Genomic DNA, 72,089 nt, shown 5'->3' on the forward strand with positions numbered 1-72,089 from the left:
CTAAGTAAGGGAGTATGCTATCGACGAGTTGATTGCACTGTTATAGGTCATATTAGTTTCGGTTCGGGGTATACCGGTGAATCAGTTATGACTTGCAGAGGTCGAGATCGAGGATGACTCAGGTAAAGGAATTTCTGGACACAAGTTGTATTACTCTTTATGGTTATAGGAAGACCATAAAATAATTGAGTGGTTATTCACAGAGAATGTAGTGTACATGGAGCGGGAATTTTCTCGGTTGCGTAGGAGTGTGAGTTACTCTTTATTCCCTTGGATGTTGGTGTGCTAATGGGGCACAGGTCGTTTCGGTCCGTTTGGTTGGTTAATTCGAGATTTGAGTAGAGTGGATGACTCTCGAGAATGGTTCCAATGGATTCAAGATTTATAAATATGGCTAGAAAACTGGGAGTTGCATTGAACGATGTTGAGACTCGTGGAATCTTATATCATTGTGAACTATGCATTTCAGTATTAAGAAGGTGAAGGAAACAGTTTTAGGTTCACATAAAGTCTCTTCGAAGTAAGCATTTTTGGTTGTGAAACCTTTGGGATACATAAAAAGGGAATTCGGCTGCTTATAAGCCTTAGAGCGGCGTGATTCTATGCTAGAGTTTGTGGGGTAAGTTTTAGTTAAGGATAGTAGTGTTCTAACAAGGAAAAAGTAGCAATTTGAAGGCAATTTAGAAAGAACTTAGAGGAATAAGATAGCTTGGTAGTAGGTTGGGTTAGCACAGTAATGGGTATGATCGGTTCTTTGGGTACTTATGATGTGGCTAGTATCTACAGGTGTTTCGCGGTAATGCTCTCAAATTTGGCAACCTGTGTGGCTTGGTGGAGTTAGAGGAATTCAGTTCAGATAGCTTGGTTATGTGCAAATGGATTTCAAAGTGTTCATGATGGGTTCTACCATGGTTTGAACCGGATATTTTCTACCGATGTACGAAACGTGTTGTGTGTTATGATTTCATCCTAGAAAGAAGCAAGAAAGAGGTTTCTAACTAATAAGGTATGTAATTTGCTAGTGACTCAGAATTGATAATGGAATTCATATGCTTGTCATATGATGGCATAATAGATGTGGTGTGTTGTGCGGGAATAGGATTTACATGTACAAGGTCATATTTCAGTTTTGAAGAGAATGACATAAATTCTTAGGCAGCATGAACGGTTTTCGATGACCAGGTAAATGATATTACTATCTGGTATAGCTTGATGAGAGTGTACATTTCAGAAGGGGCAGTGTGTTTTGATTTATGGGTACTTCGCTGGTATTGCGGCACTCTCCTGGTTGATCGACTGTTGATATTCAAATTTTTGCCAAGTGGCACGGAAGAATTTTAAAAGTATTTCTTGTGGGATGACTGTGTATGAGAGATGTGTTAGGCATTCGTGCGGTGGAGGTTGAATCAAATATGGTGATTCATGTGTTCTATGGAATTGGAGATTGGGAGCTCTCAGGAGCAGATTGTTTCATGGTTGTAGACTGTGAAGTTGTGGTCGGAGCTAGCCAGATGATAGAAGGTGTTATGATTCCGTCATTGTGGACTTTCGGAGGTTGTTTATCTATTGGTGGCTAACTATAGTTGATTTGGGGCCCATTCGTAGGCCCAATTAGGATGTGTATTCTACACCGAGCCGGATTGATTGGCTCCATACTACTATTGTTGAAGGATGTGCCATTCGGTTGATGTGAAGCTTATTCGTGTTCTGAAATGATCTGTGATATACTCTTCTATGCTACGAGGAGTTGTGATTCATTGGTTATATGCACATATGGTGCGGTTCTATTGTGGCCTTATAGCGTAATTTGAGCAAAAATAGTATTGGATATTGCTTGGTTGATGACGTATTGGTTATGTTCTTTTGGGTTTTATGTGGCATGGTGTCGTTTTCTTCTCCGTGGTTATGGTAATGCACTTTGGGTACTTGCTGTCGAATTGTGCATGGTTATTGATTTTAGCAGGGTGGCTTGAGGTGTTTCATATGGACCAGTATTTGAATAGGGTCGCGTATTGCAGAAGAGTTATGTGGAAATATGATCCCTCGTGTAAGATTCATGTGTTATGGTTCTGCGGTGTGTGATGGGTTCTTAGCATTGCGTCGGGGTAGTACTCATCGAGCTTGCAGAACGATTCTCATGTTTGGGTTATTGTTACGATTGAGTATATTTGGAATATTGTTATCTAGTGCACGGATTGCACGGGTCGTGAGTGGTCTTGTTGGATAAGACGAGGTCATTGGGACTAGAATGGATGCTATCAGATTTGATTATGGTATAATTGGGAGGATAATATTGGAAGTCGGCTTTGAAATTGGCTATAGTTCTTATAGAAGGAACGAGAGCTCCATGACCTGTCGGTCTAATGAATGGTTATGAATTCAGTATGTTTCTTTCATCATCGACAGTGTACGAAGGTTTTAGAATGAGGTTTTGTCTGATATGAGGTTTATTACCAGCACTGGGTTGATTTGAGTCGATACTGTGATTTGAAATCATTGCTTCGAGCATTCGAGCTATGCGGTATTTGAATTTGAGTATTTGAGTTATGGTTACGGCTTTTGTTACAGCCTGTTCATAATTATACAGTATGTAGATGCAAACTTCTAATCTTATAAGAAATTTCGGATGTCGAAAATTTGATTCGAAGGCTTGTGGGCTAGGTTGAATTGAGGCATTTCAATTATGTTGTGCTATCGGACATGTATGAGATAAGGTGACGTTGGATCACCCCCGAGTATGTGCATGGGAAAGTTACACAACCATTTCTTGGCGTTTGGAACAACTCTCGACACGTTCGAGGACGAACGTATGTTTAAGTGGGGGGGGGGGAGGGGGGGAGATGTAATGACCCGGCCGGTCATTTCGGGAGTTATAGTCCCGTTTCCCCCATTTATGTTTCCTTTATGCTCTTAAGCTATATTATGATATACCGGATTAGCTGGTTCGGGCCCAGAGTAGTTTCAGAGTGGAATGAGACACTTAGTCTCTTATTTAGAACCTTAAGTTGGAAAAGTCAACTGGATGTTGACCTATGTGTAAATGATCTCGAGTTTGAATTTTGATAGTTCCTTTAGGTGATTTTGGACTTAGGAGTGCGTCCGGATTATGATTTGGAGGTCCGTGGTAGAATTAGGCTTGAATTGGCGAAATTGGAAATTTTGGCGATTTTGGTCGGCAATGGAAAATATGATATCGGGGTCGGAATGGAATTCCGGAAGTTGGAGTAGGTTCGTAGTGTCATTTGTGATGTGTGTAAAAAATTTGAGGTCATTCGGACGTGGTTTGGTTGGTTTCGGCATCGAGGGTAATTTAGAAGTTCTTAGGCTTGAATTCGAAGGTAATTTGGTGTTTGAATGTTGTTTTAAGTGATTCGAAGGTTCGACTAAGTTTGTATGTTGATATATAACTTGTTGGTATTTTTGGTTGAGGTCCCGAGGGCCTCGGGGTGATTCTGGGTGGTTAACGGATTTGTCAAAGTTGGAAAATATAGCTGAAGCTGCTGCTACTACTATTTTCGCACCTACGGAAGAAAGCCTCGCAGTGCGAGGCCGCTGGCGCTGGTGCATGTGTGGAGTACGCAGGTGTGGGTGACGCTGGGCTAGGCAAGATGCGCATGTGTGAGTTGGAGTTCGCATCCGCGAGCCCGCAAGTGCGAAACCTGGGGCGCAGATGCGGAAAGGGCAATGCTGGGTAGGCTTCGAGAAGCGGAGGAAACGCGCAGATGCGCCTTCGCAGGTGCGACGTGTTTGCCGCAGATACAGAGTCTGGGCGCGTAAGTGAGCTGCGCAGGTGTGGCTCCTTGAACCGTAGGTGCGGTCGTGCGAGTGCGAGGAAATGGCCGTAGGTGCGAGAAGCCTGGGCACATGGTACATATTACACACTTCGCGAATTTTTGAGCATTCTTCACGATTTCTATTCAGATTTGGAGCTTTTTGGAGAGTTTTGAAGAGGGAATCAAGGAGATTTTCATTGAGGTTAAGTTACTTGAGCTTAATACTCATATATATGGTGATTTTTCCGTTGTTTAATTATTGTAATTAGTGAAAATTAGGGGTTAGCGCTTGGGATTTTTGGAGAAGTAATTTAAGGATTTGAAGGACCAAACAATGTCGTATTTTGATGAATTTGATATGGTTAGACTCGTGAGTGAATGATATTTCTAGTTTTGTAAATTTTGTCAGATTTCGAGACGTGGGCCCGGGGGCCGGGTTTGGGTCTAATTTTGTAGCTTTTCTTGTGGAATTCATTCCATTAGAGTATATTGATGGAATTGTACTGATTGTGGTTAGATTTGGAGCATTTGGAGGCCGAGTCCAGAAGCAAGAGCATTTCGGGGTAGAGATTTGACCGGTTTGAGGTAAGTAACGATTGTAAATCTAGTCCTGAGGGTACGAAACCCCAAATTTTGTATCATTCTACTATTTTTAGTGACGCACATGCTAGGTTACGGGCGTGTGGGCGTGCACTGTTAGGGATTGTGACTTGGCCCGTCCCGTAGCAACTGTAAAGTTGCATGCTTTGTTGAAACTATATGATACTTATATGTTTTAGAAAGAGTTTCTGTAAATTGGGCTGAATGTCATGTTCGGGCCTTGCGCCAGTGCTGTTTGGACCCTTAGGGGATTTTTCTTACCATCCTCTCATTGTTTTCGATTGAAAATCCATACTCGGTCATGTTTATATTTGTTTAACGCATAACTCAGTTTTATGACTCTATTTTGATGCATATAAATGTTTTGGGCCGAATGCCCTGTTTTACTGAAATGCCCAAGTGGCTTGAGAGGTTTATGACTGAGTGAGGCCGAGGGCCTGATTGTGAGGATGAGTGTGGATCGGGGCTGCCCGCCTGCAACATACTTTATTATTATAGCACGTGAGTTGTTCGTGCAGCACGTGAGTTATACGTGCGGATTATAGCGTTTGGGCTGAAGGAGCCCCTCTGAAGTCTGTACATACCCCCAGTGAGCGTAGGTACCTACTGAGTGTGAGTGCCGAGTACTGAGTGAATGGGAGGCATGAGTGAATGTGAGGTATGCCCGAGTGGCAAGAGTGATTGTGAGGTATGCCCGAGTGGCACGAGTGACTGTGAGGTTTGCCCGAGGGGCTATATATGAGTGATGTTTTTCCCGAGGGGCTGTTTATGATTTCATCATTTTTTTTTGCTCACCTTTGCATTTTTCCTCTGTTTGAAAACTGTTGAAAAATATCTTTAAATTATTTTTATTGGAACTGGGTTTAAACGAGATATTTTGATTTTAACCCTGATTTTAAAAGCATATGGTATTTTACTGAGATTTACTGATATGAACGTTATATGCTTTATTGCTCGTCACTACTGCTCAGTCTTTATTTATTGTTGTTACTTACTGAGTTGGCGTACTCACGTTACTCCATGCACTTGTGTGCAGATCCAGGTGTAGCTGGACATGGTAGCAGTTGTTGATTATTTTGGTTGCAGATTTTTCGGGGATAGCAAGGTAGCTACTTGGTGACCGCAACCCCTGCTTTTCTCCCTCGTTTCTTCCTCTAGTTGTATTTAGCTACTTTCCAGGCTCAGTTAGCCTTGATATTGTTAGATAAATTATAGTAGATGTTCATGACTAGTGACACTCCGATGTCGAGCTTCTCCTTTCGCACTTTTATTTTGATTTGAATTCCTTTACGAAGGTTTTTATGTTAAATTTTCTTTGAAATAAAAATATCGATTTGTTTTGGAAATGAGTCGATTTTCCTAGTTCCACGATAGGCGCCATCACGACAGGGGTTAGTTTGGTCGTGACAATGTGTAACTGCCCAACCGACCGTAGCTCGGTGATAAATGATGATGCATATAATACTATTATGAACATTAACATCTTTATCAAGTACCTCAATAGGGAACTAGATACATACTTAGGCATGCTTGAATATCATTTTATAGGAATGAATAACGTAGACCTTCTTAGTTACTAAGAGTAGAACCATTTATGAAATAACATTAAGTTTACGTATCATTACTTGGATCATGCCAAAAGAAAGAAGGATTAACCTTAACATCCCTCAATATTTTATGGCTCGCTGTTATTGAAATCCGCAGATAGATACGAGTCTGCTCTTAGTTTTTGCGGATCAACCAAGAAAATACAATATCTCCCTTCTTCAAAAGATGTTCCTTAAATTTGAAGTGAATGGAAGGAATTGGAATTAACTCCTATGTTTCCTTCCTTTAGATACTGCCACCGCCAACTATCTATTCTCAAAGTCTCATTTTGATTCATGCCACCTATTTTAATGAATGTATGAGTCACAATGTTTCCAAGGCAAAAGCTGCCACGTGAGGTTATTTATCCAAGGATTTTTAATTATCTCCCACTAAAATTCATTAATTACTCAATTATTCACATAATTAAGAATTATCTCAAATTGCTTAAAATACTACTCACTTTTAACATACTTTACACACCTTACTATCATGGTTATGTGGTATCTTGTATGACACTAGTCCATAAATACCGGGTATTATAGCTTAGACCGTATTTTATCCCAAATTGACAACCCTCAACGAAACTCATTTTCTTTGATTCATTTACCTTTTAACCTTCACGGCACTTACTTATCGCCTGTTATAAATAACATAAATCCTTATAACCTCAAAAATAATCTCATTTCCGAGTCTATGTTGATTAACTTACGACGAAACCTTAACATACGAAATGCGGGATGTAACACTCTTGTCTTGTTTATGAAAAAGAATGATGGTTCTATGCGAATGTGTATCGATTATCGCCAGTTGAACAAGGTTAGGGTGAAGAACATGTATCCATTGTCACCTATTGATGACCTATTTGATGAGCTTCAAGGTTCCAGAGTGTTCTCTAAGATCGACTTGTGTTCAGGCTATCATCAGTTGAAGATTCGGGAGCCATATATCCCGAAGACTGCTTTCAGGACTCGGTATGGTCATTACGAGTTTCTTGTGATGCCTTTTGGGTTGACCAACGCCCCAGCAACATTCATGCACTTGACTCCTTCGTCATTGTATTTATTGACAACATTCTGGTATACTCCCGGAGTCAGGAGGATCATGAGCAACACCTGAGGACTGTGCTTCAGACCTTGAGAGAAAAGAAGTTGTATGCAAAATTTTCAAAGTGTGAATTCTAGTTAGATTATGTGGCATTTTTGGGTCACTTAGTATCGAATGAGGGGATCAAGGTAGATCCGAAGAAGATTAAAGTAGTGTAGAGTTGGACCAGACCGTCCTCAGCTACGGAGATCCAGAGTTTTCTTGGCTTGGCGGGGTATTATTGTTGATTTGTAGAGGGTTTCTCGTCTATTGCATCACCTATGACCAAATTGACCCAGAAGGGTGCTCCGTTCAGGTAGACCGAAGATTGTGAGGGGAGCTTTCAAAAGCTCAAGACTGATTTGACTACAGCCCCAGTGTTAGTGTTGCCTACCCGATCGGGGTCCTATACGGTGTATTGTGATGCATCACTCATTGGTCTCAGCGCGGTGTTGATGTAGGACGGTAGGGTGATTGCCTACGTGTCTGGATAATTGAAGGTGCATGAGAAGAATTATCCTGTCCACGACCTTGAGTTAGCAGCTATTGTTTATGCCTTGAAGATCTGGCAGCACTATTTGTATGGTGTTCCTTGTGAGGTTTCACTGATCACCGGAGTCTAAAACATCTGTTTAAACAGAAGGATCTTAACTTGCGGGAGCGGAGATGGTTGGAGCTGCTTAAGGATTATGAGATCACCATCCTCTATCATTCCGGGAAGGCCAATGTGGTGGCCGATGCCTTGAGTCACAAGGTGGAGAGTTTGGGCAGTTTAGCATATCTACATGTAGCAAAGAGGCCATTAGCCTTGGATGTTCAAGCCCTGGCCAACCAGTTTGTCAGATTGGATATTTCCAAGCCGAGCCGAGTTTTGGCTTGTGTGGTTTCTCAATCTTCTCTTTATGATCGTATCAGGGAGCGTCAGTATGATGACCCTCATCTGCTTGTCCTCAAGGACACGGTTCAGCACGGTGATGCCAAGGAAGTCACTATTGAAGATGACAGTGTATTACGGATGCAGGGCAGGCTATGTGTGCCTAATGTAGATGGTTTGTTTGAGTTGATCCTCCAGGAGGCTCACAGTTCGCGATACTCCATTTACCCAGGTGCCGCAAAGATGTATCAGGATTTGAAACATCACTATTGGTGGAGGCGGATGAAGAAGGACATAGTATAATATGTAGCTCGTTGCCTAAATTGTCAACAGGTGAAGTATGAGCATCAACGACCGGGTAGATTGCTTCAAAAGATAGAGATTCCAGAGTGGGAATGGGAGCGGATCACTATGGATTTTGCTGTTGGAATCCCACGGACTCAGAGGAAGTTCGATGCGGTTTGGGTGATTATGGATAGATTGACCAAGTCAGCTCATTTCATTCCCGTGGTTACTACTTACTCTTCGGAGTAGCTGGCTCAGGTTTACATTTGCGAGATTGTCAGGCTTCATGGCGTATAGGTATCTATCATCTCTGACCGGGGTACGTAGTTTACATCACAGTTCTGGAGAGCCATACAACATGAGTTGGGTACTCGTGTGGAGTTGAGTACAATATTTCACCCTCAGACGGACGGACAGTCCGAGTGTACTATTCAGATATTGAAGGATATGCTTCGTGCGCGTGTGATTGATTTTGGGGGTGCTTGGGATCAGTTCTTGCCACTTGCGGAGTTTGCCTACAACAACAATTATCAGTCGAGCATTCAGATGTCACCGTATGAGGCTTTGTATGGTAGACGACACCGGTCTCCATTGGGTTGGTTCGAGCCGGGTGAGGCTAGGCTATTGGGTACAGACTTGGTTCAGGATGCCTTGGAAAAAGTTAGATTGATTCAGGATAGACTTCGTACAGCCCAGTCCAGGTAGAAGAGTTATGTGGATCGGAAGGTTTGCGACGTTGCATTCATGGTTGGGGAGCGAGTCTTGCTCTGGGTTTCGCCCATGAAGGGTGTTTTGAGGTTCGGAAAGAAGGTCAAATTGAGTCCTAGGTACATCGGACCTTTTGAGAATCTTGAGAGGGTTGGAGAGGTGGCTTACAAACTTGCACTACCACCTAGTCTTTCTGCAGTTCATCCAATATTCCATATTTCCATGCTTCGGAAATATCACGGCGACCCGTCTCATGTGTTATATTTTAACTCAGTCCAGTTGGACAATGATCTATCTTATGTTGAGAAGCCAATGTTCATTTTGAATAGGCACGTTCGAAAGTTGAGGTCGAAGAACATCGCTTCAATGTAGGGGTGTTCAAAACCAAACCGAAACCGAAAACCGAACCGAAACCGAAACTTAATGGCTTATTGGTATCGATTTAACGATTTAACGGACGGGGAACGGATTGAAATTTTTTTATTAACGGCTTATCGGTTTGGGGGGCGGATTATTCAATTTTCTTAACGGATAATCCGTTAACCCGTTAAGAATATATATTAAAGATTAAAAACCTTTCCACTTCTTCCAGTACTCTATCTCTAAGTTCTAACGCCTAATTCCTAAATAATCAAAATCCTTACGTACTATGCATCAGAAGATCCCAGGCTTGGATTAGGTTAGCTTATTCTCCCACCCTACAACAAGATTGTTTAAGTTGATGTCTATGGTTCACCTCTGCTTTTGTTTTTTAAAACTAATGCATGTTGTCTATGTTTAATAGAAGAACAACAGTGTTGTGCCACATCTTTTTTCACTCTATAATACATGACACTACATCATTCTTATGTAGGCGTTAACAGACATGTATGTCTGGACTCAATGTATAATTTTCTATTCTGAATTTGTATGTTAGGCGGTCAGCAAACAATTAATACACGCAATATAGATTGAATTAGGCCAATAAACCGCCCAATAACCGCCCGATAAGAGCTAAACTGATACCAATCCGCCTGATATCTTATCGGGTGGCTAGCGGATTAATACATTTAAAAGCCGATAACCGTTAAGCCAAACCGTTAAGAGTAATTAACCGCCCAATCCGCCCGATAAGCAGTCCTACTTCAATGAAGGTTCAGTAGGAGGGGAGGGGGGGTCATCCAGTCGAGGAGGCGACTTGGGAGACCGAGCATGATATGCGCAACAATTATCTTCATCTTTTCACCACTTAAGGTATGCCTCTATACTCGTTCGAGGGCGAACATATATTTTAAAAGGGGGAAGATGTAACGATACGGCCAGCCGTTTTGAGAGTAGTATCCCCCAACCCTTATTTATCACTCCCTCTACTTCATTTAGTGATTATGTAACTTTCCAGGAGGATTTGTTTTTGGTTAGAGTGAAATGGGAGACATAGTCTCTAAAATGGAAGCTTAAGTCGTAGGAATTGACCGTAATTTGAACTGTGTGAAGACAGCTCCGAAATGGAGTTCTAACGGTTCCAATAGCTCCGTAGGGTAATTTTGGTCTTAGAAGCGTATTCAGATGTCGAATTGGAGGTTCGTAGGTCATTTTAGCGACAATTGGCGAAAGTTGGAAAATGGGATGATTTTTGGGAAGTTTGACCGGGAGTGAGCTTTTTTATATCGGGGTCGGATTCCGATTCCGGAAGTTGAAATAGGTCCGTAATTTAAATTATGACTTGTGTGCAAAATTTGAGGTCAATCAGACTTGATTTGATAGGTTTCGGCCGTCGGATATAGAAGTTTGAAACTTGAAGTTCGTTAGGCTTGAATCGATGTTTAATTCGTATTTTTAGCGTTGTTTGATGTGATTTATAGGATCTACTAAGTTCGTGTGATATTTTAGGACTTGTTGGTATGTTTGGTTGAGGTCCCAGGGGCCTCGGGTGAGTTTCGAATGGTTAACAGATCAAATTTGGACTTGTGAGAATGGCTGATGGCACCAGTTCTGGTGTAATCGCACTTGCGCAAGATTGACCGCAGGTGCGAGCCCGCAAAAATGAGCAATGTGACGCAGATGCAGGGCTAGGGGAATTGGCCAATGGTCGTATATGCGGTGTGAAGGCCGCAGAAGCGGAGCCGCTTCTGCGGAAGAATGATCGCAGAAGCGGACAAGTGCTTGAGGAGGCTTGTCCGGAGAAGCGGACGTATGGGGGCAGATGCGCACCTACAGAAGTAGGATTTGGATCGCAGAAGCGAAAGTTCCGCAGGTGTGGAAGGGTCGACCGCAGGAGCGAGGGAACCGCAAATGCAGGGTAAGTTGTCTCTTCTGTGACACCGCAGATGAGGCTATGTATCCGCAGAAGCAGAAATGCAGAAGAGAACACTTAAATGCAAGGGTTTGCGATTTTTTCTCATTTTAAACATTTTGAGCTCGGGTCTTGGCGATTTTTGAGAGTATTTTTGAGGGATTTCTTATGGTAAGTCCCTTGTTTTTTTAATCAATAATCTTATTTCCGCATTGATATTTCTACCTAGTTAGTATGTATTTAAGGTAGAAATTGGAAGTTTGAGGTTAGGGATTTAGAGAGTTGATTTGAGGAATGGAGTGGCGATTTGGTGTCGGATTTTGGCAATTTTGGTATGGGTGAACTCGTGGTCGAGTGGGTGTTCGTAGTTTGTAACTTTTACCCGATTCCGAGACGTGGTCCCGAGTCGACTTTTTGGGCCGAATTTTGAATTCTTTGCTAACGTCGTAGATTTATTATTTAAATTAGTTTACCGTAGTTATGTTCATGATATGTAATTTCTTTTGGATAGATTTGGGCCATTCGAAGTCCGAAAATTGAGGGAAAGCATCCTTATCGATTGATTGATTGAGCGAGATTTGAGGTAAGTGACTCGTCTAACCTTGTGTGGGAGAAATTCCCTTAGGATTTGGTATTATTGTAACAAAATGTGATACGTGAGCGCCGTGTACGCGAGGTGACGAGTGCGTACACGGGCAAATTATGAAATTTTGGTTCTTGGTGAGTTGTCTTATTTTAAATTCATTAACTGAGTTTCCTTAGTACATGTAGTGATCATGTTTAGCCTAGTATCACATGTCTACGTACCTTAACCCTTACTTGCCAATTTGTGCAACATGCTTAGTTGAATTATCTTCTTTCCCTTGATTTAAATTAAAACATTAACTGTACGTTTTCTTGCCATAAATTCATTGTTCCTTCGGTTATATGGTGCATATTTACTTTGGGACTACAAGGCAGTTACTCGGAGGATCCCCCATATACTGTATATTTACTTTGAGACTACGAGGAATTTACTTAGGAGATCCCCATGTACTGCATATTTACTTTGGGACTACAAGGCGTTTTCTCGGGAGATCCCCATGTTTTGCATATTTACTTTGGAACTACGAGGCGGTACCTCGGGATATCCCCTCCCCCCTGTCGTGCATATTTACATTTGGGACTACGAGGCGGTACCTCGAGAGTGCCCCTGTTGTTTACCTCTATTTACTGTGCTGATATTTTCTGAAATTTCTTATTGTTTAAATTCTCACTCAAAATATTATTATATCTTCTGCCTTTCTATTCTTTTAAACCAATAGGGTCGTGACCTGACCTCGTCACTTCTCTACTAAGGTTAGGCTTGGCACTTACTGGGTACCGTTGTGGTGTACTCATACTACACTTCTGCATATCTTTTTGTGCAGATACATGTTCTTCCCACCAGACCAGATACCAGTGAGTTAGACCGCATGTGGAGACTTCAAGGTATATCTGCCAGCATCCGCAGACCTCGGAGTCCTCTCTATCTTTACTATGTTATTTTTCTTATCTTTTCTTTAGACTCTGATGTATATAGACACTTAGTATTTGCTTTTAGAAGCCTGTGACTTATTTTCACTGGCTTTTGGGCATTGTAATTATTGAATGGCAGTTTTATAATTATTTTATGTGTTGAGAATTGGGCTTCAGTTTTATATTATGTATTTCTGCAAATCCGTTTGGCTTACCTAATCTTAGAGAATATGTGCCATCACGACATCCAACGGAGGGTGAAATGGGGTCGTGACATTAACGAGCAAAGTTAGTATCGCATTGAGCAAATGAGCTATGAATTGAGTTTCGATTGAATGACTAGGTTCGATTGAATGACTAGGTTCGTTAGAGCCTTTTTAGTGAAAAATAAACTGCTAGCGTAAACAGTTCTGGTGCACACCTTTAGCGACGGAAATTGGACTTTTAGCGACCAGATTAATGTATTTATTGGGCAGAAACTTAAGGACCAAAAATGGTCATTTCCTTCATTTCGTTTTGGATTTTTGGAGGACGGTTCTTGGGCGATTTTGAGGATTTCTTCAATACTTAAACTTGAGTAAGTGCCCTATATCCGAAAGTGATTATATTTCATAAATTCATGGTTATATTCATCATTTAATTCAGATTTAAATGGAAGAAATTGGGATTTTTTCAAAATCTTTTAAAAACGGAAAATTTAGATTTGGAAGCCGAGTTGCTATTGAAATTTGATAAAATTGGTATGGTTGAACTCGTATTGGAATGGGTGTTCGGATTTCGTGAAAATTCTATCGGATTCCGAGAGGCGATCTCCGCATTGACTTTTGGTTGACTTTTTAATGTGAAATTTTAAGTCGGCGTTTTATTATCCGGAATTATTTATGATGAATTTTAATGAAATTATGCAAATGATTTGGATATATTTGAGATGTCCGGAGGTCAATTCAAGCAAGAAAGATATTTTGGAATATCATACTAACTTTAAAGAGGTAATTATCTTGCCTAACCTTGAGTGGAGAAATTATCCCTTAAGCATTGAGTCGTATGTGCCATTTGTGTAATGTAAAAGTCGTGTACGCGAGGTGACGAGTACGTACTCAGGCTTATATGTGCAAATTGTATTTGTTTAAAGTCATAGGAATTCTTAAATATTAAACTAGAAAATTTGCCGACACTTATTAAATCCTTATTTGTCATGGCTCGTTCTTTGTTTGTCGAATTTGTTTTATATGATAGTTTGGTGTGATTGCTACTTTGATTTCTATGTGAATTCCGTGTGCTTGTTGAGTTGACATTTTTTGAAAATAATTATATTTTGGACTTTCCACCTGCAAATCATTTTAAAATAAGTTTAAATGGAGACATTAATATATTTATCGAAAATTTAGATTTAAGAAGAGGTTGTTCTTGCTGAGTTATTTTTCCATCATTGCGGTTGCATATTTACTTTGGGACTACGAGGTGTTTACTCGGGAGATCCCATTGTACTGCATATTTACTTTGGGACTACGAGGAGTTTACTCGGGAGATTCCCATGTACTGCATATTTACTTTGGGACTACGAGGCATTTATTCGGGAGATCCCCATGTCTTGCATATTTACTTTGGGACTACGAGGCGGTACATATCCCCCCTGTTGAGCATTTACATTTAGATTTACGAGGCGATACCTCGGAAGCTCCCCTGTTGTTTACATATATGTGTTGTGCCGTTACTTTTCTGTATATTTCTCGTCGTTCACTCATCAGTCATTTTATTAAATTATTTTGTCTTCTGTCTTGTGAATTGCCCGTACGGTTGGGATAGAAATATGGGCACGAGGTGCCGTAAGATATGAAAGTGGGCTGAGATCCGAGATTTTTAGGATTATAAGTTTAGATGTTAAGCGGTGATTTTTACTTGAAATAACTTATATTCGAAAGATCTTATTCGAAGGAATTATATTCGAAAGGTTTTATTTGAAAGAATTATATTCGAAATATATTTATTTGAAAGAAATTATATTCGAAGGATTTTTACTTGAAAGAAATTATATTCGAAAGATCTTATTCGAAAGATTTTTATTTGAAAGAATTATATTCGAAATGTTTTATTTAAAAGAATTATATTCAAAAGATATTTATTTGAAGGAATTATATTCAAAGGATTTTATTTGAAAGAATTATATTCGAAAGATATTTATTTGAAAGATTTATATTCCTAAGGTATTTATTTAGAGAAAGTATATTCGGGATATATTTAATTGAAAAGATTACATTCTAAAGATTTTTATTTGAAAAACTTATAGATAAAAGAAGTATATTTTGAAGGACTTGATTAATTAGTTGTACGTGTCTTTATTATTCGTGTGAGCAATATTTATGGTGTTCTTGTTGCCTTATTATTTAAATCACTAGTTGATTATTGTTGCTACCAGTGCTATCTGTTTTTATTATTTTTGTATGCTATGTTGCACATTTTATTTGACTACTGAGTGTCTTGACTGTACCTCGTCACTACTCCACCGAGGTTAGTCTTGATACTTATTGGGTACCGACTGTGGTGTACTCATACTACACTTCTGCACATTTTTGTGCAGAGCCCAGGTATTGGAGATATCGGACTCGGGTATAGTTAGTGTGTTGATCGCAAGGATTCAAGGTAGAGTTGTTTGGTCGTCGCAGTCCCTTGGAGTCTTTCTATTTTATTGTACTGTCAACTCTTATTCGAACAATATTGTATATTCGATCCTTGAGATCATTGCAAGTATTCAGTTAGAGTTCGTGACTCAGTATTACCAGTCTTGGGAGGTCGTTTGAATATTTTCGTTGTTGGTTTTTGACACTTATATTAAATTATATGTAAAAAAATGGCTTGAATTATTATTATGATCGGCTTACTTAGTCTTAGAAATTAAGTGTCATCACGACGCTTGTGGTGAGATTTTGGATCGTGACACTATTGCACTATATAATACAAGAACTGTAACAAAATGAGTGCCAAATGAAGTTTAAGATGAAATAAAATCAACATATCTTATGCACTATTAGCGTTATTTAATATTCATAAAATTAAAAACTCGAAGATCAACCTAGACTGAAAAAAAAGAATCATTTAAAATGTATGAGAAAGAGGGTCTTACCAAGGAAAAGAGAGAGAGGAAAGACTTGTGCCCTTTTATCCCAACCTCACATTTGAATGAAAGAGTGAAAGCTACTAAATTGTAATAGTTAGAGAAGACCTAATTCAAATAAGAAAGAGGGTTGCTGAAAAGTTTATGTTATCGGTATAAATGTCGATATTTTTGTCTATGGTTACTAGTATATATATATATATATATATATATATATATATAATATTCAATTAAACTGTAATGATCTGTGGAGGATTCTCATTCTTAAAGTATGATATAAGAGGTAGGTTTTTTTTGTTTGTTTTTTAGGGATGAATCAGAGCGACAAAGGGCTGGATTTCAGTGGATCGTGGCATGAAGACCACTCTACTACTTACAATATCTCGTCGCGTATTTAAGTCGTCTGCAAATGAGAGGTACGTCTCTCAAATCCACCTCCTTGTACAAGGCTCTTGGGTATCAAAAAACTTTCACCAAAAAATATGATTTTAAAACATGTGTAATTACTAAAAAGAAGTATCATTAAAAAGATCTAGCATTGAATATGAGATTAACCTAATCCAATCATTTTATTTTGGAAAATAACTCATGTTGTAACGACTTACGACCACAATTACGTATGTATTAAAAAGTTATAACAAAAAGAACATTATTCATTCAAAAGTATTTATATATGTAATTTCGTAATAATATGCAAGTTTACATATTCAATTTTTTTTGATTATAACTCAAATGACATTTAATGTCTGTTGCAATGTGATGATTTGAAGTTTGATTTTCAATTGATTCCATTTCTTCTCTTAGGAAAATGTTGATGGAAATTGCTCCTTCGTACTTCAAATCAAATGAGCTGGTTTTGACAGGTTGATTAAGCACAGGAGATTTCTTATATTATAAAGTATAGATAATATAAAAAAGAAGTTATATATTATACAAGATTGTTTAGATTTTCTTTTACAATAATTCTTTTACACTAAGCATGTAGAAAACATAATGATCACATCCACATCCATCATTATTTATTCATTGATATTTTCTAACACTAATAATAGTAATAGTACAACAACAAATATCTTCCAATCCTAAGCTAATCGACTAGTAGCAGTGGTATTAAAATTAATTTCTCCCGTTTACTTCTTAATCTGATATTTCTTTTTTCTTTTAAAAAAAACAATTTTCCGTCAGTGGAAATGGAAAAAAGAAATTATTGAACCTAAACCAAATAAAAAAATAGTAATGAAGACATAATTTTCTGGTAAATTTGGATAATGCGTAACTAAAAGTAGATAAAAGTCAAAGCAAGTCTGATCAAAATCCAACTGTATTTTTACTTGCACGAAAAAATCTAAAATACCCCTACATCTAACTTCCTAGATCAGTTAACTAATTAACAAATTAACAAATTTTAGTTAAAAATAAACAATATCCCCTCATCATAGATTTTACTCAAAAAGTAAGAAGATACCCCTGCATCTACCCTCCTAGATCAATTGTTGATTTTAGTTGAAAAGTCAAAGTTACCCCTGCTTCTAGCCCTTCTAGATCAATTGTAGATTTCATTCAAAAAAAGTCAAAAATATCTTAATATCTACCAAATCTGAAACAGCAGTAGTTATATAATTTTCTGGTAAATTTGGATAATGCATAATTAAAGCAAGTGTAATCAGATTCTAGCTCCATTTCAACTACTCAAAAACTCAAAAATACCCCAATATCGACCCTTTTATAGATAATCAATTGTTGATTTTACTTAATAGTAATTAAAAATTTGTGTTCTATGCCTTAACATTTATAAATTATTTACACAAACAAGTTACTTATGAGGTAATTTTGCAAAATTTTATATAATAAATATTAATTATTAATATCACAAATAATACTATAGTGTAAAGAATATTTAATCTATTGTAGATCAATTGTAGATTTCCTAGATCAATTTGTATTAGATTTTACTGTAAAAGGTCGAAAATACCCCCACATCTACCCGCGTAGATCAATAATCAATTGTAGATGTTAGGTTAAAAGTCAAAAATACCCTTACAGCTACGCTCCTACTAGATCCAGATGTAGTATTTCTTTTCTAACTTGGACTCATTTTTACGGTTAAACCCCAACGGGACTGTAACACAATTCATTCCCAATTCGCTCTCTTTCTTCAATTTCATGCATCAAAACATCAACAACGCATCGTGAAAACACAGATCGGATCCCGCGCTTACGGCGGAACACGGTGGAGCAGAGTCTCTTCCGTACAACATTGGCCGCTTGCCGGTTGTCACTTTCAGTTTCTCTCAAGGTATTTTAAGAAAGGAGAAAAAATACTGTTTTGATTGAGGTTTTTGATTCGTTACATCGATCTAAGGTTAATTCAGCGTAATTAAATGTGAATGTATTAGAAACCGCTATTTGTCATATCGAATTTTGTACATGCATTGTTTTTAAATTTTAACATGATTTTGTAATTAGCGGTTTTAGTTTTATAGTTTTGCTCTGTTGTCGGTAAAAAAATAAAATTTACTGTTTTGATTTGAGGTTGTGATCAATGATCCGTTTACATCGATCTAAGTTAATTTCAGTTTAATTAAATGTGTATGTATTAGAAATCTTTATTTCTTCTGTTGAATTTTGTACATGCATCGTTTCAACATGCTTGTGTACTTAACGGTTTTAGTTTTGCGCTGCTGTCGGTATAAATTTTTGTGTTTGAATTGGTGGCCAATCGCGATGATGATCTGTGTGAGTACATGTGATCTGTGATTTTTGAAGTTGACGTGAAAGGTTAATTGGATTTAATTTTAGTATTTTGTTTTTAATTTTACGCGTGAAAAAGAATAGCTTTTTGGTAATCATGTGTTGTTGGTGCCATGGAAATGCCTAATTAGTTTTGAATTCAGTCATGAGTTTGAATGAGGTTGTGAGATATGATTTTAAGTTAATAGCATAGGTTTGACTCGTAAGAAGTTTGTGTATTTTACTTGTCAATTTAGCAGCAAAAGAAAGCTCTTGGAGATGATCTGAGTAAAATGTTTTGTAAATGCGTTTTTTTGTTCATCTTTTACTTTTTTTTTTTTTTTGGTATGTGATCTCGGATCTGTTTTTCAGTAAATCATCTAAAGTCAATATTAGTAGCTGTTGGCACCACAGAAACGCTTCATTGTGAATTCAATCATGAGTTTGAATGAAATTGGAAGATAGGATTTTAAGTTAATAGGCATTGTTTTGACTCGAAAGAAATTTGTGTAATTTACTTGTCAATTTAGCAGAAAAAGAAAGCTCAAGGAGATGGTCTGAGAATAATGCTTAGTACATGTGCTTTCTGGTCTGTGATATCAGATCTGTTTTTCAGTAAATCCACTGAAAGTCAATGTTAGTACTCCCTCCGTCCAATTTTATGTGATGTTTTGACTGGGAACGAAACAAGCGAGAGAGCTGACTTTGAGAAAGAAAAGGGGCGCCCCTCGCCGCAATCGAGAAACAACACTAACTGGGAAAGGCACTCTTGAAGAAGGGCCTGCCATACGTTGGGGTGAAGAAAGCTTCTTCTCTTATAGGAGAGGTGCTGAAAAAGAGTCTTCAAGAAGTGAGAAGGAATCACAAAAGAAATAGCTTTTGTCTATTTATTCATATTTGGTTGGATTCCTCGATTCATCTTATGTCTTAGATGGAATAGCCTCTTTTTCTAGCTATTGCTTAAAAGAAAGGAACACTTTTGAGACTTGTGGTCTAAAATAAGCCATAGATATCACTGATAAGAAAAAAACAGGCCATAGATATTAGTGTGGCTATAGATCATCCCATTAAGGGTAAAATAGAAAGTTTAAAATTAAATTGTTTCTAAATATAGAAATGTGTCATTCTTTTTCGGATAAATTCAAAAAGAAAGTGCATCACATAAATTGTCAGACAGAGAGAGGGAGTAGTCATCTTGAAGTAAAACTTTAGTCTGATGTGGTTCTTTTTGCTTTCTTTTTTGTTCTGTCTGGAATGTATTTTTGAGGATTTTCTGAGAATGTGCTAGGTTTAATGCCTTGTTTTTTACCATAAAATATTTAAATAAATTTTTCGCATATTCATATTTTCATCTGTTACAAAAAAGAGGTTGATAAATATTAGATAAACCTGTTTATAGCATATCCTTGTTTGTTTCAATTATGCATGATGGAACAATGTATTTCTTGACTATCCGTAAAGTGAGCCTTAATTATACTATACTTCTTAAGTCTCCAACATCCCAATCTCTCTTTTCGGGTTTGCAAACAGAACCTCTAGGTCAAGGACGAAATCCTCAAACCAATAGAAATATGATTTCTACTTCACAATTCTTATGTTAAGAAGTTATGTCTTATTCATGTGATGAAAAAGATAAGACCTAAAGGTTATCAAAAGAAAGATGAGACTTAAAGAGAAGCAAGTATCACATGCACAACCGATTCTGTGCCGCAAATCATATGGACTTGTGAAATTGGTAGGGATGGAGCTTTGGGGAACGAATCTATTGAGACATCCAAATAATTGTCAATGAATTTGGGCATTTCTAGCGCCCAGGAGTGCACTGGTTATTTAGCGCATTCAGTCTATTTCACTTAATTCTTATTTTTGAGTTTTGACGATTCAATTTCTCTTATGCATTTTGAACTGTTTTGATGGTTTACATCTGGGATAGTTTATTCTGGGGGATAAAGGATTTAAACCTAACATCATTGCTGTGGTTGTAGGATGTCTGTTGATGCTGAGTTTCCCTATGGTCCATCCATCTTAACTGACGAAAAATTGCCAGAAGTGGGGAATTCAGCTGCTCCATGCCAAAATTCATCTAGCAATGACGCTGTTGTGTTTACAAAAGAAACTTCGAACTGCCCTGCTGATAATGGTCAAATGAAACGTAATACAGTGTCAGAGATAACAGGCATTGAAGAAATGAGTGGTGAATCTGGTGGTTCAGACAAAAGTAATGATGATGAAAAATTAAGTAAAGGATGTGCAGAAGATGCAAAAGCAGATGGCAACAATGAAGACAAGTTACAAAGTGACCAAAGTGAGAACGCTGAAAATGCAGACAGTGATGGTCAAGGGGCACCGAGCATGGTCACAGAAATTAAAGGTGTCAGTGAAATAGGAGGTGATTTTAAAGGAGATGTCCAATTAGTATGTGAAGAAAGTGGCCAAACTGCAGCTAGCACTGTTATAGAGATACAAGCCGTTGAAGAAATTAAGGGTGAATCTACTGGTTCAAGGAAAAATGATAAGAGTGTGGATGCTGAAGAGACGGATATGAACAGTTCAATGGCTGTCAACCCTGTTATTGAGACAGTAGGCATGGAAGAAATGCGAGGCGAATCTAGTGACCCTCGCAGAAGTAATGATGACAGAAGTGAAGAAAGTGGGGAAGCTGAAAACGCAGACAGCAGCTGCCAAAGGGCACCTCACTCAGCCATGGAGATGACGGCATTGGAGAAAATGGGATGTCTATCTAGTTTTGTAGAGAACAGCAGCGGAGACAGGTCACAATGTGACCAAAGTGAGAATGCTAAAAATGAAGACATTAATGGTCAAGAGCCACCCAACATGGTCACCAAAATCAAAGGAATCAATGAAATTGGAGGTGATTCTGATGGTGATGTCAAATTAGCATGTGAAGAAAGTGCAGATACTGAGAAGGTAGAGAGCAATGGCCAAGCGTCACCTAGCACTGTTACAGAGATTACAGCCATTGAAGAAATTAGGCCTGAATCTAATGGTTTAAGCAAAATTGATGAGAGTGTGGATGCTGAAAAGGCTGGCAGCAACAACTCACTATCTACCGACATTGTTACTGAGATCAATGAATTAGAAGACGAGTCTAATGGTGCAGAGAAAATTAACAATTTTTCTGAGATCACTGGAATACAAGTTGAGTCTAATGGTGCAGGGGAAATAAGTGATGATAAACTAGCATGCCAAGAGAGCACAAACACAGAAAAAGGAGGTGATTCTAATGGTGATGTCAAATTAGTATGTGAAGAAAGTTCAGATACTGAGAAGGTAGAGAGCAATAGCCAAGCGGCATCTAGCACTGTTACAGAGATTACAACCACTGAAGAAATTAGGCCTGAATCTAATGGTTTAAGCAAAATTGATGAGAGTGTGGATGTTGAAAAGGCTGGTAGTAACAATTCATTGGCTACCGACATTGTTACTGAGATCAATGAATTAGAAGACGAGTCTAATGGTGCAGAGAAAATTAACAATTTTTCTGAGATCACTGGAATACAAGTTGAGTCTAATGGTGCAGAGGAAATAAGTGATGATAAATTAGCATGCCAAGAGAGCACAAACACAGAAAAAGGAGGTGATTCTAATGGTGATGTCAAATTAGTATGTGAAGAAAGTTCAGATACTAAGAAGGTAGAGAGCAATATCCAAGCGGCACCTAGCACTGTTACAGAGATTACAACCATTGAAGAAATTAGGCCTGAATCTAATGGTTTAAGCAAAATCGATGAGAGTGTGGATGTTGAAAAGTCTGGTAGTAACAATTCATTGGCTACCAACATTGTTACTGAGATCAATGGATTAGAAGATGAGTCTAATGGTGCAGAGAAAATTAACAATGTTTCTGAGATCACTGGAATACAAGTTGAGTCTAATGGTGCAGAGGAAATAAGTGATGATAAACTAGCATGCCAAGAGAGCACAAACACAGAAAAAGGAGGTGATTCTGATGGTGATGTCAAATTAGTATGTGAAGAAAGTTCAGATATTGGGAAGGTAGAGAGCAATGGCCAAGCGGCACCTAGCACTGTTACGGAGATTACAGCCATTGAAGAAATTAGGCCTGAATCTAATGGTTTAAGCAAAATCAATGAGAGTGTGGATGCTGAAAAGGCTGGTAGCAACAGTTCACTGGCTACCGACATTGTTACTGAGATCAATGGATTAGAAGATGAGTCTAATGGTGCAGAGAAAATTAACAATGTTTCGGAGATCACTGGAATACAAGTCGAGTCTAATGGTGCAGAGGAAATAAGTGATGATAAACTAGCATGCCAAGAGAGCAAACACACTGAAAATGCAGACAGCCAAATTCAGAGTGTATCCAATGTGGTCAGTGAAATCAAAGGAACTGAAGATATAGAAGGTGAATCTGATGTCGCAGAAAAAAGGACTGATGGAAACTCAACCTGTGGAGAAAGGAAGGATGCTGAAGCAATGAATAGTGGCAGTCCAGTTTATACAGGGTGCGTTCCTAGCCATTTAAATGTTTTTTCGCCTTAATCTTTCATTTGGCATGATTTAGTAAAAGCAGTCTCCATACCTGCCTGCTACCCCCCCCCCCCCCTCCCACGCAAAAAAGGGACAAAGGATGTCCTTAGACTCAATTTAGTTGATTAGTACTGTTGTGAGCAGATTTAGATGGGCGAGAAATTATGCGCTCTTTTTTCTGCTAAAGTGAGATCTGTGGTCAATTAAGAAGAATATGATCAAGTCAATATCTTCAATTTTTTACTCTCCATTTTTTTTAGTAGATATGCTATTTATATTCAGGTTGCAGTGAAGTTTATGTTGCAGCCTGTAACGGGTGTCCTTATATTTGATATTATTGAGAATTCAGATACACTCTCTTATCTTTGAAGAACAAAAGATTTGTCTGATTCATTTCTGATCTTTTGATGAGAGGTTTTGTAGTCTGCAGACAGATATTTACGGTTCTATCCTCGGTCACTTTTTCTATTAAGAGACATGAGTGCAGGGAGGAGGCTGGAGATGTGACTTTCCCATTCATGTTTCTTCCTTCACTGTAATATGCTATTGGATGTATGTGACTTATATCCACGTTGCATTTGGTGGAAGCTTCGTTTTCAGTATAAGAATGCATACACTGGGCTTGGTACCTTTTGCATGATAGACTTGATGTTTGTTTAGTAGCTTGATATTCGGAGTGCACTGATATTTTATCTTTTTTCAAATTGAGCTAGGATTTTAAACTGATTAACCAACTTGAAGGGCTTCACATTAATTCTCTGACCGCTAAGTGATTCTATTTACTAGAAAACATAGTGATGCTGAATTTTCCCACAGTTCATCTTTTTAGCTGACATAAATTTGCAGCGTTGATTCTGTCACATCTGGAAAGGAGAGCACGAATAACCCGGTTAATGATGTTCAAAATGTGCACAACACTGTCTTCGAGACTAAATGCAATGAAGAAATTGGAAGTGCCTCTAATGGTGACAAAGATATAGATGACAAAGTGATGCACCAAAGAGATGAGGAGTCTGAAAGATTGCAGAGTGATGGTCTAGCTAGTGATTGGTGAGTTCCTAATTTCTGAAGCCCCAGTCTCCCCTTGTTAAAGACGAGACACTTAATCTGAAAATATCTCAACAGGATTTTGGATGGAAGGAAATTAATTCCCTTTGGCTGCCCTTTGTTTCTAATAAGAGGTTTCTGATTAAGTGCATGCCATCTCTGTTTGTCATTAGACGTAAACATTGAAATTCATGTTAACTTAAAGTGAGACCCATACTGATATCAGTAGATATAGCTCTTTCGTGTTAGCCGTTAATGAGAAGGCCAATATTTTAAATTGATTATTTGAATTTGTGCTCTTCCCCGAAAATAAAATCTTTTATTTTCCTGCTGAAGCAAAGTTCGTTTAGATTTTGAGTGTGATATGCATGGCCTAGCAGTCAATGAAGCTAGAATGGATTATGGGAGACCAATGTTCATATCCAGAGGAGGCAAACACCGTTAGCAAAAAAAGAAATTGGATGTGATACATTATCATCTAGGTTCTTATACATCTCTGGTCATAATTCATATTACCAAACAACATTATATTGACCAGTATGTGAATCCATATGGAAAGTTGCTGGTTAAATTTGGTTGCCTTAGTTAAATGTTTATGAACAGTGGCGGATTTAGGATTTCTAGTATATGGGTGCGCACTGCTATAAAAAAATGAGACAAATTTATTAAGTGGGAATTGATCCCTATTCCCCTTGGTAATTAACTCAACCTTCAACCAAGTGCACCATTCACCCTTCTTGGAGCACGGGTGCCAGCAGTTAATATTATACCAATTTTAGAAAATATGTACATAAAATATTTAATTTTGCGGAGAGACCATGGGTTCACGTGCCCCATATTTTTGCCTATAAATCTGCCCCTGTTTATGAAGTCCGGAATATGTTGTCTCGCTGCTTTACTATCTAGTGATCCTATATACTTCACTTAATTGGTAGATTCATTCTGGATAGCTATGTGAAGATCCTTTTATGTGTACTATGCTGTAGGATGTCCAGTGATGCTGAGTTTTCACGTGACCTGTGTATTTTAGCTGATGCTAGACTGTCTGAAGTAGAGAATTCTTTTACTTCGATCAGCAGAGACATGTCTAGCAATGATGCAATTGCGTGGGGAAATGAAACTTGTGATAGCTGTATTTCTCATGGTCAAAGTCCAGTGGGCATGGTTCAAGAGACCATTGGTAAAGAAGTAGAATGTGAATCTAACGGTGTGGACAGAAGTGGGGATGATAAATTGATGTGCGAAGAAATTGAGGATGGCAAAAGATTCAACTGCAGTAGTCTAGCTGCTGAAGGGTGAGTACATGGGTTACAAAGATAGAAATTTTTCTTTCTTCAATTGTACTGGGTGGTTGAGGATAAAAACTCGCCAAATAAAGACACATCTTTATAAAATAAATGTTTCTGGGTTGATGGTGACCTAAAGTATATAAGTCAGTAGGTTATTTTTCCCCTTTTGCTTCCCGGAACAGTCTATCCGATGCAAATTGAGAAGTAGTATTAAGTAATGAACGTATCTTCTTTTGTATCTGTTGTTCATCTGTAATCATGCGACTTACAGTCTTTAATGCACATACAAATATGGTATGTATATGTGATTGATATGCAAATTAGTAATTAGGTTCAGAATTGTGAATTAGTATATTCAGTAATGGCAATTACATTCTACTTAGACATGAATGAAGTGGGAACCACATTGTCAAACCGTAATAGCTCGAGGCCATCCTCTTCTCCGTGATGAATAATTCACATAGACTATAGTCCAAGGCTCTAGGTAATTAATATCCACTATTCTAGTCGAGCAAGAAAAGAAACTAAATCTTGGGTTGCAATCCAATCTCTCAATTCTCGACTTATTCCAGGTTAATTAGCAGATAAATGTATTAAGTAATAGTTAATGCTCTTGGAAGAAGAATACTTTTCTTGCTTGTTTAAAAATGGTCTTCATTTACTAATAGTTTATTTAGAGTTGAATAAACTCAGTGTTTGACTATTTGCTCTTGTGATGTAGGATGTCTTGTAATGCTGAGTTTTCCCAAGGCCTATCTACTTTCGCTGATTCAAACTTTTCTGAGGTGGGTAATTATTGTGCTTCAAGTACTAAAGACATGTCTAGCAACGATGCTTTTGGGGCCAAAAATGAAGCTTTGTATAACTGTGCTGATGATTCTCAACTGGGACCTAACTTGGTCAGAGAGGGTAGTGGAGTTGAAAATTTGGAAGGTGTATCGAATGGTGCGGACAACAGTATTAACAACGGAATACTTTACGAGAACTGCGCGGATACTGAAAAATCGCACATCGGTTCAGATAATGTGGGGTACGTTTCGAACTATCTGAACATATACCGTTTACGCAATTAATGATATAATCTATGCAGATAGAAGAGGCTATCATAGTGTAATCTGTACGTTTTTGGGTAATATTATTATTCCCCTTTTTGCTGTCTTATTTGTTCCTTTGATTTGAATAAGAAAGTTTCAGAGATAGTGGATTGTCTGTTTTTCTTGTGTGCTATTTATCCGAACTTTTAATAACCCCAATCTCTCTCGATAGCTAAGTTGGTCTCTTGGTCGCTCTTGAATATTTAAACTCACAATTGCCCTCAAGTTCCACTTTTAATTCATAGGACTAAATTGGTCTTTCTTCCACACTCCACTTTCCAACTCTCAATAAGCCACTGAGCATCGAGAATACTTTTGGCATTGGGATGGCTTTTCCGTCCATTTCCTTTAGATAAACAAGGAGGATTCTATCATAAGTTGTTCCCTCCAAGAAAAAAATTGCAGCAGCAATAAATCCATGATTGATTATTTGTAGAAGGCCTCCATTAAGTCCCTTATCAATTATGTTACTTCTTCCTACAATTATGAAACCCATATGAAGAAAGGGTCTATCGGAAACAGGAGATTAATAAAACAGAAAGTATCATAGTACGTTGTCCTTTCCTGTCCGTGCACTGTTTTTCTTTGCTCGTGTATATGAAAGAATTTTGGGTAATTGGGAGTCTCTCTGCCCTTCCGGGGTAGGGGTAAAGCTGCGTACATCCTACCCTCCCCAGACCCCACTTGTGGGATTACACTGAGTTGTTGTGTTGTTGTTGTTGTTGTTGTTATTATTAGCAATTTATATTTAATAAAAATAAAACTATTTTTTTAGACATATACACTCGCATCGAGTGTCCCTATATTAGTTTGAATATTAATGAGGTTGCATGGTGTTTACATTAGCTGGAATCCTCATGATTTAGATAATAAACCTTTGTTTTCTAGTTATTCAAGCCAAGTATCATTCATCCGTTGTTTCATGAATGCTCCTGTTGAAAGAAGAAATTTATTTATTTATTGCCTATGCTATTTTATTCTTTTTATACTAAAAAAATACAATTATGGGCGGTTACTTTGGCAATTACAGTTGGTATTTTGCATGGAAAATCAGCTTTACTCTCTTCAATATGGGAACCCACATTGATCACTGGTATAATATTGGTTGTCTCAAGGAAGTCCTTTTATTCATCGGCTTATAAGGGCTACCTACTTACCTTATACAGTCCTGTGAATTTATTTGTGCTTATATTGTTCATCTTTTTTACCGATAAAAAAGTTGGCAAATATGCACAGCATACCAAATGTTTCTTTTGGAGAACTCAGTATGCTTTTACTGCTATATAAGCCCTTTTCAGCATACCTATTTCTTAGTGCAAGCATATGTAGTTTAACAAATAGGTACTGTCCATGTTGATGGTCCCACAATCTTGTGTTTTTATATTAAACCAAGGAATTAATGTTTCAATTTGAGGGGATTTGCTTCCATAATCACTTATCAGTTTCACCAGAAGTTTGTTCTTGTCTTTATAATTAGGTCCCTATATAGGGGAATTTTCTTTAGTTTTATGTTCTTGTAGTATCCTAATTTCTTCTTGTGATTTGATGTTTGATGCTAATGGGTTGTTGAATTTGTCATGTCCAGGAATGCAATGCTTTAGTTAGTTTACCATGTCATCTTGTTATTTTTGCTTGTCTTTTTGTCATTTATGGTATGTTGGAATTTCCATTGCTGTATATTTTATGGAGACAACTAACTAAGCTGCTTATTGTTCGTCTTGTAGGGTGCATGGTGATGCTGAAGTTCCCATTGACCAGTCTGTTTTAGCTGATGTAAAATTGTGTGAAGTTGGGAACTCTTCTGCTTCAAGTATTAAAGATGTGTGTCGCGATGTTGTATCTGGAAATACTTTGAATGAGCCCGTTCATGACAGTAAAATGGTGCCCATGCCAAATACGGCTATAGAGTTCACTGGCATTAAGAAAGAAGAAGGTGAATCTAGTGTTGCAGACCAAACCAGTGATGACAAATTTTTACATGAAAGTGAGGATGCTGAAAAACCACCGAGCACAAATATTGATGAAAGGTGAGCATCTGACTATCTGAACAGTTAATAGAGGATTTTCCTAAAAGTAAAAATAATCCCCTTTTGCTGGATAAAACTATCTGAAACAAAAGCAAAAGTGTTTTTGGTTTTGCAGAACCTTCCTTTCCTTTCATGACTTTGGCAGTTAAGAAACTTAATCTTACTTATCTCCAGGTTGAATAGAAGTTTAAGTTGATTGAATTAATAAATAAAACATGGTTTTGGTTCTAAAACTTGCACAGTTTGATGAATTATTGTGTTTTCCTGAGAAAGCTAATTTAATCCTGCTTGCTGGCGAACCTATTTTGAAACAAGCCAACTTTTTTTTTTCCCTTTAGATCCATCCTTTAAATTTCCATGTGTGGTAAAAGTTTAAGTTGATTGAATTTCTGAGGTCAACACGGTTCTGGTAATAAAACTTGTTTCTTTCATTAACAATAAACCTTTTACAGTTAATTTCATCAAAAATAAAACTTTTTAGTTTACTGATTCTGGTGAAAAAGTGTTCATCAGCAACTCAACTAATGCTCCTCTCAGGAGAGGTTTCTGTTTCTCATGCTTGTGAACTATTTTTTCTGAATTTTGAGGTGAAATAGTTGATGCTCTGAGCACATGAGTATCAAATGGTCATGGCAGCAATGTCAGTCATGGTTCCAGTGCATTAATTTGCAGCAGCGTATTGAGGTAGACCAGCAATGCACTTTAGGCTGCCTTTTGACCTTTCAGTTTTCAGTGATGAATGTTAATATCTTTTCAATTTTGAGTTTTCTTAATTACAGTAGTTAAGTTCTATATTTTATCTACATAGCTGGGCCGGTTTCCGCAGAAGAAGCAAGCAAAAGGCGTGGAAGTTCGCCCCATTAGCTCTCATGTGGATAGTTTGGGGAGAGAGAAATAGGAGAGTTTTTGAGGGGATTGAGTCTTCTTTTTCACAACTTAAGAATAGCCTTTTATCTTTGATCGCTTTTTGGTGCACCCATATAGCACCTACTTGTGTAGAAGATTGGGTGTCTTTTGTAGAGAATCATGTTCTGATGTAAATTCTCTAATTTTTGGTATACTTCTTCTATTCGGGAGTTTTTTTCTCCCTTTTGATTAATACAACTTACCTTATCAAAAAAAAGTTCTATATTTTTATCTGCTTGTTTAGTTATATTATTTTTTATATGTGTTTCTTTTAACTTATGGGTTGTTTTTCAAATGATTATCACGTTTAGAAAGTTTAAGGTTTCATCTGCTCTTATGATTGTAGGATGTCTGGCAATGCTGAAATATGCCATGATCAGGCTACTTTGGCTGACTTAGAGTTGTCTGTAGCGGGAAATACTTCCGCTCCAAGCACTAGAGATGTTCCTAGCAATGATGCTGTGACATTTGGGAACGAGACTTTGACTCGCCCAATCGAAATTGATCAAGAGTCAGCCAACATGAGCATAGAGATTGCAGGCGCTGAAGAAACGGGAGGTGGTTCAGACAGGAGTAATGATGACAAACTAATGTGTGAACAAGGTGGGGATGCTGAAATTTCAAGTACTAGTGATTTGTTGACCACTTCGGCTGAGTGTTCCTCTGTGGACGCTGTGGCTGTAAGGGATATGAATGCGAGTGCAGCAAAGGGATTTAACTTCCTGATAAGGATGCCAAGATTTGATGATGAAAAACTCCGAGAATGTATCAGAGTAGCTGAGCTAAATGTTGATGAGAAGACGCAACACAGGGATGCCTTTAGACAAAAAATCCGAAACAAAAGAGTGTGTCTCCAATTTTCAATAATATTTTTTAATCTCTTTATTGTGGCTTGGTAAACCTTAGTAGGAAATGCCTTTTTAATGAGCAGGCCAATTGCCAAACTCATGGTGCTGAATTTGAAGCTGCCAAAACTCAAGAGAGAGATGCTAGAAAGCAAGTTAGGACAAAACGTGCAGAGATCTCAACTCTTCAAGATGTGATTGATAAAGCAAAGAATGCAGTTGCCATTGATGAGATTGATAATAGGGTATGGATTTGTGACAACCCAGTAAAAAGATTTAATCAGCAAACTGGAGTGTTTTGTTTCTGTTCTGTGAATTTGTTATTTATGTTGCATGATCTATTCCCTGCAGATTTGTAATATGGAACACATTATTGGGCATGAAACACTACCTTTGAAGGAGGAAAAGCTCCTAATTCGTGAAATCAAGCAACTAAAGCAGCTTCGTGGACAGATTTCATCCAACATTGGTAGGCAGGATGAAGTGCAGAAGGCTCTGGATGAGAGAGATGTAAACGAAGAACAATTGAGGGTGGGCCCACTAAGATGCCTTAATGTTCCACTGAGTACAACCTTCTACTGCTTATCATAAATATAATTGATATCAAGTGGTGTCAATAACATTGCGCATTGAAGAGTAGTATTGGATGCCTGACAGCAGCAATTTTTTGGTCAAGCTGTCACTTTTTGCTACTTAGTGTTATGATTTTCTTTTCCTTTTAATTTGCGTTAACCTGGAGACAAATGTGTGCAGATCTTGAAGAAAGAACTTGATAACCTTAAAATCAAGGCCTCAAAAACTGAAACGATTGCGATGGCAGCTAGCCGAAAATATGAAGATGAGAGTCGAAAGCTCAAAGAATTGCAAGCGCAGTTTAAAGCTGCAGATGATATCCGACAAGAAGCATATGAAGAATTGCGGAATTTAAAAAAGGGATTCTATGAGAAGGTTTGTAACCACATCCGAGTAGATTGAACCTTGAACTGTTATAATCTGTTCTCAGGATCCGATACTCTCTTCTTCTGACCTAGGGGCTCCAATGATAGAGAAACTTATTTCTACAGTTTTTACTTCACAATACAACCACAAACATTTTTGCTTCCCAAGTTATGCCTACACTGGGTTAGTTAATGCTTGAAGCTGGCGGGCTTTTGACTTTTTTTCTATTACGTGCAATTTTGTTGGCTAGTACAAGTTCTCTGGTCCTGTCATTTATTTATTTATTTTATTTTATTTTATTTTCTATGGTTGCATAATTCTAGAGATTAGATAATTTACTGTTCAACTGAAAAACGAAAATCATATTTGACTGGCAAAATTTTACCGGATCTCATAATGCCTGAAAATGCAGAATGTTCATTTCCGGACATACAAGGATGAAGCGACTTTGGCTAGTGATCATGCACGAAAGAGAGAAATGGAGGCTCTTAATCACCTCTGTGTGAATCAGGTTGGTCAGCAACTTTATTCTTGAGTTGTCTTCCAGTGAAATTCCACTTTCGCTTCTGTCTAATAGTTACTCTGTCAGGTCGAAAGGTACATGGAACTTTGGAATAAGAATGCTGAGTTCAGAAAGGAGTACATCAGGTGTAATACAAGAAGTACGTTGAGGAGATTTGGGACCTTGGATGGTCGTACACTTGGCCCTGATGAGGAGCCAACTGTACTTCCCAGTTACATGGAGCAAAGAGTTGCTAGGCTGGTTGCTCGTGTAGATAAAGTTAATTTTGTGTCACAAGCTCCGGTCTCTCAGCAAGAAAAGCAAGCAGTACTTTTAAAGGATGAAATTAAGGATGACAAAATCACGCTGCAAGCAGCAGAAAAAATGAATCCGATTGAGAAAATGAAAGAAGAAGCTCCGAAACCAATTCAAAGAGAGATGAGTGTGGTTGATGAGCCAAAAGAGGCCGAGCAACTGCAAACTGCTCAGGAGCTGGAGGCTGCTAGAAAGGAGGAGGAACAGAGGAAGCGTGAGGAAGCAGCCAGGTTGAAAGAGCAACGGCGGTTGGAGGAGATTGCAAAGGCTAAGGAGGCATTAGAAAGGAAAAAACGCAATGCAGAAAAGGCCCAACTGAGGGCTGAATTACGAGCCCAGAAGGAAGAAGAACAGAGACTGAAGGTAAATCTTCAGTTATTTCGAAGCAGATTTTTGGTTTTCTTTCACACATCCTATGAATTAATAGGATCATCTCAATAAATTATCATTTATGCATGAAGTTTAAATCATATCTTATTTCATACAGGAGAAGGAGAAAAGGCTGCGGAAGAAGGAAAGGAAGAAGGGTGCTGTAGGTGAAACACAGACCGAAACTAATGATGGTGAAACTGCTTTGGTTTCCACCAGCCCGAGAGAAACTGTCAAGGAGCCGGAGGCTGCTGAGAATCCTCAAACGACCACTAAGAAGCCTCAGAAACCATCTCAATATACAAAGCAGATCAAGACAAAATCCACCATTCCTCCCCCGCTTCGCAACAGAAGTAGAAGGAAATTGCAGCAGTGGATTTGGTTAACTATTTCTTGCTTGGTTGTTATTGCTCTATTTTTTCTAGGAAACATTGGCTTCTTCACCAATTTGAAGCAGCGAGGAAGCCCGAGATTTTAGTGCCTTAACCTTGTTGGTTTTGGCTCGGTGTGAGACAGATTGCTATATTTTACAGATGGAATAGGCCATTCTTTTACTCTATACATATAGTGTTGGTTCATCATAGTTTTGAACATTTTTGGTTCTTATTAGTAGTGATAAGACGTTTTAAAACAACAGATATAACATTTTCATATTGGTATTTATTGCAAACCATATGTGTAATAATCTTATTGATTGCCTTGCTTGCTTAATTATCCTGCTAAATGGTAGTACTGAGTTTAACGGTAAAGGGTTATCGGCATCGAAGTACAACAACAACAACCCAGTATAATCCCATTAGTGGGGTCTGGGGAGGGTAGTGTGTACGCAGATCTTACCCCTACCATGAGGTAGAGAGGCTGTTTCCAATAGACCCTCGGCATCCTTCCCTCCAAGACCTCCCCACCTTGCTCTTGGAGTGACTCGAACTCACAACCTCTTGGTTGGAAGTGAAGGTTGCTTACCATCAGAGCAACCCCTCTTGTCAAAGTGTAAACCAAATTTGATAATCAGTATGTACAACAAACGAATTTGCTATTCAATGGTCAAGAATATTAGATTGTTTCCTGCCCTTTTTTATTTTTCATCTTTTAATAACAAATGATGTCTCGTACTAACGTCGGATTTGGTGTGGTGACGTCGTTACCTTATTTTGTTCTTATATTGCCCTTCTTTATTACATCAAATATTCATATTTTATCCTTTACCCTACTTTTTATATAATAATTTTATTCCCTGGCCTATTTTTTCTTAGCAATGTTGCAAGTTTATTCTTTATACGGAAAAAGTCAAAATATGCCCTTGTACTATACGAAATTGAGCATTTTTCCCTTCGTTAATACTTTAGCTCAAGAATGCCCTTACCGTCACATAGTTGGTCCATATATGCCCTTAGAGTCATACAGTTGGCCCATATATGCCCTTTTCAAAACGGAATCCACCCAAACTAATTAGCTCTTTCGTTAATAGTATTAAAGTGTATTACAAACACTATTTCCTTTTTATTAGTACTTTTTTTTCTCTACCTTTCTCCTTTTTTTTTTCTTTCTTTCTCCCTTATCCGATTTCCTTCATTGCTGATGCCTTCTCCATTTTCGTCACCAATTTCACTTGACAAAACACATGAATTTCAATTACTAAGAAAATTCTCCCATAAGAATATTTTAATAGATCATATGTTTATCAATTTTTAAATTTTTACTGAACATATATTTAGTTATAAAAAATTTAACAAAGTAAGATTGAAATAATATTTATGTAACAAAAAACCCGAAAAATCCAACAAAATCGAACCAATCCAAACCGATATAATTAATTTGGTTTTGATAAAAACCGAACCACCCCGGTCCATGTACACCCCTAATTTACATAGTTAATAAAAAAAAAAAAAATGTCTAGCTGAAAAAAGATGAAAAAAGACTAACAACTCAAATTTATAATACTAGAACTTGAACTCTGGGCTTTTAATCATTAAATTATCTTTATGGAAACAATTTAAATATTTTGGTCTTTTGAGTATTGTTAAATGTTGAAATATTTTTATTATTTTAAAGTTTAAATCATAATTTTTGGAATAATTTAATTTTATTTATTTAGAGGGCCAGTGAAATTGAAACTTGATGGGAGAATTTTATGGGGTCTTATGGGAGAATTTTCTTAGTAATAGGAATTCATGAGAAAGAAAAGAGAAAAGTCAAGAAAAAAATGTACTAATAAAAAGGAAATAATGTTTGTAATATACTTTAATTCAATTAACGAAAGAACTAGTTAGTTTGGGTGGATTCCGTTTCGAAAAGGGAATATATGGGCCAACTGTGTAACTTTAAGGACATATATGAACCAACTATGTAACAGTAAGAACATTTTTGAGTTAAGTATTAACGAAGGACAAATGTTCTTAATTTTGTATAGTACAAAGGGCATATTTAGACCTTTTCCGTTCTTTATTTTATTGGTGTGACATCATGAAACGACATGATACGATACAATCTATCCAAATATCGTATTAATCAAACAATACAATACAATGTAGTTCATAGTGCTGACAAGTGGGCTGGTCCCGGGCTTAACGGGCCCGGGACTAAACGGGCTTTTTGTAGGGACCGGGACCGTTAGATCCCGGGCTAAACAGTCCCGGCCCGCGGGCTAAGCGGGCCCCACATATTTAAAAATAATAAAATAAAATAGATATTAGAGACAAAATGATGCTAAAAAAAATATCTAAGACAATGTTTTGTAAATTTTATTATAGAATTGTGACCTAAGAATATATATATATATATATATATATATATATATATATATATATATATATCGATATAAGTAATAAGCTATATTCGATAAGCTATATATACATCTTATATACTATATATAAGATGTATATATAGTATAGTATAGTATAGTATAGTATATATATTAAATGTATAAAAAGTTTGGGGTTAAAACAAAGTTGGGGGGTTAAATGATATATATATATACATCTTATATATAGTATAGTATAATATATATATATTAAATGTATAAAAAGTTTGAGGTTAAAACAAAGTTGGGGGGTTAAATGACTTTTTTATAAATAGCCAACGGCTATATTTTAAAAATAAAAAAATAAAAAATAAAAATATAGCCGTTGGGACCGTTTGGCCCGCTAAGGGACCGATCCGGTCCCTAGCGGGCTAAATGGTCCCGGGCCTAACGGTCCCAAATCATAGGACCGGCCCAGACCCACTAAAACCAGGCCAAATTATCCTGACCCATTTAGCCCATTTGGCCCGTGATCCCGGGCCTGGACCGGCCCACTTGCCACCCTTAGTAGTTCATATGATACTTTATAGTATATTTTATGAAAAGACTTGTTACCATCTCTATTTTTCATCACAGACCACTTTTCTCTTGGACCAGTTAGATATACCAAACTTATTGGCCCCCCAGAACCTTTGACAACCAAGTTAATTGGCACATGCCAATTAAACCAAATGGGAGGGACCAAATATATATATAGAGAGAGAGTATTGATCATTGGTTCAAGAAATTAACTAAAACAAAGATAGAGGAAAAAAGATGAAAGCAGAAGGCTCAGCATTATCATCAGCTGGTTCTTATCATCGACTTGCTTATCATGAAGTTATTAATGATGATAATCAAAACAAAATTTTTACAAGTGATGACTCTCGTCTCAGACAATTGGGTTACAAACAAGAACTCTATCGTGGCCTTTCGTAAGTTCCTTCTTTATTTTTATTTTTATCTCTTCTTTCTATTGTTTCTTCTTAATTTACATTTTCTGTCAAAATATAGAGTCTGTGAATTTAGAATGAATGTGATATTTTCTTCATATAATTAGTACATAATTCGAGTTGAAACTAATATTTCAGTGGAACCATAGAAGCAGGCTTTTCTCTTCTTCTTGGCCATATCAAGGGGTAATTATTCTGAATTGCCATAGATTTGAAATCTAAGTTTTACCCAAAAATTGGTTTGATTGGCTCCAATTGATTCCCTCAGTATTAATGAAAAAAAATTAAATATTTAGTTCTTGAACCTTGACAATGAAAAGGCAGATAGGTATTTTCTTGAACCTTAAGTCCTTGACAGAAGTTCCTCTGATAGTGACAGGGGCTGATAAAAATTAAAATCTTAGAACATGATATAGATTGTAAAATATAAATCTAATTTGTCTATAGTTTCTTCTTTATTTGTTTTGATTTATTTATTAATAGGTATTCCAGAACAACTTGTGCGCATTTCAACTAACCTACCGACTGCTCACTACCTTTTACCAACACATCTTTTGAGTAATTTTATCCATAGAAGTTTATGCAAATTAGAAAAATTCACCTAATGTCGCATCTGTTTGAATATGCTTTTTTAAAAGAGAAAAATAATTTTATCGATGAATCTTTACGGGTACAATTGTGTTTGCTCTCTTGATTCTTTTCTTCCGATAATTCTCCATGATTCAAATTTCAATGGCTTGAGCAGGGTATTTCTCAAATATAGAATGATACGGACTTTCTTGAAAATTTTTATATTCTTTGTGAATATTTAATGAATTTATTAAATTTGGAGATGATCTAAATTCTCGACATATCTGTTTGAACAGGTTCATTGCGAACTTCTCATTTACATTCGCCATTGTATCAGTTCTTACGGGCATATCCACATTGTATAATCAGGCCTTAACTTTTGGTGGGCCTATAACTCTTGTTTATGGTTGGCCCATAGTTAGCTTAATGACACTTATTGTGGGCCTGGCCATGGCTGAAATATGTTCAGCTTATCCAACTTCAGCTGGGCTTTACTATTGGAGTGCTAAATTGTCTGGAAATTACTTCGGCCCATTTGCTTCTTGGATTACTGGCTGGTACATACTTTTCTTCTCCGCTCTTGTTGTTCCATTTTTGCCAAAAAAAAACTTTTCATATTTTAGAATTCCTTGATAGAGATTTTTATGCCAGTAGGAAATATAAGTATTTTTAATGCTCTTAGGCTTTTTTTTTCTTTTTTTTGGGTTGTATAGTGCTTACCTGATAGGAGGGTGTGGAAGTCGAGAATTAATTAGGGTAGAAGTTTTGCAGATAGTCGAGTTTTTTTTTTGTACCAGTAGTATTAGTGTTAGTTTTGTATTTTTTTATTTTTAGATTTCTATTACTAGCTATTGTTTCTTTAGCTTTGATTATCTTATTTTCTTGTTGTTGCTACTGCTTCTTTTTTCATCTTTTCTTGAGCCATGGGTTTATAAGAAATAACATCTCTACCTTCTCAAGGTAGGGTTATGGTCCGTTTAACACACTACCCTCCTCAGACCCCACCTATGAGATTATACTGAGTTTATTGTTGTTGTTGATAATGCTTGTCTAGATGAATTTTAATCGGAAAAACATGTTCACTAAGGTTTTACATAGCCGACCCCAACTTGTTTAACACCGAAATGTAATTGCTTTTATTGTTGTTATTATTGTTGTCGTAGTATTCTAGAATGCTTAGAATGTGATTAAAAGTTTGATGGTTCGTGTACGTAGGAATTATGTATGAGTTGATAATTTGATGCATAAAAGTGTAATTCATTCAACCATGCAAACTTGAGTTAGACAAGTTAGATATGACATGTTCATCTTAATTAACACAAAATTTTGATACACTGGATTAGTTGATTTTATCTGGTAATAATATTTTGACGTGTAGTAATATATTTAAATTAGTTGATGTCTTATCTCGATGCGTCCGATACACGTATAATTGCCTTTTGAATAATGTTGAATATAATCGACAACCTATACACTTTCATATAACATATCAGATGATAATGACCCTTCAAAATAAATTTTAAATGCCATTATGAAAATGTTCGTATTTTCGTGTAGGACAAACTCTTTGGAAATTCAAGATTTAGGATCAGTAGTAAATAACCAGTAGTAAATAACAGTGATTTTTTAACATATGTATACATAATAAAAGTAAAAAATAATGAATTCAACTGAACCTACAGAATTTGTCCTATATCTGTCGATAATTAATTTTATTGATGAAATAATTATTAGGGTGTGTTAAACATATCGAGAATAGTTTGAATACTTCACTTAATACTATTTTAGTACCCTAAATTCTTATTTGAAACTAAACTTGTCAAAAAACACAATTTGTACTTCAGGTATATATAACTAAATAAAGCAAACTCCCCTTACTCCATATTTGCTGTGTAAAGACCAAAAAGTGACGTGGCCTAATGTATAGTTAGGTCCCAATTTTAGGTCTAGCCAAAAATAGAATGACCTCAAATATAGACTTTAAGGTAACTATTATTAGGAGTACTAAAGACAAATGATTGAATTTTGGGAGGGATTTAAAAAAAAAAAAAAAAAAAGACAAATGATTGAATTTTCTTCAACTAAAATGAGCAACTTCTATGTTGTGAATTGGTACTAGGACTAAAATAAAGGGCATGTTTTGTTTAGCCCCACTAAATTAATACTTCATCCTTATTTTACCTTTGGAACGCTCGTTAAGAAAATATGAATTCATAGAGAAACAAAATATGTATTTACTAAATTAACCTTAAATAATTATTATCTTGACACATTAAAATATGTAAATAAGGGCAAATTTTAGAAAAATAAAATTAATTCATTCTTGATTATGTAAATGTACACTTATTTTGGACCAAAATAAAAAGGTAAAATGATCACTTTTTGTGGACCGCAGGGAGTATGTGTTAATTAGCAGAAGTTATTTCATAATTTGAATTTACGAGCTCGGGATTGTCACTGAATTTACTGACCGTTTGAGTTTTTAGCTTCTAAATTTAATATTTGTACATATTTAATATATATATATATATATATATATATATATATATATATATATATTGCTAAAACTATTGAATTCGGCTAAATTCATGTAGTGAAATGTTTTTCAAGGAAATTATTCCTGGTGGAATATGATTTACTGTGTTATTGTTGTATAAATAGGTTGGTAATATAATATATGGTAATTATATAGGATAAGGTACGAGGAAAATGTTTATCTCTTACTCTTTAATTTGAAATCGTAATTTATTGATGTACTCAAAAGATTTAACTAATAAAATAAAGCTCCTGTATGAAAATAAAAAAAAGGTTAATTTGATTTGAAGGAATCTTTTAAATTCCATTATATTGAATCTGACCATTTTGCACGTGCCGTTGAACAAAAAATATGGAGTATTTTGTAACAGCAGTACATACAGTCCCTCTTGACTTTCCCAAATGCCAACAACCCCCAATCGAGATTTTATATCATTAGTAACTTAAAATTATTTCAAGTGAGATTAACAAAATTTATCCTATGGAGGAAATCCAACAAGTTACCTTAAATACAGGACAAAGTAAATTATATTGTTTTGCATATAACGACTAGAATGTAAATTCAGAACAATTATAAATTTATAATTATAAAATTTTATCACAATAAGGATTATTGCGGAGCAGCAAGTAGCAAGTAGTCATCCATCGTTGATAAAAGATCTCAAGTTTGAGCCTTACGTATTGAGTCGCCTTTACTAGGAATGGCTTTACTCCCTAATGTGAGACTTTTTTGGCGCGAATCCAGGTTACCCCCAATATGAGATTTTTCGGCGCGAACTCGAATTTAGTCAAACCTCAATACGGACCGAATACAATAACAACAACAACAATAATAATATATCCAGTATAATCCTACAAGTGAGGTATGGAGATGATACTATGTACGCAAATCTTACTTATACCTTGTGAAGATAGAGAGACTATTTCTGATAGACTATCTGTTCACAAAAAAAAAATCGGATACCAGTAGTAGCAGTACTAGTCGGGCATTTTCCTATTCCTAGTTCCTTGTTTTTATACGACGTGTCATTATTTTCCTATTCCTAGTGCTTGCGTGATAGGAAGGTGTGGAGGTCGAGAATTAATTAGGGTAGAAGGCTTGCAGATAGTCAAGCGTTTTTCTTTTTTGTACCAATAGTATTAGTGTTAGTTTTGTATTTTTTTTATTCTTAGATTTCTATTACTAGCTATTGTTTCTTTAGCTTCGGTTATCTTATTTTCTTATTGTTGCTACTGCTTCTTTTTTCATCTTTTCTTGAGCCATGGGTCTATAAGAAATAACATATCTACCTTGTCAAGGTAGAGGTATGATCCGCGAAACACACTACCCTCTCCAAACCCCACATATGGGATTATACTGGGTTTATTGTTGTTATTGTTATTGTTATTGTTGTTGTTGTTGTTGATAATGCTTGTCTGAGATGAATTTTAATCGGAAAAATATGTTCACTAAGGTTTTATATAGTCGATCCCAACTTGTTTCAGGCTGAGATATAATTGCTTTTATTATTGTTGTTATTGTTATTATTGTCGTCGTCGTAGTATTCTAGAATGCTTAGAATGTGATTAAAAGTTGATGGTTCGTGTACGTAGGAATTATGTATGAGTTGATAATTTGATGCATAAAATTGTAACTCATTCAACCATGCAAACTGGTGTTAAATTTGTCATGTTCATCTTAATTAACACAAAAATTTGATAGACATGATTAGTTGATTTAATCTGGTAATAAATTTTTGACGTAGTAATGTATTTAAATTAGTTGCTGTCTTATCTCGATGCGTTCGAAGGACAAGTTACCAACAATATTATGAAGCACGTTTAATTCCCTTTTGAGGGCTAATGGAGCTACTAGGCTGAGAGTGGGGTCTTGGAACATAGGAACTAGGGGCGGGGTGTGAGCAGTTTCAAACTTTGATATTCTCGGAGGGTGGTGGACAGGAACATGGTAGGTATCTTAGTTGATAAGGACCTCCGTGAACTAGTTGTGGAGGTTAGGAGGGTGAATGTCAAGTTGATGACTATAAGCTAGTTCTTGGAGGTTTTACTTCGAACATAATCAGTGCGTGCGCACCCCAAGCAGGCTTGGATGAGGAAGTCAAGAGGCGTTTTTGGGAGAATTTGGATGAGATGGTGCATGCTATCTCGCATACCGAGAAGCTTTTCATAGGAGGAGATTTCAGCGGCCACATTGGAACGACGTCTGGGGGATACGATGATGTGCATGTTGGCTTTGATTTTGGAGATAGAAATGGAGGAGGAACGTCTCTGATAGACTTTGCTAGAGCATTTGATTTGGTGATAGAAAACTCGAGTTTTCCGAAGAAGAGGGAGCACTTGGTCACCTTCCGGAGTTCGGTGGCCGAGACTTAGATTGATTATTTACTCTACAGGAAGTACGATAGAAGTCTTTGCACGGATTGTAAGGTCATCCCGAGTGAGAACCTCTCGACCCTTCATAGGCTCCTGGTCATGGCCTTGAGATCACGAGGAAGAGGAGGAAGAGGAGAAAGAGGGCGATGTATAGCCAACATAGGATGAAGTGGGGAGCCTTGACAGAAGCTAAAGCGTATGAGTTGGGGGTCACTATGCTCTTGGAGGTCAAGAGGGCGATGTATAGCCAAAATATCATCTTTTTTTTTTCTTCCTGTTCATTAGCCACGATAGGTGCCACTTTCTTATGGAGTGCATACAATGTTGTTGTGAGACTGTTGTTACAAGACCATTTCTTCCTTATGTCACTATGCTTAAGTTGAAGCCTTCTTCCTTATTTCCTCAAATAGTCTTTCTTTGTAGTACTTAAGGAGACCTTCTGGCTCTTGTAAAGTTACGAGCTTGTTATATTGTATACCTGAAGGAATTTTTGATGTTCTTACTCGCCTACAAATATCCTAAGTTATATACCTTTGTGCCCTTGTTCTCGTAGGGTTACTTCTAAAATCAAATTTTGATTGTCTCCTTAGTGGCACTCTCTCTTATTTCCGTAACACTTATACGTTACCTTTAATTACTCCAACTCCTATCTGAATATTTCTCAAGGATTACAATGTCATTATATTTGCGAGACTGAATTCCCTATGTTGGGTTTCACTATGTTTATCTTGCACAACCTGCTGATTTGTCTGTATCCTCTTGTTTAACCATGGCTAGGCTCTTCCTGAATTAACTACTAACTACACGTTAGTCCATTCTCATATCTATATTATGCGTAATCTCTCTTGGGTTATATCTTTTGTCTTAACTTACCCCGCACACTGGCTATTATGTATTCAGTGTTCATTTGTACTTATTTATTAATAACATCTAGTGATGGAACCCTTACTGCCTCTCCCCGTCGTCATGCTTACATAATGTTCTGGAGTCATATCATATCCGTAGGATCTGAATAAATGCAATCTCATTCCTTTCACCTTTTTACCACATTCTTCCTTTACTATTCCATAGTTACCTTAACCACATAACTCTGACTTAATACCATATCCTACCATCTTGCCCCCTTTAGGGGAGTACTAATATTTATTGCTATGAAGATTTACCTATAAATGTTTCACCTCTTCATATTTGGCGTCTTTTCACATCTTCACGAACTCTTACTTGCCTTACGGTAACTCTTCTGTACCAGGGATAATTTAATTTCTTACACACAAAGGTGACACCTAGTGTAACTGGCACACTTAGTCCCTTACGCTTAACTCTTCTCACATCGCTTGTTTTAGCGAAACGTCTTTCTGGATGACCTTTAAAAGCTATTCTTCTGTTGTCCATTCAATTATCGCCCGGAACACAATCTCTGAAATTCTCACAATGTCAGCTATTATCAAATCCTTCGGTCCCGAATTCAAGTTTAGTTTATCTTATTCACTAGCCCATACTAATTTCTATTACTCTGGGGGTCTAACTTTTTCTTCTGGTAATCACGTATGAGTCACCAACTCATTTCTCGAAATGGGGACATGACTTTATGGCTTATACTCCTTTATCGTCTCAAGGCATGTAACTTCTTGTCTTTTCCTTCACTTGACTATAGAATTTGTAGTCCACTCATATTTTGATTTACCGTTATCATCCAGTTATCACATCTTACTTATAATGCTTCATTTAATTTCTTCTTATTCTCCTGCTAATATTTCTGTTTATCACATTATGATGAAAACTTCTTCAAAATATTCTTTCACTTTTAGCCCCCCTTGATTCAACTTACTGGCTCTTCGGGTCGCCTAACACTCTCTCTTTACTAGGGACGAGAGCCATACAAAGGTAAATATTTATCTCTTTTAGGATTCCAATGCCAATCTTCTGAAATTTCTAAACATTCTAGTATTCATATTTGATTGTACTATTCTAGAGTGCACCATCTGGGTGTCTCACAAGGAAAACCATTACCACGTTTGCAATATCTCTCGAAAATATGAGCTAATGATAACAATCCATCCATAATTTTGGGTTACTCTAACCCCAGCTGGATGCCGATATCCCATCCTTCTCTTAAATTATATCTGTTAGCTCCCACAGGGCATAACTGAAATGGGTGTTATCAAGTGAATATATCTTTGTTATTGTTGAAAGTAACTCAGAATGCTTATATTTCTCTGCCTGAATTGTAAATACAGATAATCTTCACTAACTGGGTACCTCGTATCCTTCTTCATCTAACTTCTTTTACTTGTTGAAACTTATATCTACCTTCTGATTCTCTCGTTGCTTTATACCATAATGGTAGATAGATATTCATGCCTTAGGGCTCCTTATCAAGAGGCTCACACGTCGTAGTACACACATATCTACCGAAGGCCTTACATTTACTCATCACAAGCATGATGCAAAATCGAGTTCCTCTGACTCAACTCTTTCACAACCACATTCAATCTCTTACCAACTGTCTTTTTGGATGTAGATGTCGTTGTATAACGAATAAAATAGAATTTAGGAATTTGAATTTATTACAACTGAGCTCTACCACACGATCTAGAGTAAGAAGAAAGAGTGACAGTCCTAAATGTCATGTAGCCTCTTGCTTATAAGTGTGGTGCACAACACACCCATAAACAAGACTCTACTAGACACGACTTGTAGACTCCCTATGACAGAACTGCTCTGATACCCCTTCTGTCACGTCCCAAACCGATGGGCTACGACTGGCACCCGGTACCTTACTCAACCGAGTACCAACATAATGTATCTTTTTGTATCATGCTATCATACGTAAATGAGACGGAAAGGCTTCCGTAAGATAACTAGAATAAAACATGTAATACCAACTTGGGCCTATAAGACCAAAATGATCACTCGTACACTAAACATAGGCCGACAAGGCCATACAATTTTTTACGTACATGACATATGTCTACAAGCCTCTAAGAGTAGATAAATATCATAAAGGCCGGGACAAGGCCCTACCATACTAAACAATACACATCCAAATCATACTGACCAAATAAGCAACTCCAGAGCAAATTGAGCAACATCTTTCGCTGAGCTGATAGCCTACTTGTAAAACTCTCAATCTGTCTATCGGGACTTGCGAGCATGAAATGCAGCATCCCCGGGCAAAAGGGACGTCAGTACAAATGAAGTTCCGAGTATGTAAGGCATGATAGTAGTATATAAAAGACATGAAAGAAACATGGAGTAAAGAAATCAACTTGTAATTCTGAATAGCTCTGTGAATCATAAAAATTTATAATATCATGCATGTGCGTATAAATGCCATACCATGCATAGGTATATGCGTACATAACATCATCAAGCCTTTGAGGGCATTCCATCATATCATCTCAGCCACTGTGGGCAAAATCATCAACGTATACCAGCTGATCAGGTGGTGGTGCGTATATAACGCCATAGCCTTTTCCCATATCCCATATACATATAATATACACGTATATAATGCCATCTGGTCATGGGTCAATGTACTTGTATACATGAATGAAATGCATAAGAAGTACATTAATAAGATTTCTCAAAATGTCATAAGATCACTATGCCTTTGATTAATATCATGAAATAAACTCTATCAACTTGGGTATATTTCTGAGACCCATGAACATGTGATAGAATAATAAGACACATGGGGAATCAATAATATAGACATCTCTAGTATTTCTATGAATAGAGTCATTTATGAAAGTTGCGTATTTGCTCGTTTCGTTTGTATCGTACGGATCATGCCAAAAAGGAAATGAGGGATAGCCTTAACATACCTTAACTCCATTGAGTCCTTAATACCTTCCAAGAAATTCTTCAAACAACTCAACCCAATCTACCACATCATAAGGAAAGCAGTGCTGAGTAAAGGCTAAGTTCACAACTTAAACTAGTAGCTCGTTTACGTAAATTTGGGCAGCATCTCCTCTGTAACTAGGCCCTCTTCCAATACCATATACCAACAACAACAATAACAACATGTAAGAATCATTTTTCAACCTTATATTCATCACAATATACCACAAAACATCCCAACACACCCTAATCACTTCATACATAGAACGACAACCAAAGTAGTGTCAAACAACTAAATAAAATGTAACGACGAACGACTAGCCCACCATTCTGTTATTATGTGGTGTTTCTCCACACTATTTTCCCTCCAAAACTCCATTAAACAGTATAAAAATATACAGCCCAAAGGCAACACGACACAACCCACAAAAAAGTCCACTACAAGTCAAATAATTCGAACTCACGCCTTCCGATCACCGTCCCGTGAGTTCTAACTATTAGGAAACAAATTTATCAACATTCCTTGATATTTAAAAACTTAAATACATAAAGTACACGTTTTCTTAATTATGAAATACCTTCCAAAACTCAAACTATAAAGAAAAAAAGAGGCAATATAGCGACACTTACGTCATAGGGATCGTTTTAATGTTAACGCTTCTTGATTCCGTGTCCGGGATGATAATCTTGTTTGAAGCTCTTGGAGAGAGATTAAGAGTAAAGTTAAGGGTGTTATTTGGGTGTGTTCTCTGGAAAAATGGAGAAAGAGACGAGATGGTATGTATATATCCCATTTTTTTAAAAAGTAAAAAAGGTGCTACTTGGTACCCTATGATTGGCCTTTGTTCCAATGCTTATAACTTTTTATCCGGGTGCCGTATAAATGAATGGTTAAGAGCGTTGGAAACTACATTCCAAGACCTTCAATTTGATATATAATATGTCCCAAAAGACCTCATATAGCACATGAAATTTATTTCTCAAAACGCTCTGTTACAAGGCAAATCCTTAATCGGTTTTTCTGTAACTTTAATCCAATTTTTTCCAAACTTCATATTTTCTATCCAAACATCATATATAGACATATTATGACTTTAAAATCATTTCAATCATGATTAACAAGTATCATATTCATAAGTCACCTTGAGACGCACAAGGTGTAACACTAAAAAAGAGGCAAAGCTAGTAGTTACGACGGGCAAGACTGCAGCTTTTAGTCATTTGTATGAGGAATACGAGGGCCAAGGTGGGGATAAGAGGTTTTTCAGGTTAGCCAAGGCGCGATAAAGGAATGCGCGTGACTTGTACCAAGTGAAGTGCATCAAGGACGAAGAAGGTAGAGTTTTGTTGGATGATGGGCTTATCCGTCGTAGATGGCAGACCTATTTTCATAGTCTCTTGAACGAGGAGGGGAACAAGAGCATTGTACTGGGTAATTTGAAACTCTCAGGGAGTCGTTGTGACTTTGTGTATTGTAGGCAGATTCGAGTTGATGAAGTTGAGGGGGTTATGTGTAAGATGAGCAGGGGCAAAATGACCGGGCCAGATAAAATTCCGGTAGAGTTTTGGAAGAGTGTGGACAAGGAAGGCTTGGAGTGGCTCACTAGGTTATTTAATGTCATGTTTAGAACGAAGAAGATTCCTGAAGAGTAGAGGTGGAGCACGGTGGTTCCTGTATACAAGAACAAGTGATATCCAAAATTGCAATAACTATCAGGGTATCAAGCTGCTTAGCCATACTATGAAAGTTTGGGAGAGAGTGGTAGAGCTTAGGGTGAGGAGAAGTGTGTCTATTTTCGAGAATCAGTTTGGGTTTATGCCAGGGTGTTCGACTACAAAATCCATCTATCTTGTTAGGAGATTGATAGAGCAGTATAGGGAGAGAAAGAAGAACTTGCATATGGTGTTCATCGACTTAGAAAAGGCGTACGATAAAGTATCAAGGGAGGTTTTGTGGAGATGTTTGGAGGCTAGAGGTGTACATGTTTCCTATGTTAGGTTGATTAAGGACATGTATGATGGAGTAAGGACCCGAGTGAGGACGGTGAGTGGGGACTCAGACCATTTTCCGGTTTTGATAGGGTTGCATCAGGGGTCGGCACTCAGACCTTTTTTGTTTGCTCTGGTGATGGACGTACTGATGCGCCACATCCAAGGGGAGGTGCCGTGGTGCATGATATTTGCAGATGATATTGTATTGATTGATGAAATGCGAGACGGTGTGAACGCGTAATTAGAGGTATGGAGGCAAACCTTGGAATCTAAAGGTTTCAAGTTGAGCATGATCAAGACAGAATACTTGGAGTGTAAGTTCAGTGGCAAAACTCAAGGAGGGGAAGGGAAAGTATGGTTGGACTCGCAGGTCATCCCTAGGAGAGGGAGTTTTAAGTACCTTGGGTCTATTATTCAAGGAGATTGGAAGATTGATGAAGATGTCACACATCGTATTGGGGCGGGATGGATGAAATAGAGACTCGCTTCTGGTATTTTGTGTGACAAGAAGGTGCCACCGAAACTTAAGGGTAAGTTCTACAGAGTGGTGGTCAGACCAACGATGTTGTATGGGGTTGAGTGTTGGCCAGTCAAGATCGCTCATGTCCAGAAGATGAAGGTAGCAGAGATGAGGATGTTGAGATGGATATGCGATCACACCAGGTTAGATAGGATCAGAAATGAGGTTATTCGCGACAAGGTGGGTGTAGCCCCTATTGAGAACAAGATGCGAGAAGCGCGACTTAGGTGGTTTGGTCATGTGAGGAAGAGTACAGACGCCCCGATGAGGAGGTGTGAGAGGTTGACATTGGAGGGCCTACGAAGAGGTAGAGGTAGGCCAAAGAAGAGGTGGGGAGAGGTGATTAAGCAAGACATGGCACAACTTCAGCTGACCGAGGACATGACCCTTGATAGGAAGGTATGGAGGTCGAGGATTAGGGTGGTAGAGTAGGTAGTCTAGAGTGTTCATAACAATAGTATTGGCATGCAGTCTTGCTTTCTGTTGGTAGTAGGTTTTTATGACTAACCGTTGTTTCTTTCTTTGTTGATCACATTACTATCTTGTTGTTTTTATTCTGTTTTTATATGACTTTTTGATATTGTCCCTCCTTGTCTATATTTTCATTAATGTGGTGCTTATACTTTCCTGAACCGAGGGTCTATTGAAAACAACTTCTCTATCCTCACAAGGTAGGGTAAGGTTTGCGTACATACTACCCTCCCCAGACCCCACGATGTAGGATAATATTGGGTATGTTGTTATTGTTTAATTCCCTTTTGAATAATGTTGAACATAATTGACAACCTATAGCTTTCATATAACATATCAGATGATAATGACCTTTTAAAATAAAAATAAAATGCCATTATGAAAATATTTGTAATTTCGAGTAGGACAAACTACGGTTATTTAGAGACAAGACGGAAGTGACGTGGCCTAATGTATAGTTAGGTCCCAATTCTAGGTCTAGCCAAAAATAGAATAACCTCAAATATACACTTTAAGGAAACTATTATTAGGAGTATTAAAGTCAAATGATTGGATTTTCTTCTAACTAAAAAAAGAACTTCTATGAGTTAATTAGGGGTGGGCATAATACTGGCTGAACCAAAAAAATCGGTCGAACCGAGTATTTCGATTTATTCGATTTTGATTTTTCGATTTATTCGGTCGGTTTGCGGTTTATAATTTTAAAAAGTTCGGTATTCGATTTTAACGGTTCGATTTTCGATTAAACCGAAAAATCGATTTTTTTTACTCTTAGTCCCTTACAGTGTTACTCTTTCTTAGTCTTAAAGCCCAAAACTAATTCTCAACCTAAAGAAGCCCAATCCATTGGATATTCTAACACAAACACAACTTTAGTTTCCGTTCATGTATTAATATATTCAGAAAAGAATAATTTTGAGCCAGCATATTTAGACTTAATTACTGTTTACTCGGATTGCTTTTCACCAAATTGAATGAGTGTCTACTGATTTGAAAGTTTAAATTATTTGGTGAGGAAAATTATTTATTAGCTTAATTTATGATTATCCTGTCCAAGATATTAGAGTTATCGTGAGATATTGCTCAACACTTGTGATTATCCTGTCCAAAAGACGACATAATTAGCTAGGTGGTTGCAAAAAATGTTGTATAGCATTTTTGTCTCACAATTGAATTTTAAGTCGAGAAATAGGGTTGAGCAGTGCACAACTTACTGAATTCTAAAATCAGTTTCAGTTAGCTAATAACTTGATTTTTCGTGCGGTCTAAACTTCTCTATTTTTGTTCTACCTCTACATAGTAAGTAGGATATTTTGTGTCAATCTTTTTGGAAGTTCCCGTCACATTATGTATCAGTAGCCGGAGTAACTCAGTAAGATATTTTTGTCTTTTTCTGTCAGCAGTAATCTATTTTCGTTGTTTCGTACTATATATTTTTGCCATTTGAAATCGAAAAATCGAACCTATTAAACCAAACCGAACATGAATAAATCGAACCGAACCGAAATTATTATGCTTCGGTTTTGCTTATTAAAATCAAAAATCGAAAGCCGAATCTAAATTTTACAAAACTGAACCGAACCGACCGATACCCACCCTATTGTGAATTGGTACTAGTACTAACATAAAAGGCATGCTCTATGTTAGCCCCACTGATTCATGTGTTAGCATAGGTGAATCCATAATATGAATTTTATAAATTAAAATTTGACACTAAATTCATTGATCATTTAAACTTTTAGGTTCTAAATTTAATATTTGTATATATATATATATAGTAAAATTCTTTACACATATATGAGGTAATTGTATAGGATAAGGTTTGAGGAAAATGTTTATCTCTTACTCTTTAGTTTGATATCATATTTATTGATATACTCAAAAATTTATTAATAAAATAAAGCTCCTTTATGAAAATAAAAAAAAGGTTAATCAGATTTGAAGGTATCTTTTAAATTCCATAATATTGAATCTGACAATTTTGCACGTGCCGTTGAACAAAAAAAGGGAGTATTTTGCAACAGCAGTACATACAGTCCCTCTTGACTTTCCCAAATGCCAACCCCCAATTGAGATTTTATATCATTAGTAACTTAAAATTATTTCAAGTGAGATTAACAAAATTTATCCTGTGGAGGAAATCCAAAAAGTACCTTAAATGCAGGACAATGTAAATTATTTATATATATATATATATATATATATATATATATATATATATATATATTATTTTTTATTTATTTTTTATTTTTTTTAATTTTATAAAATGACTAGAATGTAAATCCAGTTCCAACAAGAAGCCCGCGAAGCCCGGGACCGCTTAGGACCGGCCCGTCTAGGATAGGCCCACTTAGGACCGAGCCCGCGAAGCCCACATAGGATCGGGCCCGACCCACATGCCACCCTTATAGGAAGGTATGGAGGTCGAGGGTTAGGGCAGTAGAATAGGTAGTTTAGAGTGTTCATAACAGTAGTATTGACACCCAATCTTGCTTTCTGTTGGTAGTAGGTTTGTATGACTAACCGTTGTTTCTTTCTTTGTTGATCACATTACTGTCTTGTTGTTTTTATTCTATTCTTATATGACTTTTTTGTATTGTCCCTCCTTGTCTATATTTTCATTAATGTGGTGTTTATACTTTCCTGAGCCGATGGTCTATTGGAAACAATCTCTCTATCCTCACAAGATAGAGTAAGATTTGCGTACATACTACCCTCCCCAGACCCACGATGTGGGATAATACTGGGTATGTTGTTGTTTAATTCCCTTTTGAATAATGTTGAGTATAATTGACAACCTATAGCTTTCATATAACATATAAGATGATAATGGCCCTTTAAAATAAAAATAAAATGCCATTATGAAAATGTTTGTAATTTCGTGTAGGACAAACTACGGTTATTTAGAGACAAGACGGAAGTGACGTGGCCTAATGTATAGTTAGGTCCCAATTTTAGGTCTAGCCAAAAATAGAATAACCTCAAATATACACTTTAAGGAAACTATTATTAGGAGTATTAGAGTCAAATGATTGGATTTTCTTCTTACTAAAAAAAGAACTTCTATGTTGTGAATTGGTACTAGTACTAACATAAAGGGCATGCTCTATGTTAGCCCCACTAACTAATGTGTTAGCAGAGGTAATATGAATTTTACAAATAAAAAATTACCACTAAATTCATTGACCATTTAAACTTTTAGGTTCTAAATTTAATATTTATATTTATATAGTAAAATTCTTCACACATATATGAGGTAATTGTATAGGATAAGGTTTGAGGAAAATGTTTATCTCTTACTCTTTAGTTTGATATCATATTTATTGATATACTCAAAAATTTAATAATAAAATAAAGCTCCTTTATGAAAATAAAGAAAAGGTTAATCAGATTTGAAGGTATCTTTTAAATTCCATAATATTGAATCTGACAATTTTGCACGTGCCGTTGAACAAAAAAAAGGAGTATTTTGCAACAGCAGTACATACAGTCCCTCTTGACTTTCCCAAATGCCAACAACCCCCAATTGAGATTTTATATCATTAGTAACTTAAAATTATTTCAAGTGAGATTAACAAAATTTATCCTGTGGAGGAAATCCAAAAAGTAACTTAAATGCAGGACAAAGTAAATTATATATATATATATATATATATATATATATATATATTAATTTTATAAAATTATTAGAATGTAAATCCAGAAGAATGGTAATTATAAAGTTTATCACAATAAGTGTTGTGGTGGAATTGTCAGTAGTACTTCATTGTTAACAAGAGATCTCATGTTCGAGCCTTGAGTATTGGGTCGCCTTTATTAGGAATCACTTTACTCATAATGTGAGACTTTATTGGCGCGAATCCAGATTACTCCAATATAAGATTTTTCGGCGCGAATTCAAATTTAATTAGATCTCAATGCAGATATCGAATAAATAACAACAATAATAATATACCCAGTATAATCCCACAGGTGAGTGTGAGAATGATAATGTGTACACATATCTTATTTCTAACTTGTAAAGTTGGAAAAATTATTTCTGATAAACCATCGATTCAAGTAAAGTATAACCACCGAAATGAAAATTTTAAAAATAATAACAATAAAACTCTATATTTTTCTTTTTTAACTAAAGACAACTAGGATTTGAGAATATTCTTACCAAAGAAAATCATTGCTTCCAATAATTCAAATGATTTCCGATCTTGTAATTATGAGCTCATACAAATAAAATACAGCATGGGTCTCTACTGTCAACTTACGTCACCAATAACATAAGGCGTTCAAATCTTTCCCTACATTTATCGCACTTTCTGTTTTCTTTCTTTGACCATACTCTGCTCTTCACACTTCACAACAAACCACTAAAATACCAAAATCAAATAAACAAAAATCATTTGCACAGTTCTGATTTGCCATTTGACTGTAAATCTTTGTCTCTCTCTATATATATATCTGAAAAATCCAGCTTCCATTTATAGATTTATTTCTCAAAATTCCTAAACTGAAGAAAAAAAAGGGATTGTGAAGAAGGCAAAGTTGCAGTGGAAAAAAAAAACTATGGGTTTCGAAGTGGAAAAATCAGAAATTGATTCAGGCCATGCACGTCTTCACGAGCTAGGATACAAACAAGAACTCAACCGCAATCTTTCGTAAATACCCACTTTCAGATTTTTAAACAAAATTCTAAAATTTTCGATTTTCTTATATTTTAGACATTTCTACTTATGATTTTTTTTTTTTTTTTTTGGATTTTAGGGTGTTATCGAATTTTGCGTTTTCGTTTTCTGTTGTATCAGTGCTTACTGGATTAAACACATTGATGGGAACTGGTTTGAATTTTGGTGGGCCAATTTCTTATGTTTATGGATGGCTAGTTGCTGGTGCTTTTACTATGTTTGTTGGATTATCAATGGCTGAGATTTGTTCTTCTTATCCAACTTCTGGGGGTCTTTATTATTGGAGTGCTAAGCTTGCTGGTCCAAGTTGGGCACCTTTTGCTTCTTGGATCACTGGCTGGTAATTATTTTTTTTTGTTTTCCTGTTTAGTCTTTGCACTGTTTCATACTCACTTTATTTCAATTTATGTGACTTATTTCAAGCTTCTCACACAAGTTCAAAGTTAACTTGTTTTTAAATAAAGAAATGTGTTATAGTATTATTTTTGAAATGGATTAATAAGACATAAATTGGGATGTGAATATCTTTCTGGCACTTCATGTTGGTACTACTTGTTTCTATTATACGGCCTCTCTACCCTCCCAAGCTAGAGGTAAGGTCTGCGGACACACTATGCTCCCAAGACCCTACTTGTGGGACTTCACTTGGTCTGCTGTTGTTGTTGTTGAAGACCATTTTTGGCCTTTCTCTGGTCCTATGATCATACAGCTTTCAGTTCTTGGACTTCCTCAATTCTAGTAGGATTCAGCTTGTTGTTATCTTGGAGTTGTCAATTTTAAACTGTCTGGTTTATAAGATAAGAGTATATTTCACGTTTATCTGAAGAGGAGAGCAAGTTGCAATTTCTTAGCACATTAGATTGTGAAGTTTTTAACATGTTTGTCTGCTTACTGTTTAGAAGGGCATAGTTTCACTGTCCTTACAACTACTCTTAGTGTTAATCAAGGATGTGCCCATTATCCACCGAGTTTTGAACCACGCACCACTGGCACTCGGAATTTCCCCGTTATCAAAGAAAAAATAAGTCAAGCATAGCACTGGTATTCCACCCTTAGTTGACAGGCTACTGGCTAGCACAAACAAGCTTTTTGTGTTGATTGAAGCTCGGGCCTTTTGCTTTAGCTTGATTTGATTTGATTAATCTTACAAATATGTGAACTTGTATTTAACTCCACGGCTGTTCCCAAGTGCTGATAAGGGAGGAGAATTGTAGTAGGTTCACGGTCAATGTTAAAGTAGTCAACTTATGAGACATCTCATAGTAATGATTCCTCTATGTATTGGGATGAAATGGGTCCAAATGGAGCCGAATACATAGAGGATTCATGTTGTTGACTCCAACTAGTTTGGTTTTGAGGCATATTTGATTGATTGATTGCTGATCTGATTAACCTACTTTGCATTTTGGAAACAATAACCCAATCCATAGTTATGCTTGATTTCAGCAAAACGCTGTTCTTCTGCAATCCATAGTGTGAGAAATGCACAATTCAAATATGGTTTTGATTTTTGACAACGAGAGTGAATGTTACGGAAACATTGCAGCTGCTCTAGGGCCTAAATTGTCAATAAGTTCCTTAACTGTATGTGCTAGTTTCAGTTCAAGGCCGCTAGCCGTTAAATTTCTTAGGAGATTCATTGGCTAGGAGGGCAAAAAGACAATAAATAAAACAGGGGGAAAGACAGAAAAATGTCTATCATCTACTGACTTTCAACATTAAACTTAATGGACTATGAGATCATTCATGTTAAGCTATACTGTGTTTCTCTAAGTCATCAGCATAAATAGTACACTCTTCTGTCAGCTCATACCTGTGTTTGTTGTGCTACAGTCAGTAGTCATAAGTTATTTTTTGATAAAAATGATGGCTTCTTTTCATGTTGCCTCCTTCTCAGTAAAACTCCTTTCCTTTTCATGTGCAGGTTTAACATTGTTGGTCAGGTATCATGAAGAATTACTCATATTTCCATTCATAACTTTAGTGTCTCAACTGGATTTAGCTGCTTCATTGTGTAAAATTGAACCACTCTAAACAATAACGGACACTTTGATTGCAGTGGGCTGTCACGGCAAGTATAGATTTTTCCTTGGCGCAGTTAGTTCAGGTGATGATTCTCCTTAGCACTGGTGGATTAAATGGAGGTGGATACCAAGCCTCTAAATACGTTGTTATCGCACTCCACGGTGGAATTCTGCTTTTACATGCTATATTAAACAGTCTTCCTATCTCATGGTTGTCCTTCTTTGGACAACTAGCCGCTGCATGGAATGTTTTAGGTACATTGAAGTAGTCCTTCTTTTCTCTGTTCGACCTCAAAATATTACGGAATTTTGCGTTCTCTCAGCTCTGAGTTAATGATTATTACAGGTGTCTTTCTTCTTATGATTTTGATCCCAATGGTCTCAACAGAAAGAGCCAGCGCTAAATTTGTGTTTACTAATTTCAATACTGACAATGGGGATGGAATTAACAATAACCTCTACATCTTCGTCCTCGGACTTCTTATGAGCCAGTATACGTTGACAGGTTATGACGCTTCTGCTCATATGGTGAGTTCTGCTTACTTTTCCTTCTTAGCAACTTCTGGTTCAAAGTGATTGCGAGTAGATTTTAAATCTTGTTCTTCTCTATTGATTTTGTTTTGCAGACAGAAGAAACGAAAAATGCAGATAAGAATGGGCCAAAAGGAATAGTAAGTGCTATTGGCATATCAGTTCTTGCTGGCTGGGCTTATATACTTGGTATAACCTTCGCAGTTACAGATATCCCGCATCTATTGAATAAAAACAATGATTCTGGGGGTTATGCTATTGCTCAAATCTTTTACGATGCATTCAAGAATAGATACGGCAGTGGTGTTGGTGGAATCATTTGCTTAGGTGTAATTGCTATTGCCGTATTCTTTTGTGGTATGAGCTCACTAACTAGCAACTCGAGGTAAATATGCTTGATCAGAGATTATCCCCGTTTATGCTCAGATTCTTTAGAAGAGCTACTGATGAAAATATGTTTTGCAGGATGGCTTATGCATTCTCCAGAGATGGAGCGATGCCATATTCGTCGTTCTGGCATAAAGTAAACAAGCAAGAGGTTCCACTAAATGCAGTCTGGATGTCGGCCTTTATAGCATTTTGCATGGCATTGACGGTACAAAATTTTCATACTCCAAACAGAAACCTAAGTAAAATAGGAACAAACATTTCATATCAAGAATCAACACTACTGATTACCTAATATGTTTTCTTGATTCATAAGTTTGTTTGTTTCGCGCCCTTCCACCTACTAATACTTCTTTTTTTGGTCTATTTCAATTATAGTCTCTTGGAAGCTTGGTAGCATTTCAAGCCATGACATCGATAGCAACAATTGGGCTCTATATTGCTTATGCCTTGCCAATCCTATTTCGAGTGACTCTAGCTCGAAAGTCTTTCACTCCAGGTCCTTTTAACTTGGGAAGCTATGGGCTCGTTGTAGGTTGGGTTGCAATATTTTGGGTTGCACTCATTTCTGTACTCTTCTCTTTGCCTGTTGCATACCCTATTACAGATCAAACTCTCAACTATACTCCTGTCGCGGTCGGTGGCCTTCTCATTCTTGTTGTTTCTTCTTGGATCTTCAGTGCTAGACATTGGTTTAAAGGTCCTATTACCAATTTAGGAAACTCTAGTGAGGAAGCATAGAAACTAGAATTCTTTGTAATTAGACAATGTTGATTTGTGTATCATACTCTTGAAGAAATGCAGGTAAGGCTGCGTACGATAGACTCTTGTGGTCCGGCCCTTCCCCGGACCCTGCGCATAACGGGACTTAGTGCACCGGGTTGCCCTTTACTCTCTACATTCTCTCCTTTTTTCTTTTATTTTTGTTTTACTGTGATATTTTTTGCTACAATACTTTGCATTTTTGGACTAAATTCCTCCAATGAAGATTAAGTATGAAAACCATTTAGTGAAAGCAGACATTTCTTTTTAGATAATTGCACTTTTGATCCCTCGGTTGAGAGTAAATATTGATTTTGGTCCTTGTGATACTTCTATAAGCATATTTACCTTGAATTAATTAAATTCTATTTTTTTTTGTCTCTTTACATATGTTATATTTATATTATTTTTATGACTATATTAGTCGTCAAATTTGGAGTAACAATACTAATTTAACATAACACAGGAATAATTAAATGATTTAACAGCTTTAATTCATTTAATTTGTGACGATTGACAAGTAGAAGGATAAGTGAAGGTTAAATATGCTTGAACAGATATTATGGAGACCAAACTCGAAATTTATCAAAAATATCAGGGACTAAAGCACAATTTGTCTTTTTTTTTTTGGTACCATTTTGGAGGTTTTGCATTTTTTCTTGGGCCGAAATATTAGGGCAAGTCATACATTTGACCGGTCGGCAAAAAATATTTAGATTCACTAGCCAAATATACAAAAATTTATGTATATTATATGTATACTATATATTAATATATAAAAATATACCTTTTGTAGACTATTATTTTTTGAAGCAACTATACTATGTAGTTTTCTCCAATTGGAAATGATGTTATGGTTTTTGGGATTACCCAAATTCAGTTGGGCTCTGCTATTGAGGTGTCAATTGTCTGGGGAGTAACTTAGGCCCATTTCTGCTAATTCAATTATGCTTATTCACATTTTTGTATTTCTTTTTTCTTTTTTTGTCTTTCATTGTCGCTTTCCATAAAAAATATAAGAGTATTATTTTTTATTTTTCAAAATATGAACAAAGAAAAATAAAGAGGCTCTTAAACGCGATGGCTTAGAAATTCGAGAGTGTTATGATATGGAGCTGTGATCTAACAAAAAAAAAAGAAATAATTTGGTTAAGTGTGTTGAATCACCTAACCAATTCTTTTGAAAATTCCAATTTAGTTTTTGTTAAAATTAACTTTTCCAAATTTAGCTTACTTCATCGGTGTTATGAATCTAGCCCATCCCAATATAGATGAGGCTTTTACCTAACTATACTATAATAGAAACATATTTACCACATTTATTTAGGTTCCTTATTAATTACTTTGTATATCTATATTTACAAGTTATATACAAAATCATAAAAAAGAAAAAATTTCAAGATCCCTTAAATTTAGCATATCAGTTACATGACACCCACCCCCATTTCCAATAACACCTACATTTAATATTTTGTTCCTTTTCCAAAGGATTTCAAAAATATTTTCTCTCTCTCTTAATAATCACTCAAAATCTCTCTTAATTTTTTTTTATACTTATCCACCAAAAATTGTCGATTCTTTTCCTTTTCCAAAGTTTTTCAAACCCAATTTTTCTCTTTCTTACTAATCACCCAAAATCTCTCTTTCTTATTGATACAATGCAAACGAAATACGAAATATTGCTCAAGAATCAAGTTGTGAGTAAATTTTGAATCTTTTTTTTCTTTCTTTCTAAAATCTTTATTGTGTGTGACTTGTATATGATACATCAATACCCAAAATAATACTTGATATAATACTAATACAATTATAATACAATTATATTATATTTTTAATGTAGAGTTGTGATTGAAACTTGAAGAAGATGAAGATCATAATTGCATCATAATTTTTCAAAAATGTATCGCAATTGTATTATAATTGTATATGCATCATAATTGTTGAAGAAATTGTATTACAAATATATGATAATTATATATTCATTGTATATTGTTACGAGTCGTTGTGAGTTCGTAAAGAATTTCGCAGTTTGTATCACAAATATATGATAATTATATATTTATTGTATCAGGTATTATTTTGGGTATTAATATACTATATACAAGTTAGATACAATTGTGATACAAGTATGATGCAATTATATTTTAGGCATTGATGTATCTGATACAATTCAAATATAATTATAATACAGTTATCATATAATTCCTGAATATTTCTTCATTTTTAGTGTTGTCCAGTCTCCCAGCAAAAGAACGATGCAATTGATAATTATTTTAATAATATAAAGCTATCGGCAATAGTGGGAAGAGAGAAGATGGAGATTCTTGGCGTAGATTGAGGGATTTTAATGTAAACAAAAAGGAGAGAGAAGAGGAGAGGGGAAGAAAAGAAAATGATATAATTGAATCCCTTAATTGAAGGCATTAATAATTGGGTGTGAGCAATCTACATAACTTGTAAGAAAAAACCTAGATACTTATTTAAAAATACAAAACATAGAGAATATAGATAAATAAGTTTCTAATATAGTATAGCTAGGTAAAAATCCCAATATAGTGCATAGTAATACTATCAGTAGGCTATCGTGAATTATGTGCAACAACATTTCTGGTATCTTTCCATCCCCAATTATGTATCACTCTTTCTCACCCCTTTTCTTCTTAGTTTTGTTGTAATCTTCCCTATTCTAGTTAGTGTTTGCTTTGTAATTCCAGTTTAATGTTCAATATAATCGATCCGTTCTATTGAAAGAGAGTCGTTTACTCTTAGTTTGTTACATTGGTGCTTTCATCCATAGTTCTCTAACCAAAAGTTACTCAAGACTTTTGTTGATGACTCAATTTGTGATTCACTACACGTAACGAAGGAATCACTTTTTAAGGATTTCGCTGATATTCATTCGATGTTAATGGAGTTAGTGGGGAAAAAGGCTACGACGTCCATTAAGTGGAATTAGGGCGGTTCAGCGGTGGAAATCTAGAGTCTTGGATTTTATAGGCGGAGAGGTATTTTGAGTTTTACTCCATTGCTCACGATGTTAATCTCTTTTTAGCATCATCTTACTTGGATGGCGAAATTTTAGCTTGGTTCCAGTAGCTTTAACAGAACAAGCAATTTGGCGACTGGAAGCATTTTACAGAGAAATTGAAGCTGCATTATCACAAATGGATCCCCCCTGCTTCGATAGGGTGTTCGGCTGATCTCCAATTTTGTTCTAATTGTTATGAAGCTTTATAACTACCAAGGATCCATGGAATTCCTCTTACTACTATGCGTCATATTTCCAACTTCTTTGAGTTTGAATCCACATTTAAACACAGAAACTTAGAGGCCAAACATATGTTCGATGAAATGTCTACTAGAGTCTTTTCCAAAGAAGTGGAGGAAAATTCTCCTGTTACAGCAGGACCCAAAGCACAAATGCAAACACACATGTCTCTCACTTTGTAGTTGATTTAGATGATAATCACTCACCTAAGGTGTTCGACGAAATGTTACATAGCGGTTGCACCAAAGTATTCGCTGAGGTGCAGTCATATGCTCCAATCAACATGCCTGATGAAGAAGCTATGGGTTCTGAAAGCAACAAAGTCCAACTGTTTGATGAAAGTCCTCAAAAAAATAGGCCAGATAGCTGCATGACTAAACTTTCTCTTGATTGTGGCGCTAGTACACGACAAATTGAATTTAAGACTTTTAAACACACATATGTTGCTGAATTTTTCATGGAACCTGAGACTATTGCAGAACTATGCCCCGATAAATATTTTATGAAGAATGTGGATGGCATTCCAACAAATGAAATTCTTCTAGATGAAATGACACATGATGATGAGCATGAGAAATCTAATGAGGAATTCAATGATCACCATAAACTGAGCTGGTTTCCATTTGATCTTGGTTCTAATTTTCTTGATGTCACCATGCCCATAACTGCAACGGTTCTTTGTGTATGGGATCCACGAATTAGTCCCGAGTTCATGGCCCTAACAGATTCGATAGAAAACATGAAGGCACATGCACTTTTTGAAGAAGTTAGAAAAGGGAGTCGTTTGTTTGCAAAGTTGTATGAATGGGAGCATGTAGGTAGAGTTGAAATGAGTGTTGAATGTAGTTGTAATTTTAGAAATTCGTGTGCATCATACAAGCTACTGGGTGAGTCGATAGCACATTCATTTCTGTATTCTTTTGATGGTGCTCCAACTCACCTTGAGGCGCAATATATGATTACTCAGTTGAGGTATTTTAGAAGTGATATGGTGTGGCGTCACTGTGAGATTGCGTATCTAGTTGTTATGTTGCATTGGCTACTAATAGATCTCATTCATTATGAAGAAGACATCACTCGTTACAGCCCCGTATACAAGATTTTAATGATGCTTTCTTGCTGTGCTAGAGTTCCTAATTCTACAGTTCTAAAGTTGCATCAACCTAGTAAGGTCTTGGCTATGTTGGCTGATAAAGAAGGATGGAAGAACACAGTGCAAGAAAATTTCTTAAAGCTTGATAAAGGACTGAATTATGTCAACTTAATGAAAGAGTCTAAGCTCGAACATGACAATGCGCAATATGTCATCATTGTAGATATGCTTGGTCGATCAAGTTAATTAGTTCATGCTGGAAACTATATATATGAAGCAGTAGAATTCATGGATATGGACTTACTGGATGTTGGGATTAACATGAATCCATTTATAGGGCTTGCCGAGCTGGGGTTCCATACCGTCATATATTTTTTGTAACATTATTCATCTTCTATAGCAGACTTGGTTGTTTATGTCAAATTTGTTAATCTTCCCTTTGATCCTAGTATACACGATATCGCTATCAAACTGAATATGTTTGCAAATAGTGTTGTTGTGAGCCAATTCTTTGACCTTTACCCCTACGATCCAGGACCCTATGTTCATCTACCTACCGCCTACTGTCCTGTATGTAGGAATGAAACTGCTGTCAATGTTTTGCTTTTCTTACAGAGTAGTGGTGCCGGTTGTACCTATAATTTTGAGTTACTATCTCGATCCAAACTATTACGTGCACATGTTGTGACTATTGTTGACGCTTCAGAAGCTGCTAGTTGGAATGATGTGTATATTGCAATTGGTTTTCTGGTTCCTTTTGCTAGCAGGGGAGTTTACTTGGTGGCAGACCAGAAATTTCAGCATATTTTCTACTTATTCAAGCCCGTTACGTGCAGACCAAGGGAAGAGATCGTCTGTAATTCTCATGTCACTTTGGATTCCTTGTTCAATGTTGCCACTATCAAGCAGGTATTGCTATGTTTCCTTCAAAGGAGTGACCAGGAAGACAAAGATGACACATTCATAAAACAACTTCTGCGCCTATTTTTCATACCAACGTCTTTCACGGGGAAAATGCCCACATGTGCGTGGAAGTTGCTGCAATAATAAAATACAGAGAAGTCCTTCAAATACTCTCCATAGCTAAGTTATGCTTGAATTATTCCAAATGAAATATGCACGTTATTTTGTGGTGGAAGTGGTCTTAAGGGTATTTCATCGGCTTAGATGGATCACTGCTACTGCATATTATGCAAGCCCTATTTTTGACTTTGTTGATATCTCCAGAAGGATTGCATCAATTCCTATGGTAGTTTTAGAAGTCCCGATGAAAGTCTTGGGATTTTTTTTTAGGGATAACTCAAAATGTTCTTTGCTGTTTGAAATCCAAACATATGTCAATTGTCTTTCCTCATTAGTGTTGATGTGCTCGAACCTTGAGGACAATGTTCTTATTGAGGAGGAGAGTAGTGTTATGAATCTAGCCCACCCCAATATAGATACCAACACAGATGTCACACATTGATATTGGGCCGAGAAGAAGTAAGGCGGCCTTCACACAGGTTACTCTGGGATCCAGGTTGAGGCACTTCATATTTGTTAAATAGTGCATAGTAACATTATTAGTAGGCTATCGTGAATATGTGTAAAGGCATTTCTGGTATCTTCGCATCCCCAATTCTTTATCAGTTTTTCTCATCCCCTTTCTTCTTAGTTATATTGCAATCTTCCCTACTCTAGTTAGTGTTTGCTTTGTAATTCCAGTTTAATGTTCAATATAAACGACCAGTTCTATTGAAAGAGAGTTGTCTACTCTTAATTTGTTACAATCTAGCTAGCAAACTAAAAATTCTACGCTATGAGGTTCATTTGACTAGAAGAAAGTGTTAGATATCCCTTAAGCACAAAAAAAATTAGAATTAGTTGTGAACTTTGTTGCTAAGCTATCGCTAAATCGCTCGTAGCTAATAAAATTTTTTGATAATCTATCGCTAATCTGTATTAGCGACATATTTTTCTGTTTTACTACTAAATTTGTCTGTTGTTAATTCTTGTTTTTTTAGTAATGTTTAAATGTTTAAATAGAGTCACCTATTGCTCTAATTAAATTCATAAGTTATTTAGTTAAGGCATGGGAAAGAACCTGTCATTTACATTTACAAAAGCAAATACTAAGAAAAAAAAGGGAAAACAATTATTACAAACCAACAATTGAAGTGAATAAAATCGTTGCATCATGAACGAATAATAAAATGAAAATTAATAGATAAGTTGCTTCAACTAACTAAGCAAAGCTTCTCTTCCCCTTTGAGATTTGATGATCAAGAAATGAAAAGTGTTATAATAACATGAGTATATCACATATGAACCAATGTCAAACCAAGAATAATAAAATGAAAATTAACAAATAAGTTACTTAGTTTTTTATTTATTACAATAGCCCATTTGTTCCCATTCTTCAAAGAAAGAGCACTCGCAATAGAAAGAGATTACTTATGTCTAATCGTTACACGAAGGGACACTTGTGCTAAGACAAAAGAGAAACAGGAAAAGTTAAGAGTATATCGCCCGAGCAAAATATCTTTTGATAACCTATTCATACATCTTTATAACAGTCAATCATATGTAATAACGCTTCATTATAACAATTAACTTTTCTTTGGAATTAATTTTTTATATTCTGTTATAATATATATTCTTTATAACAACACTTCACTACAACAACAAAAAAATATAAAAATAAATTAGATTATTATAAAGAGGTTTGACTGCACATTACAAATGAAAAAAGAATATCTAGAGATGTTATGAAGCCAGAAAATGGATCCACGTAATTATATCCTGACAATACATGTGCACTAAAAATGAGTAATATTTAAAATTTATTAATATTACTTGAAAGGAGTAATATTTAAAATTTATTAAATAACTCTTTTAGTGACAGGTATATAAACCTTATACATATAAAATTTGCAAGATCCAAATTTAAACCAGCTACTTCTTGGAAGTATGCAATAAATTAAGCATTGTTCAATTAATCATTATAATTATAATTTTTAAGTTGCGCATGTTTGTTGAACTCAGCGTATTAATTAACCTTCCAAACATGATTAAAAAAATGCCCATTTGACACCTCTAGAATATAATTAGGTTCAACATTGTTGACCTAAGTGAAGTTTGTTTTGATGATTGATAAAGGAACTCAAGCATGAACTAGGTCCATGTACCGTGTATACAGACACGGGTAGATTTAAGCACAAGGCATGCACGTAAAAGAGATAAACTTAAATGGTTATATCTGATATCTCCTTAACGAAAATGTTGCATAAGTGATAAGGAGAAGAACTCCTTACTCGAAGAGAACTCTATCCTAGATAAGGGAGGAGTTGGAAGTTGAAGATAACTAGAACTCTTCCACCAAGGAAGAGTATAACATTAGAACTCTAGTTATTTCTTATTCTACTAACTCTATATATTTCAAGGTGTTCTCATTTTACAGATACGCACAAACGCTGAAGTTAAACGAGAGTTGAGAGCAAAATAGCAAGGCATTTTGCTAGAAATTCCTGTGTGATTAAAATGTGCGAATGTAACGACCCGAACGGTTATTTTGAGTATCACAGCCCCGTTCCCCCATTTATTACTCAATTTATGCCTTACAGTTGATTTATGACTTATCGGGTTAGTTGGTTCGGGTCTGAAAGGATTTCGGAGTGAAATGGGACATTTAGTCTCATAATTAAAAACTTAAGTTAAAATAGTGACCAAATGTCGACTTATGTGTAAACGACTCCGGAATAGAGTTTTGATGATTTCAATAACTCCGTATGATAATTTTGGACTTAGGAGCATGTCCGGAAAAGTTTTTTAAGGTACGTAGTGGAATTTGGCTTGAAATACCGAAAGTTGTATTTTGAGAAGTTTGACCGGGGGTTGACTTTTTGATATCGGGGTCGGAATCCGATTCTAAAAATTTAAATATGACCGTAATGTGAAATGTGACTTGTGTGCAAAATTTGAAGTCATTCCGGATTGATTTGATGTGTTTTGGCACAAGATATAGAATTTGAAAGTTCAAGGTTCATAGATTTTTATTTGAGGTGCAATTCGACATTTCGATGTTATTTGATGTTATTTGCGGCCTCGAGTAGGTCCGTGTTATGTTATGGAATGTGTTGGTATATTTGGTTGAGGTTCCGAGAGGCTCGGGTATATTTTTGAATCATTGGTTGAAAGATTAATAAAGTTAAGAAATTTGGGAGTTTGGCCATGGTCAATATCGGGTCAAGACGACCTCTTTTCAGTGTGTTAAGTGCGCGAGCAGGTCCGTAGCATGTTTTATGATTGAAATTCATATATTGTTTGTGTCCGGGAGGTTCCAGATGAGTTTCATGGTGAGTTTTGAGCGAGCCCGGGCATTTCAGCACTCTAATATTGTTCTAGCACTTTTGGGGGCGCGGACCGTGCATTTTGGGGCACTGAGGCGGAGGAGAGGCGCGGACCGAAGCAGAATTTCGCGGCCGCGCTTGACATTTCGCGGACCGCGGTTGGAAGTTCTGCAGATCCGCTGGTCCAACTTCGGAAGCCTATATCTTTTAATATACAAAGAATTTTGGGATGATTCAAAAACGAAAGTTGTAGCCCTTCTTGTCTAGTTTCCAGAAAGATACAGAAGTTATCATTTGGACATTTGTAGATAAAGTTATGACCAAAATACTAAAGCCTGACAGTGCAGCCCCAAGAATTTTGCGGACCACATTTTTTTTTCGCGACCGCGGGACCCGAGGTGCGGCCGCGCTCAAAATTGCACGGACCGCGAAGTGGGAGATCAGAGGTGCACTATATAAATGGGATTTAGGGTATTATTTCACATTTTGGACCTAGGGAGCTCGGTTTGTGGCGATTTCTTGTGGGTTTTTCAAGAAATTAATCGGGGTAAGTGATTCTAACTCGAATTTGGTTAATATACATGAATATATCAATGATTTCATCATATGATTAGTACTTTGAGGTGAAAATTTGGGAAAAATTGTAGAAACTTCATAAAATAAATTTTCGAGATTTGAACACCGATTCAGAGTCGGATTTGAGTAAAATTAGTATGGTTGAACTCGTAATTGGATGGATTATCGGATTTTGTGAGTTTCGTCGGATTCCGAGATGTGGGCCCCACATGTATTTTTGGGGCGTAATTTCGGATTTTGTGAAAATATTAGTATTTTGATATGGAATTAATTCCTTTAAATTTTGTGGGTTGAATCAAATTAACTGTGACTAGATTCGAGCCGTTTGGAAGTTGATACACGCAGAGTGGAATTGCTGGAGCATTGCTTAGCTTACTCGACATTGGATTTGGCTTGTTTGAGGTAAGTAACTCTTCTAATCTTGGAGTTGAGGGTATGAACACTAAATATATGTATTTCGTAAAATTATTGGGAGGTGACGCACATGCTAGGTGACGGGCGTGTGGGCGTGCACTATGGAAATTGTGATATAATTGTTTTTGTAGAATTTTGTAGTTAAATAATCTTGGCATTTTCCATGCGGTGTTATGTGTTAAAGAAATTGAGCTGAAAAGCATATTTAAAATCCTATTAAGGGTATGTGCCAGTATTTTGGGACCCACAGAGGTCATATTGCTGTGAATTAATATTTTTAAATTGAAAATTCATACTCAGTCATATTCATTTCATTGCATATCATATCTCAGTCTCTGTTGTTATTTATTGATACAGTATATCATCATTTTAGGGTTGTTTTCATGACATTGTGAGCCCATGAGAGAGAGACTGGAGAGATTGATGACCGAGTGAGGCCGAGGGCCTGATTGATTCTGATATTGATACTATTGTATGTGAGTTGTCCGTGCGGTTATTAGCGCTTGGGCTGAAGGAGCCCCTCCGGAGTCTGTACACACCCCCAGTGAGCGCGGTTGATATTATTGAGGGATGGATCTTCCCTGGACATGGATCTTGTCCGAAGTATTATATATTTGGAGATGGATCTTCTCCACGAGCTGGATTGGCTCTACTCGGTACTCAGTGACTGATGATCAGTTGATGTGTATATTCTGGGATGGATCTTCCCTGGGTCGGATTGGCCATATACAGTACCGAGTAATTGGGCATGATGAGTGAAATGTGTGAGAAAGGGAGATTGAGTACTCTGAGAGTGTGAGTACATGAGTTCATTTCTGAGGTACATTGCATTGACATGCACACATGACATACAAGCATAGAGATGTATTTTTCTCATACTGTACGGTATCACATCATTCATGATTTCTTACACATGTTGATAGATGGACATAGTGATGCATTTGTTTTTCACTGGTTATCTGGAAAGAAAATGAAATATTTTATTTATTATTGAAAGGATTTTGGAAAAAATATTATTTTTTCAAACTTATTCATAGTTTTGGCAACTTCGGTAAACGATTTGGGTTTTCATTGATGTACTTGAAAGGTAGAATGAGTTTTTAGAAATCATGTTTTTGTTGTGCATTTGATCGTTGAGTTACTTCTGGTATTATTTGCTTTATGTTGTTTTGGACTAGTGGTTTTGGACCCGACCTTGGTAGAAGCTCGTCACTACTTTCAACCTAAGGCTAGGTTTGTTACTTACTCCGTACATGGGGTCGGTTGTATTGATACTACACTTCTACACATTGCGTGCAAATGTTGGCTGCTGTTATTGTTGTGCTTGATGATTGCGGGATTTGAAGATGTACCTGCGTTCCTGTTGTAGCTGCCACTTGTTCAGGGTAGCCTTAGATTTATAACAGCTCTGTTTATGTATTATTCAAACAGACTATGTATTTATTTCATTTTTGCTTTGCATACTCTATTCTTAGAAGCTCATGATTTGTACTACCAGTTCTTGGGGATTGTATAAGATTAAGACCTTTATTTACTTAAATTGCTTTAATAATCATTATTGGAATGAGATATTTGGTAATTGGCTTACCTAATGGGTTGGGTTAGGTGCCATCACGACTAGTTGGATTTTGGGTCGTGACAGGGAACCTGAAGCTACATGAACAAGATAGAAGAAACAGTTTCAAGTGTCTATTTTTGGCTCAGTGATTTAGTGATGTGCTGGAAAAAATCTTACTGGGTAGTAGGTCGTGGTTTTTTCAGCTTTTGAGCTAGGTGTTGTCACGACCCAAAACTAACCCCTATCGTGGAACCAGGAAAGCCGACTCATTTCCAAAACAACCGATATTTCATTTTTAAAGATAATTTCAAGGTTATTTAACATAAAACCTCCATTAAAAGAGTTCAAATCAAAGAAAAACAGAAGTGCGGAAAAGAAAAGCCCGACATCGGGGTGTCACTAGTCATGAGCATCTTCTATAATCTGTCTAATAATATCAAGGCTAACTCAGCCTGAAAAATAGCTAAATACAACTAGAGGAAGATAAGAGGGAGAAGAGCAGGGGCTGTGATCGCCAAACAGCTACCTTGCTATCTCCAAGAAAATCTGTAACCAGAACACTCAATAACCGCTACCGTGTCCAGCTATACCTGAATCTGCACACAAGGTGCAGAGAGTAACGTGAGTACGCTAACTCAGTAAGTAACAACAATAAATAAAGACTGAGCAGTAGTGACGAGCAATAAAGCATATAAAGTTCATCAAGAAATCTCAGTAAAATACCACATGCTTTTAAAATCAGGATTTGAATCAAACATCTCGTTTAAACCCGGTTCCAGTAAAAATCATTTAAAGATATTTTTCCAACAGTTTTTCAAACGAAGGCTCAATGCAAAAGTGAGCAAAAATGATGAAATCATAAACAGCCCCTCGGGCAAACCTCACAGTCACTCGTGCCACTCGGGCATACCTCACAATTACTCTTGCCACTCGGGCATACCTCACAATCACTCATGCCTCACAGTCACTCAGCACTCGGCACTCACACTCAGTAGGTACCTGCGCTCACTGGGGGTGTGTACAGACTCCGGAGGGGCTCCTTCAGCCCAAGCGCTATAATCTGTACGGACAACTAATGTGTGATAATAATAAAGTATGCTGCAGGCGGGCAGCCCCGATCCACACTCATCCTCACAAATCAGGCCCTCGGCCTCACTCAGTCATAAAGTATGCTGTAGGCGGGCAGTCTCGATCCACACTCATCCTCACAAATCAAGCCACTCGGACATTTTAGTAAAACAGGGCATTCGGCCCAAAACATTTATATGCATCAAAATAGAGTCATAAAACTGAGTTATGCGGTAAACAAGTATAAACATGACTGAGTATAGAATTTTCAATCAAAAACAGTGAGAGGATGGTAAGAAACAACCCCTAAGGGTCCAAACAGCATTGGCGCAAGGCCCAAACATGGCATTCAACCCAATTTACAGAAAATCTTTCTAAAACATATAAGTATCAATGGTTTCAACAAAGTATGCAACTTTACAGTTGCTACAGGACGTACCAAGTCATAAATCCCCAACAGTGCACGCCCACACGCCCGTCATCTAGAATGTGCGTCACTTCAAAATAATAGAATGATACGAAATCCGGGGTTTCATACCCTCAGGACCAGATTTACAATCGTTACTTACTTCAAAGCGGTCAAATCTCTAACCCGCAATGATCTTGCCTCTGGACTCGGCCTCCAATTGCTCCGAATCTATTCACAATCAGTACAATACCATCAATACGCGCTAATGGAATGAATTCCACAAGAAAAACTATAAAATTAGACCAAAACCCGAAATTGGCTCAAACCCGGCCCCCGGGCCCACGTCTCGAAATCCGACCAAATTTACAAAACTAGAAAGCTCATTCACTCACAAGTCTAACCATACCAAATTCATCAAAATCCAACATCGTTTGGTCCTTCAAATCCTTAAATTATTTTCCAAAAATTTCAAGCCCTAACGCCTCATTTTCACTAATTACCATGATTAAAACAACGGGAAATCACAAGTATACAAGTATAGGGCTCAAGTAACTTACCTCAACGAAATCCCCTTGATTCCCTCTTCAAATCTCTCCCAAAAGCTCCAAAAACCGAGTTGAAATTGTGAAGAATGACCAAAATTCGCGAAGGGTTCTATTTAAGGATTGTGCCCAAGTTTTTCGCACCTACGGACCCTTTCTCGCACCTGCGCTTCCGCATCTGCAGACACAGGTGCGCACCTGCGCATTCCACTTAGTTGACCAGACTTTGCACCTGCGGCAGTCTCCTCGCATATGCGAGCCCGCAGGTGCGACCCATTCTTCGCATCTGCGAACATTTTCGCATCTGCGAGCCTTCAACATACCTGCGATCATCGCACCTGTGGTTCCCAATCCGCAGGCGCGGACACACCAGAACAGCAGCTCCAGCTGCATTTTCTAACTTCAACAACTCCATTAACCACTCGGAATCACCCCGAGGCCCTCGGGACCTCAACCAAAAATACCAACAAGTCATATATCAACATTCAAACTTAGTCGAACCTTCGAATCACTCAAAACAACATCCAAACACCAAATTACCCTCGGATTCAAGCCTAAGAACTTCTAAATTTTCCAAATTCGGCAACCGATGCCGAAACCAACCAAACCATGTCCGAATGACCTCAAAGTTTGCACACACGTCACAAATTACACTACGAACCTACTCCAACTTCCGAAATTCCATTCCGACCCCAATATCAAATTTTCCACTGCCGACTGAAATCGTCAAATTTCCAATTTCGCCAATTCAAGCCTAATTCTACCACGGACCTCTAAATCACATTCCGGACGCACTCCTAAGTCCAAAATCACCCAACGGAGCTAACGGAACCATCAAAATTCATATCCGAGATCGCTTACACATAGGTCAACATCCGATTGACTTTTCCAACTTAAGTTTCTACTTAAGAGACTAAGTGTCTCAATTCACTCCGAGTTCCTTCTCGACCCGAACCAAATAACCCGATATAACATAATATAGCTGAATAACACAAAAAGAAGTAGAAATGGAGAAAATGGGCTATAACTCTCGAAACGACCGGCCGGATCGTTACATCCTCCCCCTCTTAAACATCCGTTCGTCCTCGAACGGGTCTAGAAACATACTTGGAGTCTCGAATAGGCATGGATATCTGCTCCGTATCTCCCGCTCGGTCTCCTAGGTGGCCTCCTCCATAGGCTGACCTCTCCATTGCACCTTTACTGAATCTATATCCTTTGACCTCAACCTTCGAACCTGCCGATCCAAAATAGCCACCGGGTCCACATCATAAGTCATATCACCCTCCAACTGAACCTTGCTGAAATCCAAAACATGGGACAGATCTCCAATATACTTCCAGAGCATGAAAACATGAAACACTGGATGCACACTCGACAAGCTAGGTGGCAAGGCAAGCTTATAAGCCACCTTTCCTATCCTCTAAAGCACCTCAAAAGGCCCAATGAACCAGGGGCTCAACTTGCCCCTCTTCCTAAACCTCATAACACCCTTCACGGGTGATACCTTCAGCAAAACCTTCTCCCCAACCATAAAAGACACATCACGGACCTTCCTATCCGCGTAGCTCTTCTGCCTAGACTGCGTCGTGCGAAGCCGCTCCTGAATCAATTTCACCTTATCTAATGCGTCCTGGACCAAGTCTGTACCTAAGAGCCTAGCCTTACCCGGCTCAAACCATCCAACCGGAGATCTACACCTCCTCCCATACAAAGCCTCGTACGGAGCCATCTGAATACTCGACTGATAACTGTTGTTATATATAAACTCCGCGAGTGGCAGAAACTGGTCCCATGAACCCCCAAAGTCAATGACACAAGCGCGCGACATGTCCTCCAATATCTGAATAGTGCGCTCGGATTGCCCGTCCGTTTGAGGGTGAAAAGCTATGTTTAAGTCAACCTGAGTACCCAGCTCTCGCTGCACGGCCCTCCAAAACTGCGATGTGAACTGAGTACCCCTATCTGAAATGATGGAAACTGGGACACCATGCAGGCGAACGATCTCTCGGATGTAAATTTCAGCCAACCGCTGTGAAGAG

General features: G+C 37.0%; 2 protein-coding genes across 4 annotated transcripts; both read left to right on the plus strand.

Annotated features, from left to right (window-relative positions):
• Window positions 1-17,880: 17,880 nt before the first annotated feature.
• On the plus strand, window positions 17,881-33,039 carry LOC104091001 (uncharacterized). The gene is made up of 13 exons (XM_009596244.4): window positions 17,881-18,090; window positions 20,510-23,011; window positions 23,883-24,086; window positions 25,070-25,378; window positions 26,094-26,402; window positions 28,191-28,493; window positions 29,746-30,244; window positions 30,331-30,489; window positions 30,596-30,775; window positions 30,998-31,192; window positions 31,596-31,694; window positions 31,773-32,363; window positions 32,488-33,039. Exons 2-13 carry the CDS (start codon window positions 20,511-20,513, stop codon window positions 32,845-32,847), a joined length of 5,709 nt encoding a protein of 1,902 aa, XP_009594539.1. The 5' UTR covers window positions 17,881-18,090; window position 20,510; the 3' UTR covers window positions 32,848-33,039.
• Window positions 33,040-35,887: 2,848 nt separating this feature from the next.
• On the plus strand, window positions 35,888-57,044 carry LOC104091023 (amino-acid permease BAT1 homolog). 3 transcript variants are annotated; one of them, XM_009596276.4, is made up of 8 exons: window positions 35,888-36,083; window positions 36,968-37,228; window positions 55,012-55,030; window positions 55,147-55,366; window positions 55,458-55,639; window positions 55,738-56,027; window positions 56,108-56,237; window positions 56,408-57,044. In XM_009596276.4, the coding sequence occupies exons 1-8, from the start codon at window positions 35,926-35,928 to the stop codon at window positions 56,768-56,770; spliced, it is 1,623 nt and encodes a 540-aa protein (XP_009594571.1). In that variant the 5' UTR covers window positions 35,888-35,925; the 3' UTR covers window positions 56,771-57,044. The 3 variants fall into 3 exon arrangements, with proteins under 3 accessions (XP_009594571.1, XP_009594577.1, XP_070043312.1); XM_009596282.4 differs by lacking the exons at window positions 35,888-36,083; window positions 36,968-37,228 and adding exons at window positions 52,680-53,060; window positions 53,167-53,427; XM_070187211.1 differs by lacking the exons at window positions 35,888-36,083; window positions 36,968-37,228 and adding an exon at window positions 52,689-53,060.
• The last annotated feature ends 15,045 nt before the right edge of the window (window positions 57,045-72,089 follow it).

Source organism: Nicotiana tomentosiformis, chromosome 10 (assembly GCF_000390325.3).
Source record: "Nicotiana tomentosiformis chromosome 10, ASM39032v3, whole genome shotgun sequence".
Lineage (NCBI taxonomy): Eukaryota > Viridiplantae > Streptophyta > Magnoliopsida > Solanales > Solanaceae > Nicotiana > Nicotiana tomentosiformis.

Bases quoted from the DNA above. Each gene is read 5' to 3' on its own strand.
- LOC104091023 (XM_009596276.4), top strand. From the start codon at position 35,926: ATGAAAGCAGAAGGCTCAGCATTATCATCAGCTGGTTCTTATCATCGA. The intron at 55,640-55,737 runs GTGAGTTCTGCT...TTTGTTTTGCAG, and splicing joins ATGACGCTTCTGCTCATATG to ACAGAAGAAACGAAAAATGC. The intron at 56,238-56,407 runs GTACAAAATTTT...TTTCAATTATAG, and splicing joins CATTTTGCATGGCATTGACG to TCTCTTGGAAGCTTGGTAGC.
- LOC104091001 (XM_009596244.4), top strand. From the start codon at position 20,511: ATGTCTGTTGATGCTGAGTTTCCCTATGGTCCATCCATCTTAACTGAC. The intron at 25,379-26,093 runs GTGAGTACATGG...CTTGTGATGTAG, and splicing joins AGTAGTCTAGCTGCTGAAGG to GATGTCTTGTAATGCTGAGT. The intron at 30,245-30,330 runs GTGTGTCTCCAA...TTTAATGAGCAG, and splicing joins AAAAAATCCGAAACAAAAGA to GCCAATTGCCAAACTCATGG.